General features: G+C 40.2%; 3 protein-coding genes across 6 annotated transcripts; 2 read left to right on the top strand and 1 right to left on the bottom strand.

The window, feature by feature from the left end:
- Window positions 1-14,548: 14,548 nt before the first annotated feature.
- Window positions 14,549-24,954, bottom strand: HINT1 (histidine triad nucleotide binding protein 1). Its single transcript, XM_067111355.1, has 3 exons — window positions 24,695-24,954; window positions 20,044-20,148; window positions 14,549-15,053 (listed from the first exon to the last, which is right to left on the bottom strand). Exons 1-3 carry the CDS (start codon window positions 24,800-24,802, stop codon window positions 14,889-14,891), a joined length of 378 nt encoding a protein of 125 aa, XP_066967456.1. The 5' UTR covers window positions 24,803-24,954; the 3' UTR covers window positions 14,549-14,888.
- A 3,389-nt stretch (window positions 24,955-28,343) lies between these two features.
- Window positions 28,344-29,012, top strand: LOC136843492 (uncharacterized). Its single transcript, XM_067112028.1, has one exon. It carries the CDS (start codon window positions 28,344-28,346, stop codon window positions 29,010-29,012), a length of 669 nt encoding a protein of 222 aa, XP_066968129.1.
- A 2,000-nt stretch (window positions 29,013-31,012) lies between these two features.
- On the top strand, window positions 31,013-68,312 carry LOC136843242 (3-hydroxyisobutyrate dehydrogenase, mitochondrial-like). Of its 4 annotated transcripts, none has more exons than XM_067111352.1 (9): window positions 31,013-31,347; window positions 39,589-39,724; window positions 43,892-43,983; window positions 49,168-49,346; window positions 49,659-49,780; window positions 50,251-50,461; window positions 58,378-58,504; window positions 59,916-60,017; window positions 66,081-68,312. In XM_067111352.1, the coding sequence occupies exons 2-9, from the start codon at window positions 39,649-39,651 to the stop codon at window positions 66,165-66,167; spliced, it is 996 nt and encodes a 331-aa protein (XP_066967453.1). In that variant the 5' UTR covers window positions 31,013-31,347; window positions 39,589-39,648; the 3' UTR covers window positions 66,168-68,312. The 4 variants fall into 4 exon arrangements, with proteins under 4 accessions (XP_066967453.1, XP_066967452.1, XP_066967455.1 ...); XM_067111351.1 differs by having other exon boundaries at window positions 31,347-31,631; XM_067111354.1 differs by lacking the exon at window positions 31,013-31,347 and adding an exon at window positions 31,358-31,478.
- The last annotated feature ends 3,777 nt before the right edge of the window (window positions 68,313-72,089 follow it).

The raw sequence follows: 72,089 nt of genomic DNA, 5'->3' as shown, positions 1-72,089 counted from the left end.
TTTCATTAGTTTCTTATATCTATACCTCTTGAATTTTTCCTTTCACATCATTAATTCAAGACTGAATACAGTACTACAGTATATGACTGGACGAATGGGTTCTATTTGTTTTATACTGTCACAAGAAACTCCATATGAAATGGCAAGACATCTATCAGCAAATACTATATTCCTTTCTACGTATTCTACTTCATTAGACTGGGGAATCAATTACTGTACTTCTTTCCAAATTTACTGCACTTTATGTGAATTTCTCCTGCCATAGAAATCTATTGAATCTGCCACTTTCTAAACTTACTGTGCTTTATGCCAGCTTCTAATACAAGTCAGGAGTTTCAAGATAATGAAAACTTAGATCTGAAATAATTATATTAACAGAGAAAAGTAAATATTTACATATAGGTTCCAGAAAAGTGGTACAATGAATGAAATGTTAAATTTCTCCAGAAAACATGAGTACCTGATATACCTCACCAAACTTTCTTGTGACTCAAAGGAATTTGGGCTGAACACTGCAGCACCAAAGTTACCTATATACCACTGCATCCTCATAATCACCACTGCAAATGTATTTTCAACACTACAGCATTTACATTAGTGTGATGCATTTAAGTACAGTACTCAAAAATTGGGGATTGGGTATAATAACACCAATCATGATGGCTAATACACCCCTGTATTATTAACCAAACATTCAGACTACTGTATTGTATTTGGGAATTTTATTGTTTTCTCTACCTCAGTTATTCAGTATTATGACATTCTATTTAGTGCCATGAATTTCAACAGTAACAATGTTGACCCTTAAGGAAGAGTGACAAGGCAGAGACAGGTTTGTTGAAACACCAAGTAAATAATGTTACAGATATACTGTACATTCTTACTTTACCGCTAATAAAGTTTTCTTTTAATATTAGATGTTTTAGTTCTACCTAACACCTGACCATCATTACAATTAACATTACAAACAAACTTTTTTCCTAATAACTATAATGGTTACAGAATAGAATATAGAAATTTATGCCAGAGGCCAAGTGGTGGGACCTATGAGGTCATTCAGCGCTGAAACAGAAATTGACACTAAAAAGGTTTGAAAAGTGCAACAGGAGGAAAACGTTGCAGTTGCACCAAGAATCCACTGATAGGAGAGGGTGAAAAGTAAGACGGAAGTAAGAGAATATGAACAGAGGTACAGTAACAGGAATGAAAGGGTTGCAACTAGGGGCCAGAGAGATGCTACAAAGAACACCAAGTAATGCCTACAATGCACCACACGAGGTGCACTATAGTACTAACCCCCTACGCCCTACGGGGATTATTGTTACATAATTTTATTCCAATTTTAGTTACTGTCCACAATTAATCAATATACTGTACAATAAACAATTTTGTTTAAATGATTTGGGATAAAATAACATCATCTTAATAGGAAGAAGATTATACTGTAGTTCTTTTGGTATAAATTCCATTAAAAATATTACTAAAAATTTTCATTGAGTAGCCAAGGAACCTTGTGAACAAACTTTATTTTTTTAGTCCATAGCAACAAACCTTAAATAGGGTAGGCAGAGCACATGAACTTGCAGCAGTCTGGGGTCACAGGGGCCAAAGAGATTAATTGAGAAGGAGAGTACCTCTTTCTGAAATGAACAACTGGTGCCTCTCCAACCAAGGAATTTGTGTCACTAGAAGGTGACACAAAAAGTGAGGGAGATGAGCTAATATAAGACCTTTTCTGTGGGGGCCTGGAACTGAAGGAAGCTACTAATAGATATTTTATTTCAAGCTCCAGGAGTAGCGTGATACAATCAAAAGACAAATCTTATCTGGCCAAGTCATCAAATCTATGACTTCTATGGCACTCAAGAAATCTTGGGGAATGGTGCCTACTTGAAAAATGAGACTTGGAAGAACATGATTCCTTATAAGAATCCTTAAAGATACTGTGAGCTGGCAGTGTGAACCTCTGCCTCCTTAAAAACTGCTGATACAATACTTAGTGAGAGAGGCAACCTATGAGGGGGCAGAGGGAGGAGGAATATCTTAAACCCTAGGAAGGCATGTCAGCAGCAGACTTGTTGGAACAGTAACTGGAAGATGAGGAGTTCTAAAAGATCCATCCACTGAGGGGCCCACCTGGGCTCAGGGGCATACAAACCATCAGATCAAAAGATTAGTAATGAATGAGGTACTGAAGTCACAATCACTGTTGCCAAAGGCAAACTGGTTGAGAAAGCAGTTACAGGAGGAAGGGAGGCCTAACAACAGCCCTGGCTTCATTCAAGCACCAGGGGACAGGGCTGAACAGAAATAAAAATAACAGCAGACTATGCAGACACAGCAGGAGCATGAAACTCAATCTCTGATACTGGAAAAGTCAGCACTACTGCAGATTTAAGAGCAGCAGTCATGGTATATGGCTGAATGGTAGACTAGGAAGAATACAAGCAGAGATATACAGTAACCAAAGTAGTAGAGAAGGCAAAAGCAGGAGTCATAGCTAAAGATGTTAGCAGCAAAACTGCTTGAGCCATCAAGGTCACAGGCACTGCAGATGATGTAGGAGTGTTCACTGAGGCAGTGGGCAAACTCAACCAACCTAAAAACTTGTACCAGTAAAAAAAAAAAAAGAAACACACAATAAAGAACTGGAAAGAGGAATTTGAAAAAAAATCGTTGCTTAAGATGTTTCTGCATCGAAAAGGCAGGATGGCCAGAAGAAGGCATTATAAGAGCAGTAGTCTAAGCAAATGGAACTGGCAGGACAGGTAAAAGGGCAGAGGTGACCAGACGGGAGTAGCAAGCCAAGCAATAGGCATTACTGGCGAGACAACACATTTTAGCAACAAGTGGAAAGGTAGCAGTCTAGCCACCCATACCCAGAGAATCACAACCAAAGGGAAGGTCTCGTGAGCAACTTGCTGAGTAGTAGAGTTGCACACTGCCAAGAAAAATACTCTTTAACTCTGACTCAAGATGAAAGAATTTTGGAACTGACAACAGCAAAACGCTAATGCCATCTAAGCAGAGATAGCAGCAGCTTGTTTCTCTTCCCTTGACCAATATTTTCTCTTTAAAAAGCTGGTCCATAATCTGTCTAACCAAGAGCAGCATGCAGCACATATCACATGTGTGCTCCACAGCACAGGCCTCAATAAGCAATACAGGCAGTCTCCGGTTATCAGCGGGGGTTCCGTTCTGACAGCGTGATGATAACTGAAAATCACCGATAACCGAAAATCGCCAATTTTCGGTAACTGGCACCCCTGTTAGGTATGTATTGGCACCAATACCCAACCATCGGCGCCGATAAGCGGATATCTGTGATTTTTGTCACTAGACAAGCACTGTAAAACCAGATCGCCGATAACCGGGGACTGCCTACAAGGAAATGAGCAACTGTGTCTAGCAAAGACATAAAAGCAAGGCAAATTTTACCTAATACGTAGTCCCTAAGAAAGTTATAGAGGGATGAAGAAATTTGTTTTTATTTAGCATTTCCCAATGTTTTGTGAGAGAGAGAGAGAGAGAGAGAGAGAGAGAGAGAGAGAGAGAGAGAGAGTGTAATTGTCGTTGTGAGTGGTTCGGTTGTTGGAGTTCGTTTTACGGCACCGTCTGTCTGTCTGTCGGTCTGTCGGGAGTTTTTCGGTTTTGGGGAAGTCTTGGGCAGTTGAGGTCCAACCTTGAAAGTGAACGGGGAGTTCATCTGTTTTTTTTTTGTTTTGGATACCGGTACCGATATTGATGGTGCATGTGTCTCTTTTTTTTTCGTTCGTTGTTGGTGGAGGGTTTGTTTGCAATTTTGTTTTGTGGTTTTGTGTGCTGTGATTGGCGACCGTGGACCTTTACCCATCTCCAGCAACCGAAGATCAGGGTGAGTGTTGTTTTGTTTGTGGGTTAGAATTCCGCCACATAATATTTGGCGCCCAACGTGGGGCAGCTGGTATTGCAGCTGCAATTCAGATTGGTGGCTGGTAGTGTGACTGAAGAGAAGGATGGAAGAGGAACTGGTGAGGTTGAGAGAGGAGAATACGTGGTTGAGGGGTGAGAATGAGAGATTGAGGAGTCAGTTGGAGGAGATGGGGGGAATGCTAAGAAGTGCGAAAGAAGAAATGAAAGGGGAGATGAAAGAGTCAGAAGAGAGAATGGAAGAAGAAGGTGGATAAAAAGTTGGAGGGAATGATGAAAAGTGTGGAAGAAATGATGAAAGGTAGGTTCAAGGGTGGTTTTGGAGAAGGGGCTGTTGGAGGCAGGTCCTCTGGAACGTGTGAAGGGGCAAGAGAGAAAGAAAAGGAGGAAGAAGTGAATGGAAGCGTGAGTGATGAAAGTGATGTGGAAATAAGAAGAAACGAGAGAATGAAAGGCAGGGTAAGGAAAAGGGAATGAAAAGCAAGGGAAGGAACGGAGGAAAGTAAGGATAAGTCAGGGAAGAAAAAGGGAAGAAGGGAAAGGGAAAGGAAACTGGTAAGAAGGGTAAGGAAGTGGGAAAGGCAGGAAAGAAGGGAGAGGGTGAAGGCAGTAGTGATAGTGAGGTGGATGGAGGTGAGTGGATAAAAGTGGATAAAAAGAGGGGGAAGAAGAGTGTAATGAGTAAGATGAATGTAAGTGCGGAAGTGGACTCTGTATTCGGAAGAGGGTATGAAAGGACAGAGTGAAAGTAGTGAAAGTGAGAGTGAAAGTGAGAAAGAAGTGAGAAAGGCTATGTATGTGAGGGAGGTACCCCGGTGTGAAAGGTATAATGAGTATGGAAGTAGGGATGTGCATGATTTCTTTAGGGAGTATGAAAGGTTTTGTCAGGATAAGTATGGGGAAAGTAAGAGAGTGTGGGCACGAGAATTAGGAGAATATTTGACTGGGTTTTTTGCTTGATATGTATAGGGTTATTATGAGTGTGGGGGATGTTGAGTATGACAAGGTGAAAGCTAGACTAGTTGAACAAGCGAGGCGTATGAAAGCAAGTGTTAAGTATAAGAGGAAGAATGAATTTGATGAGGCAAGAATGAAAGCTGGGGAAACCTTGTCACTGTATGCTTGTAGGCTGGAGACGTTGGCAAGGAAGAAGTTTGGAGATGATGGGATAAATGAATGTAAGGAGTTAGTACGGAAGTTGTTAGGGACAGTGCCAGATGGAGTTAAGAGAATTTGTGAACTTGAAGCGGAAGGAGAAGAAAAGATGGACGAATGAAAGGTTGACTTGGGGAGAAATTTTGGAAATTGTAGAAGATTATGAGCTTGACAGGGTTATAAAAGAGAGTAGAAGTGTAAGTGTAAGGGCTGGGGTAGATGAGAGAGTGCCAGAGTTTGGAAGCTTTAGGGATGCAGTGTTGAGGGGCCCAATGAGAATGGCTGATAGTGTAATAGATAGGAGTGTAAGAGCAAGTAATGTGGAGGTGCCAGTGAGGATGAATGATGGGTTTGTAAAGGGAACAACGGGTTGGACGGGTTAGGGATAGTAGTGTACAAAGGGAAGGTCGGTGAGTGGAAGTCGAGCGAAGTGTTTTAGATGTGGAAAGGAAGGACATACAAAGAATGAGTGTAGGTGGGCTTTAGGAGCGTGTTTGGTGTGGGCAATCGGGACATTTGGTAAGGGAGTGTACGAAAGATAGGGGTGAAATGCTACCGGTGCGGACAGGTGGGTCATATTGCTAATGGTTGTAGGGGTACCCAGTGAATGTAATATGTGGCAACTGTGGTAAGAATGGGCATTATGCGAGAATGTGTTCAGAACCGAGAGCGAAGTGTGTCGAATGTGGAATGGAAGGGCATGTATCAAGTGTATGTAGACGAAAGAGGGTGGCTGTGACAGCGAATTCGGGAAACTGAGTGTGAAGGGGTTCAAATGGGTGGATCCTCTAGGATGCAAGCGGTGCGTGTGATGCATGTATGTGAGGGGTTGTTGCATGAGGGAGGTTTTGCTGGAAAGACTGACGAGTGCATGAAGCAATTTGTTTTGATAGAGTATGGCAGAAAACGTAAGAAAGGGAAGAACGTAAGTGAACGGAATGATCGTAAGTTGTGTGATAGGGGTGTGAGTGCCAAAGTGAAAATGAGTGATAAAGCGTGTAATACGGATGAATGGGATGGTATGGATAGAACGTATAGCATATGTGGGTTTGATATAACTGAGTTGACTGAACGTGTAGGGTAAGTGAACGGTTGGAGGTGAGCGAAAGTGTAAGAGTAAGAGAGCGTAGCAGTGATGATAGACGAGTGATTGAAAGCATGAATGAATCGTTGCAAGAATTGGAAAGGTCAATGAGCGACTGGGATGGGTTAGTTGAAGAATTGGGGAGGTTTGGGAACGAGTTAGAGGGTATAGATGAGATTGTGGATGAAATTGAGAGTGGTAATAGTGAAGAAGATAGCGTGAATCTGAGAGAGAATGGAGGAGAAGATGTGAGTTTGAATGTTGCTAGAAGAGAGAATGATTCTGAGAGAATGATTGCGTGCCCGTGAACGCGATCTAGAGGACCTGCTAGTGAGCATCCGTGGGTGTTGCGTGAAGGCGATTTGAAAGAGGTGTGAAAGGTGTTGGTTGGGAAATGCTAAAAGGGGGAGAAATATAGAGGGATGAAGAAATTTGTTTTTATTTAGCATTTCCCAATGTTTTTGAGAGAGAGAGAGAGAGAGAGAGAGAGAGAGAGAGAGAGAGAGAGAGAGAGAGAGAGAGAGAGAGAGAGAGAGTGAGAGAGAGTGTAATTGTCGTTGTGAGTGGTTCGGTTGTTGGAGTTCGTTTCTGGCGCTGTCTGTCTGTCTGTCGGGAGTTTTTCGGTTTTGGGGAAGTCTTGGGCAGTTGAGGTCCAACCTTGAAAGTGAACGGGGAGTTCATCTGTTTTTTTTTGTTTTGGATACCGGTACCGATATTGATGGTGCATGTGTCTCTTTTTTTTCGTTCGTTGTTGGTGGAGGGTTTGTTTGCAATTTTGTTTTGTGGTTTTTGTGTGCTGTGATTGGCGACCTTGGACCTTTACCCATCTCCAGCAACCGAAGATCAGGGTGAGTGTTGTTTTGTTTGTGGGTTAGAATTCCGCCACAAAGTCTTTGGCAATTTGGCAGAATTTCACAAAAAAAATATATATATATATTTTCATTTGTAAGCAGAATTACAGAAGCTGCAACAATATACACCAGCAGCAAACAGAATGTGATGTATAATTCAGCAAAAGTATAATCATTAACTTATACATAAGCAACATGATATACTGTACTGAATAAAACAAAAAATTATCTGTTAGAAATTATTTTTGATTACTAAATGGTAATATAAAATGTTATCCACCAAACACAAAAAACATACAGAAAAAATATATAAAATACAGAAACAACTACCACCAGAACAAAATAACCTCCAACCAAATTAACCACACACTGCTTACTGTACATGATGATAGTCAGACCTTAGACCTTTAATATCTGGGTCCAAATGTACTTAAATATAGAAGTAATACACAAATAAGGTCTCACTTGTAGAGAACTTAAATACCAACAAATAAGCTGACCTACTATCAGCTGAAGTTTTCTCTCAACCATAGCTATTTTAACCTAAGCCAAAGACAATGGCAGTCATCCAAAAGTGAGTGTGAACGATAGAATGGGGATTTGAATTTTGAAATTTTGGCTGTCAACCCAAGCACTAGGCAACTTTGCCATACAACAAAAGACAGTAAAGAAGGAAGTTGGAATGGTTGGACAGCAAGATAAAGAGATCCAGAATACAGTATAAAGAACATGAAGTATGAAGAGCTTCTTCCAGATAAGGCTAAATGGTCTGCATGAATAATTATAACTAACCCCCCCCCCCCTAGAGGGGGTAGTGCCACCAGTCTCCTCACACAGTGCACTGTAGGCATTGCTTAAGGTTCTTTGCAGCGTCCTGTTGGCTGCTAGCTGCAACCTCTTTCATTCCTTTTACTGTACCTCCATTCATATCTTTCTTCCATCTTACTTTCCACCCTCCTCTAACAGTAGTTTCATAATGCAACTGTGAGATTTTCCTCCTTTTACACCTTTAAAACCTTCTTTACTCTCAATTTCCCTTTCAGCACTCATAGGTCCTCATAGGTCCCAGCAACTGGCATTTAGCCTAAATTTTATACTCCGATACTATAACTCTCCCCTTAAAAACAAATCATTGTTTTGAGGATTCTGTGCCTTTATGATATCATATACCTTTTCAAGGTAAAAAAGCCATCACATCAAGCTGCTTAGATAAAAATACTTTAAACAGCTCCCTTTGTCAAGCACTTTTATCCAAATTAGGGTAATGTTAGCTGAATGCATTTGGCAAATACCACACAAAGCAGTTGACATGAGGCCATTCTTCTCTAGGAACCACACAAGTCATGCATGGACCATTTTTCTCCAACCTTGCGCAAACTAGCCAATGCTATAGGGTGGAACTGGTGGCTGAGAGCCTCTCCTTGCCCGGCTTGCAAAAGACTACAATTATTGCAAGCTCCCACACTGTTGGGCAACAGTGATCATGAAAAATTCTATTGACAGTGCTTATTACAATAACTTATTCTTCTGGGAACATTCTTGATCATTGTATGAAAAATTGTCATGTCAGGGTCTGTCACTGCATGTCAAGGCAATCGAACTTTCTACAAAAGGAAGATTACAGTATATGATTTCTCTTTATATGTTAAAAAATCAGGCTGCTCCTGTTTTTATTCATCATAGCATTGGTGACCTGGTGCCAAATCTGATGTTTGAAACATTTGCAAAATGTTATGCTAAGGCAGTATTCACATCTACAGCACTGGTAATAAGCTGGAAAGGTTTGCTGAAAATTGTCCTGCAATTTTCCAGTTTCTTCCACATTGCAGACAAGTGGGGTTCTATAGCTTTTGAAGAAAATTAAATGCATCCCACAAATGACATCTTTAAATGTTGAAACTAGCCTTTACACTATGTACATGATCTTTTTTTTCTGTAATGTATCTTTTTAATCTTGTTAGTACCTTTCTTGTGGCTTGATGCAAAGTCTAGAGTTATTACTGTATTATTATTATTATTTTCATTATTTTGGAAGAAGACTCAACCAAACTTCATTGAACAGTACGGCCATCTGGATGCTGTTTAGTTGGTATTGTAGTTTCTCAATCTCTCGAATGAGTTTCTTTTTGCCAACAGGTAAATCATACAGCAGCTGTCTGAAGTTCATTTATTCCTTGACATTTTGGTAAAGCTTTCTACCATACTTGAAAGACTAATGAGGCCAGGGGTACATCTAAGCCATATTTATACCCACAAGTGGGCTTATAGAAATTTGATTTTTGGGCAATTTTTCATTGGTTGTCGAAGCTGGGTTGGAGGGGGGGGTCCTCCTCCTATCAGCTGGGAGTAGAATGACTCATCTGGGAGAGTTTGGCTGATTGGTTGGTGCCAGGTCCCAGGAGTTTTGGTCATAGGGCGTGCTGCCTAAAGTAGTGGGCGGCTGAACTGCTGTCCCAGGGGTGTGCCTTGACATTCTCCTGACAGTGGAAGGGAGAAGAAGGGTCTCCTGGGTTATGCTTAGTGATGGTTTCCATCAGAGGATGGTGAGGACCTCGGAGGCAGCGGTGGTCACTGTCGCCGTCTAGGATTTTTGCGCTCCTTACGATCTGCTGGTGTTGGGGGACACTGCCCCTTTGTGTAGGTGAACGGCATTCCTCTTGGAAAGTCGAGTTGCAGTCATACTGATGTACAAATGGCAGCATCCCTTGACTCAAGGCACAATATTTGGTAAACCACTCCCCTCCTCTTCATGGGATCATCGCTAACAACAGGGCTGTTCCTCATGTACTAGGCAGTCTTCCGATCCTTGTAGTAGATCATAAGGATAACTTTTTTGTCTGCATTGGTGTTGTACTTCAGGGCTGCCTCATCTTTCTTGTACTGTACTTGGTATTCATGTAGCCTCTGTAGAACAATTTGATGGTCCTCTCACTCTCGCAGAGGGCATGGTTCTCCTGATGATACCACCTGTTGATGGCATTTCGTCACCCTGGAAACCTGATGGTAAGAATATCCGTTATCCATCAGATGTTTGGGCGAACTGTTCGAGCTCACTGGAAGTGGTATTCCAAGAAGAACAGTGTGAAAGGGCATGATGAATGTAGGCGTTCATGACCGAGGATTCAAATTTTCCCAGGCAATCACTAATGTTGTTGAGACAAAGCCTGATGTTGGTGGGCTTATGATAGACCTGTGTGTGTGAAAGCCTTGAGGAGTGCTGTCAACACGGACGTCCATAAAGGGAATCGTGCCATCCACACTTCCCTCACACATGAAGCAGAGAACCTATTCCTCCAACCTCTGAAACTACTGTATTACTTCAGTGCAACTGTTGTCTTTTCTCCAGTTTCTCTCTTAGATCCATGTATTTCATCGATAGTGTTTATATTTATAGAGTAAAATGAAGTCGCCAATGCCGGAAACGAGAAAATCACAGACAAGGATCCTAAAAAATTTGTGACGTAAACATACGACATCATGAGGTTCCGCCCATCCAGGTAGACAGTAAGTCACTAACGGGTGAATGATATGCTTAGTCTAGGCTTTAACAAATTCAGTAATGGTCAGCAGGATATGGAATTGTCCCCGTGGTTGCAAGACTGCATTTGTGCTATGGCTTGTCACTTTGTATACAAGGGAGAAGACCTGTGGCAAGATTTACTGTAGCATGAATGTCATTATTTCTATAGTGGGTAATAGTTACTCGAGCAACACTAATCTCAACCACCTTCTTTACCATTCTATTTCCTACTAAACTTGACCTCAGATACTGTAATATGCTTTGTTATTCAAGAGTTATTGATAGTGCCAATACAACATAAACAGGTGGATACGACGTACATTATTTTGCATTGTAAAGATTATAGACATACGTACAATTTTATCTTTGTTTAAGCTATTCTAACACTGCTGGGACCCAAAAGGTTATTCTGCATGTATGATTTAACATATTGTAATGTGCATACTGTCCTCACAATTAACATAAATGTTGGGGCAATGATTTAACATATTGTAATGTGCATACTGTCCTCACAATTAACATAAATGTTGGGACAAAAATTATATATATACATATATATACATTATATATATATATATATATATATATATATATATATATATATATATATATATATATATATATATATATATATATATATACAGGCAGTCCCAGTTAATGGCGGACTCAGTTAACAGCGCTTGTCTAATGACAAAAACCTGCAACTTTCGGCACTGAAAATCGCTGATTTCTGCTTAACGGCGCTGATAATTGGGTATTGGCACTGATACATACCTAACAGAGGTGCCAATAACTGAAAATTGGCGCTTTTCTGTGCCGCTAAGCCCCGAAAATCGCTGAAAAAGCGCCGATTTTCGGTTATCACCACACCCTCAGAACTGAACCCCTGCCGATAATTGGGGACTGCCTGTATATATATATATACAGGCAGTCCCTGGTTAATGGCAGGCTTGGTTAATGGCGATCCAGTTTTATGGCGCTTGTCTAGCGACGAAAATTGGCAATTTTCAGCGCTGAAAATCGCAAATTTCTGCTTACTGGCGCAGATAATTGGGTATTTGCGTCGATACATACCTAATAGAGGCGCCGATAAGCCCGGAAAAGCGATTTTCGGTTATCATCACACCCTCAGAATGGAACCTTCGCTGATAACTGAGGACTGCCTGTGTATATATATATATAATATATATATATATATATATATATATATATATATATATATATATATATATATATATATATATATATATATATATTTATAATGTAGCATTTTCCCTTTAGGCCTTATGACGCGTGGACACGTCATGGGCATGACTGCAGGAGCAGTGAGGTGTATCGTCAACCGTGCCCCCAGTTCCTGCCCTTCACTACCGCCAGCATCACCATCACTATCTGGATTTGATAACTTCACAGTTGGAGCCATTTGCAGCCTATTTCACAATAAGTCTGCAGAGAAGGAATATTTTACGGAGGTTACGTCATCAAGTTTAGTACTGCAGCTCATGCAGTGCATGGGATTCCGCTACAAGATAGCACAACGTAAAATGTATGCAAAGAAGAAATCCCTGGATGTCTTGCGCCGACGGATCACTGCTCTTCGAGATCTTCGACCTCACCTGGAGGAGGGGAGGCAGGTGGTATATGTGGACGAAACGTGGTTTAGCACAAGGATGACACACAACAGGGAATGGGCTGACACAACGCAGGCTGCCACCAGTTCCATTTACAACCGCCAGGTGCCTCCTGGAGAAGGTGAATGTTTTGTGGTTGCAGCTGGTACGAATGATGGCTTCAATGAGGGCTCATACCTGTGCTACCCAGCCAAGACCACTCATGGTGACTGCCCCGGAGAGATGAATGCCAAGTTGTTCCAGCAGTGGCTAATGACACGGCTTCTGCCATCCCTCCCCGAGCCATCAGTACTCGTGCTAGATAATGCACCATACCATAGCACACTGATGGAGGAGAGTTGATGCCCTACATCAGCAACCAAAAAGGCAGATCTCATCAGGTGGTTACAATACAACATACTGCATATTGATAGAATGTCAACTGTATAAAAGACACTAATAGACGGTTTAGTCACATAAACACTGCTGCATTAAACACTAAGACTATTGGAATCAAATAAATATGACATTAAATGGATCATAGGATTTTTTATAGACATTGGAGTACACCATAAACTGTAAAAAGAGTCAAGGAACAGATTTGAAATGAAACATTTTATTGTACTTATATTCTTCTACAATATGTAACACTATATGGTCTTTCTTTAGGATACTGTTTTATTATCTCATCAGGTGGCTGGAACAGCGCAGGATATCCATCCCTGCTGCCACATGCCCTGAGCTGCTGTTCATTTGCCAACAAAATCAGCCGAAACGAAGGTATGAAGTGGATAACACCATCCCTGAGTGGGGCCACGAGATTGTGCGCTTGCCACCTGCCCATCCCGGGCTCAATGCAGCTGAACAGTTTGGTGGTGTTTGAAGAGGTATGTGCGTTCCTCCCTCTGTCGATTCACATGGGCTGACCGGCAGGCCAGGTTGCAGGAAGCCAAGCTTTCCGCCACCCCAGACGTGGGGGCAGGAGCTGTTTGACAGTCCCGTCATTTTGAGGAGGAGTACTGGAAGTTGGACAATGTCCATGACAGCGTGGAGCCAGTCATCACTGACATCGCTAGCGACGATGAGGACGTGGATGATGACCTCTTCCTCGAGTGACGATGAACACATTTTGTAAATAAATTATGTATAGTATTAGACGTTTTATTTGTACATCTAAAGCGTAATAGCTTGCCCTCAAAATCTTGGCTCCTACCATTATCTTTTATTTGCAGAGATTATATAAGTGCTGTTTAGGGTGCTGTGTATGATAAATATATATATAAAAAAAAAAAGAAAAATAGCAATGGGTTACATTAACTGAAATAAAACAATGGCGTTGACCTTTAAACCTCTAACAATTGAGGGAAATGAGGTATTACTGCTTTTCATCTGAATTCTATTGCTAATGACCGCTCCTGGCTTGCTGCAAATTTAAGGCTATAATGTCGAAGCCTGAGGTAAAACAAAACATTCTTTTTGTATTCCCACCCTGAATAGATGTAGATCTAACAAATAGACTGGTTTATTATGTGTATGAATTACATACATCAAATTATTTGTAAAGTAGAAACAATAAGAATATCAAGAAAATGAAAGAATTCCATGCTAACAACTTAGTCCCAACAACTGCTGTGATATTTGCATTGAAACCTCCACATAACTATAATAATAATAATACTGTAAATAATAATAATAATAATAATAATAATAATAATAATAATAATAAAACTGAGAATGATAATGAAATCAAGGGGACAATGACAAATCCTGCTCACCATCATTGATATTGCTGGAGCCTAGGATGGGTACTAATATTAATTAGCAAATATGTCATCAGCAAGTGGGCAGAGCCACAGTGAAGAGACGTTTTCCCTAAGTGTAAACTTCTTTTCACTGTGGGTGGAACCTCATGATGTCATAGGTTAATGTCACTAATTGTGTTCAAAACCCTTAGCTGCAATTTTGATGGCTCTGGCATAAGAAACACACTTTTACTCTAAGTACTAGAACTACTGAACTTAGGTACCAAATAATACTTGCAAAAATTAGGTAGGGTTATAAAATACACATTTGCCAACTTTCACCTCTATCTGATGCTTTGATAAGAAGTTACTGCCAAAAAACCATGTTTCATCGGCTCTGAATCCGAGTAGTATCAACTTTTAGTGTTTTTCATCCTAAAAAGTAGGCCACATTCTAGTAATTCTAAGAACATTTATCAAAGATCTAATTTACTTATTTAAAACAACATTCAGACCAGGCCCATGAGTTAAGAAAGGTTGATTAGTGATCTGGTTAAAATGCTTCCTAATAATAATAATATAATAATAATAATAACTATAATACAGTAATGGTCTCGTTAAGATACCAAAACCACACCAAACACTTTTTATCAGTAGGAAATGTAATGAAATGTATATGAATTTCAACTTTATTCTTCACATTAAATTCCAAGGATAGACAGAAATCAATAAGTGAACAAAAAGGAAGAGACATCCAATTATTGAGAGTCAAAGGCACAACAACAAACCCTCAATCACATTATCATCATTAACTACTAGAATCATGATGTCAAATACTGAATGCTTACATAAAAGATTCATAGAGCATACAGTGCATTAATATGGCATCTGGTGTGATGTTTGTTGATTTATGCTATGTTCAGAGTAATGATCATGGGAAGAATTAAGCATTTTTCTTCTTATCAAAATAACAAAAAACAAAATCTCATACAGTGTTTGTGAATGAATATCTCGTTGTTAGCCAGGTGGCCATCTCATCTGTCTGCCACCCATAACATGAATATGCAGATGATACACACTCTGAGCACCCTCCTGTCCATTGTTGACAACAAGACGGTAGCCTTTGGCGAGTCCTTGCTCCTTTGCTACTTTACGGGCAACCAACAACAAATGTCCAAGTAGCTGTTGAGAAATCGATGGAAAAAACACATAGTGAGTGTTTCAAGAGTTTAACTTTGACAAAATATGCTATCCATATAATTAGGCACAAGTTTGCTGCATACCTGAAGGATATCTGTATAATCATCATACTAATATATACACAACAGACCTCAGAAAGTTGCTTTATGGATAAAAACACCTTAGGAAAGGGTAAATGATTGAAATTACAAACAATCAACTGATATGAAAAACTGACAAAATTTATATGCACATGAAAGCCTAAGACTTTGAGACATTTACATCAGAAGACCTGCACCTGTGAAATAGGATATACACTAGAAATACTGTACCCCCAGTTACACCATTTCAATTACACTTTTTCGATGTTACTGGGATTTGTTAAAAATGGAAGGGAAAAAATAAATAAATTTACATGGGTTTACATATCTTCAGGTTAGCCATCTAATTTACAATTGTTAAAACCCCATAAAAAATAGAAATCAATAAAAACAAGTACAAATTGCGCCAAAGTTTCTTCAGTGCAATCGAGTTTTCTGTAGAGCTGCTACAGCGTATAGTCAAGGCCACCGAAAACAGATCTAACTTTTGGTGGTCTCGGTATAATGCTGTACGAGCCGCAGCCCATGAAACTTTAACCACAACCCGGTGGTGGCCTATCCTACATCGTTGCCAGAAGCACGATTAGGGCTAACTTTAACGTTAAGTAAAATAAAAACTACTGAGGCTTGTGCCTGCAATTTGGTATGTTTGATGATTGGAGGGTGGATGATCAATATAACAATTTGCAGCCCTCTAGCCTTAGTAGTTTTTAAGATCTGAGGGCAGACAGAAAAAAGGGCACACAGAATAAAGTGCGGACAGACAGACAAAGCCAGCACAATAGTTTTCTTTTACATAAAACTAAAAAAAGAAATGTTCAAAATATAAAATGATATAGTTATGAAATGTACAGAATAAAATTATTTAAAAGTTTAAAAATGTTATAACCTATTGTCTTTATTTAAATGACGTTTGACCATACTCTATGTACTTTACAGTTTTATGTATGTCATTCCAGCTATCTATCATCAGCAAAAAAAAAAAAAAAAAAAAAAAAAAAAAAAAAAAGTGGCAATTCACATAAAAGCAAATGTTAAAATATGCAAAATATACCTGTAAAATAATTTAATGTGCAAAAAACAAAATCATTTAAAAGCTTAAAAATATAAAGATCTTGTTGTAGTACATAAAATTCTAGTTCCAGTGTTCAGCTGCTTAGTGGCATTAGTTCTTGGGAGCAAATTCCAACATATGCTTGCATTGTATTGTTTGCTGTACTTTAATTGAGCTTTGTCCTGAATAATTAGTGCCTAGGTTCAGTGGCGGATCTAGGTAATATTTTTAGGGGGGGCACTTGGCAGTTGGCATACTCAGAGCCGTCAGAGGCTTCCTTACAGAGTACTGACTGCTGAGTACAGAACAGTACCTACACTTGTTGAAATATGCGTCTACATTATTTGGGAATAAAGTAAAGTACCCGGTACCTATATATATATAATATATATATATATATATATATATATATATATATATATATATAATTTTATGAAAAAAAAAGGAATTTACATTCCTATACATAGTATGATAATACGATCATGTGCCAAATGTACTTGATTGATAATTATCCGATTATTATCGTACCCTGAGTCCTGACAACTGCCTGCTGTAACAGACGCGAGTGTTTTAAGTCTTAATACAATACATTACATACGTGTACTCCAAGATGACAAGTGAATGTTATTTATTTGTTATTTATAAGTAGTTTTTTGTAGCTATGGTTAACTTTACATCTGTGAAGATTATTATTATTATTATTATTATAATTTTTTTTTTTTTGGATTTTGGGGGGGGCACGTGACCACAGGCCCCCCCCCTGGATCCGCCACTGCCTAGGTTCTGAAGAAGGTTTCTAGCACTAGTGCTAAGGATAGTAGTGGTATTCCATTGGAAAATAAGGTAGGCTGGAAAATAAGGTTGGCTGTGATAAATCATCCAGAAAATGGTGAAAAGATTGCTGCCAAAGACCATTCTCTTGGCCTGAGCTGAACAACGGTAATGACAACTGTTAACAATAAGGCCAGGATTTTGGCTCGTATCAATAATGAAGAACACCATCATCAAACAAGATGAGGATGTCTCACATGGAAGCAAGCAGACACTGCCATCAACCTCTCACGAAAGGAAACACTTGTGTAATTCAACAAGGCTTCTTGTGAAAGGTGTTACAAGAAAGAGCTCTATGCAACGGGGAGGAAGACACACCTGCATCTTTTAACCTTACTCCTACAACTAGTCTTTACTCTCTCCAACTATAGCAGAGAATGAGGTCAAGGCAGGCAGACAGGAAACAGCAGTACCAGCTTTGTTCAATACTAAAGGGATAGTCTCCCTAAGACACCACAGTGAGTTCCTTCACAACAATAGCATCAAGAACAACAGGCCCCGTAGACAAAGCCAAGTGGTCCAGGAACATGGTGAAGGGAGCATTCCCAGGGATGCCTAGAGGGTCACATCCTTCATAGAGGTACTCCAACAAGTCTGTGATGCCTGGAGCAGCCAATGAAGCAGGAATAAGAGACAACACATCAAAAGGACATGCTGAGGTCTCACCTGGGGAGCACTCAAGAGTGCATGTATGGGTCATCACTGTCACAGAGAATGTGATGGTTCACTAACCACACATATGCATCCCTCTTGGAACTAACATGAGAACATGCAGGAGGGGTAGGGACAGGTTAAGGGGAGTCTGGAAATAAGAACTAAACAGGTCTGACACTGTCAAAGGCAGAGAATTCATTCATTTATTCATACATTCATTCCTTCCCCTTTCTCTCATCCCCTCCCTCATCAATTAACCACTTTGTTACTAAGCTTCAATGACCATTTCCAACTTGTGCTGGGGAATACTCCTGCTTAAAAGGTAATCATTTGTATTTCTGTAAATTTGAATATACCTAGGCCAATATACAGTAGTAACAAAATGTGCCCTGTATTTTATTCTTTCTTTCTTTCTTTATTTACACCTTCAGGTGAAAACCCTTATGGACAGTCAACCAAATATAAACCCAAGAGGGATCCACAGCGAAAACAGCATACAGAGAGAGACGAATTATAGGAAAAAATGTTAAGTAAATACAGGCAGTCCCCGGTTATCTGCAGCCTTGGTTACTGGCGATCCGGTTTTACGGCGCTTGTCTAGCGATGATGATAACCAGATTTTCGTCGCTGATAACCGGTTATCGGTGCTGATCGCCTCTTATCGGCAACGCTGATCACCGGTTATCGGCGCCACTAACCGGTTATCGGCGCCACTAACCGGTTATTGGCACCGCTAACCAGGGATTAGTGCCATTATTGCCGACTTTCGGTTAGCAGTGATTTTCAGTTGCCGTCACGCCGTCAGGAACGGAACCCTGCCGATAACCGGGGACTGCCTGTAAATATGAAGGAATAAAAAATAACACCAATACACCTGAAATTCAGATGTCAGTAGTGAGAAGGAATAAATTTGGCCCTCGCTTAAATTTTTGGAGATCGGAAGAGTCCACAACTACACTAAGCAAACTATTCCATATTTAAGTTGTGGCCAAGATAGAACTCCCAGCAAACTCAGTGGTTATTAAACCTGATGTTAGAAAATGACACCGTTTGCAGCAGTAACCTACTTGCCTAGTGTTGCAAGCAAAAACAACTAGATTACATAAAGATGAGTGCAGAGGATGTTTGTTGCTGCAATACATTTTATGGAACTGGATTATAAAACTTAGGTCAAAGGCCAACTGGTGGGTCCTATGAGGTCTTTCAGTGCTGAAAGGGAAATTGTGAGTAAGGAAGGTTTTAAGGGTGTAAAAAGAGGAAAATCTCGCAGTTGCACTATGAAACAATTGTTAGGAGAGGGTGGAAAGTAAGATGGAAGAAAGAGAATATGAATGGAGGTACAGTGAAAGGAATGAAAGGGGTCAAGCTAGGAGCCAAAGGGATGCTACAAAGAACCTTAAGTAATCCTTAAAGTGCATTGCATGAGGTGAACTGATGGCACTAACCCCCCTACAAGGAATTGGCAAAATAAAGGCAACTGATGAAATAACTCTAATTTTGAGATGAGAGTCAACACCCAAAGACCACACTGGAGAACAGTACTACAAAGAAAGAAGAGGAGGAGTTAAAATACTTAGACATAATAGTTTCATTACAATACATTTGAAAACATTTCTGCAAGATACCAAGTTTTTGAGAAAAAGAGGAAGCAATATTACAGTACACATATACTTCTCATGTCAATTTATCAAAAGTTACACCTAATCTCTTAATATACGCTGACATCTAAAACCATGCCATTCAAGTGTAAATCAGGATGCAAAGGCAAAATTGTTCTGGACTGACTATACTCATGAATATGTATGTGCCAGATCTCTATTCAAGGATTCTACAACCACAGACCTACAGTGCAGAGAAGGAACAACATATAGACGTGCAGAATTCTAGTTACCTTTATGCAAAACACTATTCCCAAATGGGAAGAAACGACCGTGTCCATGAATATTAATTCCAGAGATGTAAATCAATGTAAATCACAAACAATGAAACCAAACCTGGCCTGTCCCACAATGTACTGTACTGTATATAGTATTTAGTACTAGGTACACTGCATTAAAACCAAAAATTACATACTGTAACCCATGAAATCAACATGAATTTCATTCCTAAAAATAAAACATGGAAAAATGTATCAGTGGTTGGTGGAACAGACGACCAGTTACACAAGGACAAAAAATTGAACCCATTGGATTCACAACACAATCATCCAACTTACTAATTTAAATACTGTATATTAATTTGAGACCATATACAGTTGTTTGGTCTAACAGTTGGCTGATGGGTACTCTACTAAATTAGATCTGAAAAATGTCAAAGCCTTATAAACGTCACTGAAATATCAGAAAAAAATTACCTGTTCATCTTCATCTCCAGCATTCTCGATCATGTCAATAGGCTTGCGGGGAATCACAAGAAAGTGGACTGGAGCCTGAGGTGATATATCATTGAATGCCACACACTGAAAAAAAAAGGAGCTATGAAAATACAACTAACTTTTGCTTTTATAAACATGAATACTCAAGACTTTGCGTTTACACTAAGCTTTACAAGAAAAATGCACTTTATCAATAAAAGTTTGTATTGGCCATTAAAGATTGGGATTCATTATAAAGGAGACATACCCATAGGTCCAGTATACAAACCACTGGCCAAATAATAAGTTAGTGTGGCATGTACCTTACAATGTCTCCAGCAAAAGCAGTTAAAATTTTTCTCTGGATGGGTGAAGTGGCCTAGGTTTTGTGAAGAATATTTGAAGCACTGCCTGATCTGCTATCTCTACAATACTCTCCAAAAAGAAAAGCATTTATCATTTTCTAATATGGAAAAAGCAGCACATTTCAACCACCCACATAGTGTCTGTCCATCAAGGTATAGAGGGATGAGTAAATTTGTTTGTATTTAGCATTTCCCAACGTTTTGTGTGAGAGAGAGAGAGAGAGAGAGAGAGAGAGAGAGAGAGAGAGAGAGAGAGAGAGAGAGAGAGAGAGAGAGAGAGAGAGCGAGTGTAATTGTCGTTGTGAGTGGTTCGGTTGTTAGAGTTCGTTTACAGCGCTGTCTGTCTGTCTGTCGGGAGTTTTTCGGAATTGGGGAAGTCTTGGGCAGTTGAGGTCAAACCTTGAAAGTGGACGGGGAGTTCGTCTGTTTTTTTTTTTTGTATTAACATTAATGGTTCATGTGTCTCTTCTTTTTTTTTGTTTGTTGTTGGTGGAGGGTCGGTTTTAAGTTTTGTTTTGTGGTTTTTGTGTGCTGTGATTGGCGACCGTGGACCTTTATCCATCTCCAGCAACCGAAGATCAGGGTGAGTGTTGTTTTGTTTGTGGGTTTGAATTCTGCCACATAATATTTGGCGCCCAACGTGGGGCAGCTGGTATTGCAGCTGCAATTCAGATTGGTGGCTGGTAGTGTGACTGAAGAGAAGGATGGAAGAGGAACTGGTGAGGTTGAGAGAGGAGAATATGTGGTAGAGGGGTGAGAATGAGAGATTGAGGAGTCAGTTGGAGGAGATGGGGGTAATGCTAAGGAGTGCAAAAGAAGAAATGAAAGAGGAGATGAAAGAGGGGGTGAAAGAGTCTGAAGAAAGAATGGATAAGAAGTTAGAGTCTGCAGTAAGCAGGATGCAGGAAATGATGAAGGGAATGTTTAGGGAGTTCTTTGGAGAAGGGGCTGTTGGAGGCAGGTCCTCTGGAATGTGCGAAGGGGCAAGAGAGAAAGAAAAGGAGGAAGAAGTGAATGGAAGCGTGAGTGATGAAAGTGATGTGGAAATAGGAAGTAAGAAACGAGAGAATGAGAGGCAGGGTAAGGAAAAGGGGAATGAAAAGCAAGGGAAGGAACAGAGGGAAAGTAAGGATAAGTCAGGGGAAGAAAAAGGGAAGAAGGGAAAAGGAAAGGAAACTGGTAAGAAGGGTAAGGAAGTGGGAAAGGCAGGAAAGAAGGGAGAGGGTAAAAATAGTACTGATAGTGAGGCGGATGGAGGTGAATGGATAAAAGTGGATAAAAAGGGGAAGAAGAGTGTAATGAGTAAGATGAATGTAAGTGCGGAAGTGGACTCTTTGTATTCGGAAGAGGGTATGAAAGGACAGAGTGAAAGTAGCGAAAGTGAGAGTGAAAGTGAGAAAGAAGTGAGAAAGGCTATGTATGTGAGGGAGGTACCCCGGTGTGAAAGGTATAATGAGTATGGAAGTAGGGATGTGCATGATTTCTTTAGGGAGTATGAAAGGTTTTGTCAGGATAAGTATGGGGAGAGTAAGAGAGTGTGGGCACGAGAATTAGGAGAGTATTTGACTGGGTTTTTGCTTGATATGTATAGGGTTATTATGAGTGTGGGGGATGTTGAGTATGACAAGGTGAAAGCTAGATTAGTTGAGCAAGCGAGGCGTATGAAAGCGAGTGTTAAGTATAAGAGGAAGAATGAATTTGATGAGGCAAGAATGAAAGCTGGGGAAACCTTGTCACTGTATGCTTGTAGGCTGGAGACGTTGGCAAGGAAGAAGTTTGGGGATGATGGGATAGATGAATGTAAGGAGTTAGTACGGAAGTTGTTAGGGACAGTGCCAGATGGAGTTAGAGAATTTGTGAACTTGAAGCGGAAGGAGAAGAAAAGATGGACGAATGAAAGGTTGACTTGGGGAGAAATTTTGGAAATTGTAGAAGATTATGAGCTTGACAGGGTTACAAAAGAGAGCAGAAGTGTAAGTGTAAGGGCTGGGGTAGATGAGAGAGTGCCAGAGTTCGGAAGCTTTAGGGATGCAGTGTTGAGGGGCCCAATGAGAATGGCCGATAGTGTAATAGATAGGAGTGTAAGAGCAAGTAATGTAGAGGTGCCAGTGAGGATGAATGATGGGTTTGTAAGGAACAACGGGTTGGACGGGTTAGGGATAGTAGTGTACAAAGGGAAGGTCGGTGAGTGGAAGTCGAGCGAAGTGTTTTAGATGTGGAAAGGAAGGACATACAAAGAATGAGTGTAGGTGGGCTTTAGGAGCGTGTTTGGTGTGGGCAACCGGGACATTTGGTAAGGGAGTGTCACGAAAGATAGGGGGTTAAATGCTACCGGTGCGGACAGGTGGGTCATGTTGCTAATGGTTGTAGGGGTACCAGTGAATGTAATATGTGGCAACTGTGGTAAGAATGGGCATTATGCGAGAATGTGTTCAGAACCGAGAGCGAAGTGTGTCGAATGTGGAATGGAAGGGCATGTATCAAGTGTATGTAGGCGAAAGAGGGTGACTGTGACAGCGGTCGGGAAACTGAGTGTGAAGGGGGTTCAAATGGGTGGGTCCTCCAGGATGCAAGTGGTGCGTGTGATGCATGCATACGTGAGGGGTTGTTGCATGAGGATCAGCAGTTTGTTTTGATAGAGTATGGTAGGAAACGTAAGAAAGGGAAGAACGTAAGTAAACTGAATGGTCGTAAGTTGTGTGATAGGGGTGTGAGTGCCAAAGTGAAAATGAGTGATAAAGCGTGTAATACGGATGAATGGGATGGTATGAATAGAACATTATAGCATATGTGGGTTTGATATAACTGAGTTGACTGAGCGTGAAGGGGTGAGTGACGGTTGGAGGTGAGCGAAAGTGTAAGAGTAAGAGAGCGTAGCAGTGATAGACGCAGTGATTGAAAGCATGAATGAATCGTTGCAAGAATTGGAAAGGTCAATGAGCGAATGGGATGGGTTAGTTGAAGAATTGGGGAGGTATTTGGGAACGAGTTAGAGGGTATAGATGAGATTGTGGATGAAATTGAGAGTGGTAATAGTGAAGAAGATAGCGTGAATCTGAGAGAGAATGGAGGAGATGATGTGAGTTTGAGTGTTGCTAGGAGAGAGAGTGATTCTGAGAGAATGATTGCGTGCCCGCGAACGCGATCTAGAGGACCTGCTAGTGAGCATCCGTGGGTGTTGCGCACGGGCGATTTGAAAGAGGTGTGAAAGGTGTTGGTTGGGAAATGCTAAAAGGGGGAGAAATATAGAGGGATGAATAAATTTGTTTTTATTTAGCATTTCCCAACGTTTTGAGAGAGAGAGAGAGAGAGAGAGAGAGAGAGAGAGAGAGAGAGAGAGAGAGAGAGAGAGAGAGAGAGAGAGAGAGTAAGAGTGTGTGTAAGCGAGTGCTTGGTTGTTGGAAGAGGATGAGGTCGTTAGTTTGTTTACGGCGCTGTCTGTCTGTGGAATATGTGTGAGGATTTTTCGGTTTTGGAGAGAGTCTTTTTGAGTCTTGAGTCAGAGCTAGTGCTGGTCTGTCGTTTGGTTTTGGACAGTTTTTTTGTGTGCTGATACAAAGTTGTTGTTTTTCCCTTGTTAGTGTGCTGTTCTTGTTGCTGTATGTTCGTGAGTCGTGTGTTTTTCTGTTTTGGTTTGGTTTGTGTGGTTTTGTGTGCTGTGTTGGCGACCGTGGACGCCTTACTCCATCTTCCAGCAACCGAGGACCAGGGTGAGTGTTGTGTACTGTTTTTTTTGTGTTTTGAAATTCCGCCACAATGTCTGCTCCATTTCTGAGTTCTCCCCCAACCAAAACCCTGGATTCCCAGTCCCCCTTTACTGTTGAGTAGAGTTGGGGGCAAATAAGAGCTGGCCGACAATAAACAAACTCACCACCAGTATCAGAAGCCCTAGTGCAGAAAAACCAGTTTCCAAGGTAAAAACAGGCGCGGAGCTAGTACTTAGAATTACCAATATGCTTAAACAAGATCAAAAACACATACTGAGAATTCCATTTCAACTGTCAAATCCTATGACAGCCTGTTAACCCAGGAATCAATAAATGAAAAAAATTGATTTCATCTACGTAGGTCACGGATGGTGCAAGATTTAGCCTTCTAACGACAACTAAATTTAGACTTCCTCCTGCCTTCCAGATGTCCATGAGTTTTAAATCAATTGGGATTTTATTTCGTTTTATATCCTTTTTCTTACAAACCGAAGATAACTCGAGCAGCCCAATAACAAACTGACAGACAGAATCAAAATAAAGCGCAACAACACGGTCCCAGGGTTAAGCTATGCTTACCTGATCATCCTCATGTATGAACTTCGTTGGAATTTCACCCCTAAGTATCTTCCCAAATATTGTATCCCCACCGGGGGATGCCGTTTGAGCCTTATCTACTTCCGACATCACTGTCGTCAGCAAAGGTAAAGTCAAAACTAGGGGGAATGACAGCAACCTTGGCTGCAGAGAGAATGACAAGTCACAGCACCGTCGGCTGCCGTTGCCGGCTGAAGAAGAACGATGGAGACTGCGGCACCTCAGTCGATAACGTAAGTAGCGCTACGGGCGCGTTCATGAATTCCTCGGGATTCTCGTTTTTGGTTATTTCGAATATCCTCTGTCCTCACATGATAGTATCCTTGCTCTGAGACTTATATTTATTAAATCATACACCTTTATCTCTCCCTCTCTATAACACACACAAAGTACTTGAATTTAAGTTATTTTTTGCTGTTGACAACCTTTGTTGTTGGGACACCTGTCTAAAAATATAATTCTCTCTCTTACTATAGTTTACTATTTTTTTCATTCTCGGCTTGCTTCATGGAGGACAATGCACTACATGGAAGTACGTTCATGAAAGCGATGGATGATAAGCTAATAGCATGGCTTTGCCTCACTTACAAAGAAAAAGAAATGAAAGGAGAAGGATAAAAGTTAAAAGAAAAGTAGACTTTAATTCATTGACAATGTTTTGTAATAACTAGTTTAGAAACTTCTCTAATTTTTCTGGGATACTTGCAGAAGAGGGTAATGGACAAGAATTAAAATAAGCATTTTAAAGTGCTACAAAATAAAGCAAAGATAAAGACGTTAAAAAAAAAAAAGGTTAAAGCTCTGCACCTCTTGGGAATAGTGTAGCGTGCACGCAACTGTGTTTGGGGTGAGCGCTTAGGAACCAGGAACTATGATTAATTCATGTTTGTTTATTTTGTGAGCACTTGTATTAACAACCTTGGGTTCGCCTGAATATTTTAATCTCTTCTTAAATATGAACGTACAGTCAGTTACTGGGCTTGACTTTTTGAGATACTTTATTGAATACTCTTGGGGTAGGCTTGTCAATGGTTGAGCCCAGCCAAAAGTTACATCTCGTCTCATCCATCACATACAGTACACCTCACACTGCTTTTAACCTTCCAGCTCTGTTCATATTTTGCAATTTCTTCAGCTGATAAATTCATAGCAGATCGAATTGTAATAATCTAACCCACTAATGACATATTTGTAATCGAGCATTTTAAGTTTTCTGCAAAAGAAAACTATTTTGACGGCTTTGTCAGTCCACACTTTGTCTGTCCTTCCTCAGATCTTAAAAACTACTGAGGCTAGAGGGCTGCAAATTGGTATGTTGATCATCCACCCTCTAATCATCATCAAACATATCAAATTGCAGCCCTCTAGCCCCAGTAGTTTTTATTTTATTTAAGGTTAAAGTTAGTCATAATCATACTTCTGGCACCGCTATAGGTACCAACAGCATAGGCTACCACCGGACCGTGGCTGAGTTTCATGGGCCGTGGATGAGGCCACCACAGCTGAGCTTCATGGGCCACAGCTAAGAGTTCATGGTCCGTGGGTGAAAGTCTCATACAGCATTATATGCTGTACAGAAAACTCGACTGCACCAAAGAAACTTCGGAGCATTTCTTACCTGTTATTGTATACTCATCTAGGCATTTCCTTAAACGAACAATGTTGCTCAGGTAATATAAAACTACTTTTGCCACTTATTGATTTGATCCTTCAAAGACAAACTATACAGCAGAAGAGGAAATCAAATTGCAGGTTGAAGACACAGAAAAGGATTAAATTCAGTAGCTTATAAGCGGTGCAAAATAATGAGCAGGCGGACATGTACTGCTAGTTTATTCAGAACGCAGGCCGCTTATAAGGCGGCGTGCGGACGTCACACAGAGGAATACAATAGAATACAGTTGACCCGAGGTCAATTACTCTCGGTGTTAATTATAATAGGTAAATACAAGTAACACCAAAGGTAAGTTAACAAGAATTGACACAACAATATTCTAACACGTGCAAAGAAAACAGGAGCAAATGAATTAGCAGTAGATACGTATTTACATAGATAAAATGTGGCTATTTTTGCTTGACCCAATCTCGTGTGATTGTCCCTGGTCAGTATTCGTCTGAGACCTGCTTCCCCTAAGGTAAAGTACGAGTGAAGAACTTTCAGTCACGACAGTTTGCCATAAGAAGTGGTTACTGAGTGCCAGTATTCCGCTTAGTCCTTGTGCCATTTTATCCAGTGCCATTGCCAATGTTCTGTGTTCCAATGTAAAGTGTCCACTCATTCCTCGAGTCATTGTATGTGTTATATTTTTCTTTACTGGCGTGTAATGTTTAACTCTCTATTGCAGGGGGACTTTGCTGTGGACTCATCTTGGACTGTGCCTTGCCATCATTCAAGACTCCAGTAGGAAGATCTTCAGGCGTTGCAAGCCTCCTAATAATTCATTTAACCATTTTCCTTCTGATTCTTTTCTGTAAATATAATTGCTTAATTTAACCAAAGTGTTTATGTAACATCCCCTCATGAAGTAGAGCCCTAAGATCATTGAATCATCCCCATTTTTCTCCTTCTTTTTATGATTTCCCTTAACGTAAAGTCAGATTTCCAAGGCCAAATTAAAGAAAGATCTGTTGCTGGCCTGTAAAGCATCTTACGAATCAAGAAATCCAGGGAAATAAAAAATATATATATATATATATATATATATATATATATATATATATATATATATATATATATATATATATATATATATATATATACCGCTCTCATTGGTGAACCTGTAAAGTCCCCGCTCAACGCGTTCTCTGTGATGAACATCCCGTTTTCTGTGGTGCCTTCACGTTCGACCTTGGGTCGGATGAACACAATATTATTATCATTATTATGAACTGTATATCTATTATCTGTTCAACTGACCATGCACTATGTATATGCAACAGAGTATTTTTATGTCTAACCAGACATTGTTAATCATTATGTTTTCTGTATGTACCTGTCCTGTTTTTTGTAGAGAAATAGTTTGACCTCAGGTCACCTGTAAATTTTTGTACCCGTGGTCTCTGTGTTATACACAGACGTCCGCATGCCGCTTTACAAGCAGATCGCTTCATTAATAAACTCATGGGTGAACCCATTGAATGGGTAGAAAACTTTGTGTACCTTGGAGTAAATATTAACAAACAACTCTCTCCACGTAAAGAAATAGAAATACTCAAGCAAAAAATCAAATGCAGGCACAATACAGTGAGAAGAAGCACCTCTCTAAAACAAGGAGCAGTATACCATGCCCTCAGAAGTTTCTACATACAGACAATAAGGCCAACTGTTGAGTACGCGGCACCTGTCCTTACTCGCCTCACAAACACAGAACAAAAAAAGCTTCGAGGTAATCCAGAGCAATGCCCTAAGACTCATCACAGGTGCACCCATGTGGACTAACTTGTGTGTCTTGAGAAATGATACAAATTTACCATCTATAACTTACAGAATGGATCAGAGAAACATATCCATACTGCTAAAATCCTTGAAAGGTAACAGGAGCTGCCCACTCAAAAGAGAAATCGAGAAAAACATTGAGCTTCACAAGACATATATGCTGGTGACTTCCTAGCAGCTTTAAGGAGAGTAGACATGCAAAATCACGCTGCTGCAATCAAGGAAGACACGCCAATTACAGAGTACAAGGAACAAGCACCCTGGGAGCTTGAACTATTCAAAATAAACTTTACAATCCTCCCTGCAAGCAAAGAAGCATGCACTGCTCAACAGCTAAGGCTAGCAGCCCAAGAGGCAATCAGGAAAACTGCAGCCACAAATGAATATTTCACGGATGGATCAGTAGGTCTCAGCATCCCAGCAGCAGCAGCAGCAGCTGGGGTCCATTCAGCAACCCTCAAAGGATGCTGGAGGCTCTCTGACAATGCCTCCACTCTACAAACTGAACAAATTGCCATTGCAAAAGCTCTGGAAGACTCTCAGCACAGGCAGGGAAACACAACAATACATACTGACTCGAAAGGAGCAATACAGGCTACAACAAAAGAAAAAGCAGAGGAAAACATCAGACTTCTATCAAGCATATGGGCAATCGCAAGCCTCCATCAAAACAGAAACAGGCAAATATCACTAAATTGGATTCCGAGCCATGTAGGAATCCAAGGAAACGAAGAAGCAGATTCTTTAGCAAAAAATGGGTTACTACACATCAACATTGGTATCAAAATCACCCCCTCGCTCACACAACTGAAAAACAAGGCAGTCTATAGAACACTGCCAACTGCAGGAAGAAAGCAAAGTTAGAAGAGCTGTTTTCTGTGGCTCAAAAACCGCCAAATGGTACATGGACACCGCAAACCTAAAACCACACAATATAACCAAAGACATGTCACGGGCCCTAGCAGTCAAAATCCATCGGCTAGGGCTAGGATACCAATGCACATGGCAAAGAATAGTAGACAACCACCAACCACCCAAGCACTGTGAAACAATCCCTGAAGAACCCCTGGAATACTACCTTCTTGACTGTACAGAGACATAACAGTTAAGAACAAGATATGAAGGAAATGAAAGAACGGCTACCCAAATAACAAAGCACATACTGGCATACATTCACGAATTTGCAGGCTTCCTATGCTCCTACCCACCACCACGGTAACTCTAAAGAATCCTTACCTTTACCTACCCGCTCTCCTTCCCAACCTATCACCTTAAAACAGACCCGACCCCTACTTTAAACTAGACAACAAACCAAAAACCATTCCATCACATCTCTAACCGCTGACTCTTTAGAAATCACTCTCTCCCTTGGCAAAATCTCCTTTTGTCCACCACAATCAACACCCAACAAATACACAAAACACACACGCTGTGACGCACACAAGAATTATGACCGGACAAGGAATATGGCTTTAGATCATCACGAGCTAGCATGCTAGCTATCTGTGCCTGCTGAAATTCTTTTTCCCCAATTGTTGGCCTCTCCCACTAGCCAACACTCATTGCTATCACATTTTTGTCCTCATCTGATGGGTACGAAGTTGCAACCTTGCCTGTTAAAGCTTTTCACTTCAAAATCACCCCCCAAATCACTTTCATGCATCACAATAAAGTTTGCATGTAACCTAACCACCTCACAGACTCATCGACATAGAGTTACGGGCTGCTCTAGGAGCAAGAGCCCGTGCTGGCACAAGGCCAGCTAAATCTGAAACAACAACATCAATAAACTAGCGGTACTTGTCTTCCTGCTCATTATTTCGCACCTCTCTCACAATACTCAGGTTGGTTATCTTTTGACCTTTTATTTTGTTTCAAGTTTTCTAGCAACCTTTTATTTCCCTTTGGCTAAAAAGGATAAATTTCACGTGAAAATACACCAACGGTTTGCGCCTATTTCAAGTAGTTGGCCACGGACTGGAACTGTAAATAGAGCAGCGAGAAACCTAACCATCCAGTTAATTTGAACTGTTACTAAAAACGGAATACTCTTATATGCCACATTCAGTATTCACCCGAATCTTTCCAGGTACTTAGTTTTATATGGACTGTGCCAACCCCTAAATTCTTCTCCATCGTACTTTCAATATTTGAAGAAAGCAGAGGTGAGTGAACATTGTTCACTATAAAATTTTATTGATCACTGATCGTCAGTCTCGGGCAGTGAAATAGCAGAACACCAAATAGGGAAAGTGGGAAACCTTACAACGGCTGCCGTGGAAAAGATGTATAGATATACGCAGGAGGTACGAAATTAATGTAGCAGAAATGAAACGTAGCCAAAACAAAATCTGAAAAGGAAATGCGAGGTACGATTGCCAGAGAAATTGAAAACAATGCAGAAGGTAAAAAGATGGGAGGGGTAGAAATTTGACATATATGTGCGTGTAAAATTTCTACCCCTCCCATCTTTTTACCTTCTGCATTTTTTCAATTTCTCTAGTAATCGTGCCTCGCATTTCCCTTTCAGATTTTGTTTTGGCTACGTTTCATTTCTGCTACATTAATTTCGTACTTCCTGCGTATATCTATACATCTTTTCCACAGCAGCCGTTGTAAGGTTTCCCTACTTGGTCTTCTGCTATTTTACTGCCCTATGCGGATCTGCTGTTATGAAATTGTGGAACAATATTCAGTTTTGTGTTCCAGTTTTTGAAGAGCTACTTGCTTGCTTCAGCTATTAGCCCTTTATAGAAGTAGTCAACGATTATTGCTGCACTCTTTTAATGACTGTATTATATCCCCTCCCATTCATTCATTCCCAAGGATTATAATAATTCTTATTTGGTACCTTGAGCACTTTTGCAAGGTCGGGGTATAACAGGGTATTGTGGAAACTTAATCGAATTTGCTGGAGGGCTTGGGATTGTATAATTCGTTTCTTATGAGCAAAGTTGATAAAGATTCTACTTAAATTAAAGAGCAAAGCTGATAAAGATTCTACTTAAAGTAAAGTAAGATATATTTTGGTTGCTCACTCTCAACTGACGTTAAACGATAGTTTTTACAGCAAACTGGTCCGCTATCTAGGAACTGTGATATCGTACGTCAATCAGCTGTTGCGTTGTGGTAGCTGTACTACAGTAGCTGCACAACAGAGCTAACATCAAAGGAAACCTTGCGTTGAAGAGTCTTTACGGTAAGGAATTATTACGAAAGTTTACGCGTTGTGCGTGTTCTCAGTCTGCAGCCGAGTATTGTCATGCACTCATCAACTTAATTTGTTGTGAAAATAACTGTGTCACCTCGTACAAAGTCCCTAATTCCTGCGTAAATATGTGCATTATGTTTGGCTGTTTGATCACAACTCCAATACTGCCTTTGGCAAACCGGTCTTCAGCACAGTTAAACAATAGCAAACCTGTGTTGAATGCAATCTTATGTAACGTCCGTATTTCGAAACCTAGTCTGTTCAGTGTTTTGGTAAGCTAACAGCGAATTTCCTTGCTGCTAAGCTTTATGTAACGGAACCGGCCCATAGGTTATTTCAATTCAGGTAGTACAGTAGCCTACTATGGTAAATTGGTAGTATATAAGATAACATAACTGCATTAGGCATATGCAGTAAATAGGTAATACTATGTAGAACTAAGCAATAGCTACGTATGGGGTATTACTTTGGAAATTAATTTTTCCTGTAGTATTTTGGTTGCTTATCAAGAATTTACCGTTATTTTCTGTCGGCCACCTGTATTTAACCTCAGAAGGTTAGATCTAAGTAGTAGCTCAGCGGTGGTAATTTCCCTCTAACTTGACTTTTTCTACAGTTTTTTGGTTGCTAATTATGGGTTCACCTTCGATTTTTGTCGCACGTTTGTAATTAACCTGTGATTAACCACAGAACTTCATCCAGCAATGTAGGGGACCCAATGGGAAAGTGGGGTTGTGGGTATACCACCGGGACAGGTGATTTGCTCCCTCCATCCAACAAGGTAGGGGAACCGATGGGCATCCGGGGTTATGGGTGGGGTGTTACTACCCTACAATTTGGGGGACCCCTAGGGAAAGCAGGGTCATGGGTGGGGTGTTACTACCCTACAATTTAGGGGACCCCTAGGGAAAGTGGGGTTATGGGTGGGGTGTTGCTACCCTACAATTTGGTGGACCCCTAGGGAAAGCAGGGTTATGGGTGGGGTAGACCACGGGAATGAGAAAACACCCAAACTTTAGTGTTTACAGCACTACAGAGATGAAAAACCCCCAAACAAACATAGAAACAAGATGACAAAGGTAGCCGTTACAAAGACAAAAACTTTCACTACTACTATTTCGAAAGCTACCTTGCATGCGCCTTATAGGGGAGCTTTTGGTACACAGGCCGACTCCTTACTGAGAAAAAAGGGGGGCTGGGGGGATATGTGCTTTCTGGTCCTTATAAAATTTCAATTTATGGCAAAATAAATTTAAACCCCCAGGTATCAGCACTAAACATGGCGAAATACATTTGAACCCCCAGGTGCTAGTACTAAACAGGGCGAAATACATTTGAACCCTCAGGTGCCAGTACTAAACACGGCAAAGGGGTTTCAGGAGGAATTGAGAAGTTTCTCCTGTCGTTGGAGAGGGTGTGAGGGGTATTCATACGTGACCCTCACAAGTCTTTCTAACTTGAGTATGGCACGTACCTTCATTAAGAAATGCTATTGTCTGGAACGGTAGGAAGTATCGTAGCCAATCACTGAGCATTAACAGTTTTACCTATATGCTGCCCGACTGGTAGCTACAGTATGATGATTTGTATGGTTTTTTAGGAAAGAAAAGACATGACAAAGGTAAACTTTATGAAGACAAAAGCCGAGTTACTGAACAGTACTTGTGTTTACGTAGCAAATGACATAGAGAGAGAGAGAGAGAGAGAGAGAGAGAGAGAATTGCCAGTTCTCTCTATGCAGCGTAATTCTAGCTGTGTTTACGTGGCAAATGACACAGAGAGAGCGCGAGAGAGAATTGCCAGTTCCCTCTATGCAGCGTAATTCTATCCTCGAGAGATTAAAGAGAAGGAATTTTGTTTTAAAGGTATGTCAATGCAGCTTTAGTAAAAATCTTCTGAAGCAAAAAAAAATTTATATATTTTGTTGCTGAAGAATCTCTGAACCAACAATTTTGCACTCAAAGTAATAAGAAGGAATTCGTTCTATTCTTCATGTAACCAGTAAAATACATACACTATTAAAAACTACGTTTTGTATTCAGAACACACGCACTTATGTCATCGTCAGCTTCTCTGACCAAAAGTTCTTTCTTAGATAGAATACAGCTAATACCTGATTGGCTGGCTGGTTGTCATGGAGATCTGCTAGCCAATGACAGCCCTCTACTTCTGTTCTATTTATAGATATATGTCGTGACGGCACTAAGTTTGAACGTTGCCATGATCGTGATTATTTGACTGCTGATGGCAAAAATTACTCAATAATTTGCTTTATATAATTATTTCTTCATGAAAACATGATTTCAACAATAATTTTAACTAATATAGTGGTATGAAAAATCCTACAACAGTCTGTTGTCGTGATGAGTCATCACTTGCGAATCCTATTCCCGGACCGTCCTCAGATTTACGACTACAAACTGATGATGACGTCAGTAACAATAAAAAACAACCCTCTCCAAGATCGATATGATGGAATGTGTTTTATAGTCTTACTTATCGTTAAAATTCACAAGTTGAATTAAAATCATTTTGATTATGTATATTTTTGCGTTTTACGGAATGTTTTTGTTGAAAACAAAATGTGTTAGTGAACTTATGGTCTTAATTTTCCCAATACTTTATTACTGATGATCTTAATCATCTCACATTTATTTAACAGTATATTAGTATAGATAAAAATAAACTGTAATGAATAAATAACTAAAAAAAAAAAAAAACATGAAAAAAGGACAAAAAATCTTACTCTTCATTTTGGAGACTCCACTTCATTTTACTTAACAATTATGTGTTTATGTCTCTGCCTAGGCATCTACTTATGCAGCTGAATTCTATAATTTTTATCATGTTTTACTCTTCATTTTTCATCTTTTACCATGAGCTTTAATTCAAACATTTCTACATTGGTTTATTATCCATACTCTTTATAAAAATAATAATGAAATACAGTATATTTATAGGTATTTATAGGTATATGTATAGATATCGCCGGTTAAACCGGACTATTGGCTAAGACAGACGCCCTGCCCTGGCCCCCCTATTAGTCTGTCTTAATTAGGGATGACTGTACACTCAAAATTGTTCCGACACAATATACAAACCATTGGTCCTTTACATTAGCAATTACTTACGGCGAAGCTGGACATGGCTGTTAAATTCTTGAACAAGGTGGTTAGGCAGTAACTACTGTCAGGTTGGCTGGGAATACCCCCCTTGCCTGAATGTAAACATTCCAGTTTGCTTTCTACTTGTGCTGAGTCTTGTTTTCGCAGCCTGCGCTAGGAGGAGGAGGAGGAGGGAGGAAAGTTTTGCTTCTACGGTGCCCTTGGTGGCCTCCACTCCTTCATTCTCTCTCCCTGAAGGTTCTTCTTTTATCTCTCCTTCGCCATCTTCGCTCACTCATCAGGCAAAGACTGTGAGGGGGAGGGGGCGTGGGCGGTCCAGCGACCTCTTCTCAGGGGCCTCCTCTTGCTGCATAGGGCAGTTCCACTTGGAGCAAGAGGAGTCTCCCTCTACTAATCACCTTTGCTTTCTCTTTCAGGATAACAGTGAGCACCATAGGCACAGCAGTAGCTGGTTGGATATCTCAGTTGGGATTTCTTTGCACGAAGGAGTCCCGACGTTCATACAGTGTTGCTTTGGGATTGACCACAGTACCTGGTTGGAATAGCATAGTTCCATGTCAGGATCGTTCCGACTCTGTTCCTGCCGATGTGGATCAATCGCTGTCATTGCTGGCCCTCATGTATGCTGTGGCACTGCCTCTGGCGTATCTGTGGTCTGTCTTCTTGTGCCATTTCCTGTGTTATGCTCCCGTTGACTCGGCGACAGTCTCTGGGTGGCTCTTTCTGGTCTCCTGCTGCAGCCGTCCTGATTGTTCCTGTCGCTGCTGGTGACGTTCCTGGCCATTGCTGTAGCTCCTGCCTTCCGAACCGCTTCTGTGGCTCCTGTATTGGCTGTCCTGATCGTGCATGCTGCTTCTCCTGGTGGTCGTGTCCTGGCCTGCTTCCATTGTGATCCTGCTTAGCTGCCATGGATCTTATGATGCTTCATGTCCACCATCCTGTAGAAGATGTCAGAGTGAAGGTGAAGGAAGTCGCCCTGTGGAAGTGGCCGCCGTCTTTTTCAGCTTATCTTCAATTTCCTCTTCTGCTTCCTCTCCCGAGGTTCGAGGGGGTCCCGGGAACTGGATAGACCTCCACTGGCCGAAGGAGAGGAAGACTGCTTCTTCCCCCTTGAAGTCCTTGGACAACTAGGGACTGCCTCCTTCCAAGGAGGCAGTGGGTCTCTCATTGGCTGTTCCCGACTTTTGGGTTCGGGAACCGATTTGCATACTCCTGGGTTTTGTGTTTCGGGAGCTGCGGGCATACAGACCTCAGTTTGCGCTCCCGTTCCCAATCCTATAGGTTCCGCCTCTATGACGGGTGCTGCTTCGGATGCTCGTTCACGAGCTGCTCTGAGTGCTCGAGATTCTGTGGAATATCAAGTATCCTGATCTGGTCTGGAGAGTACTCTCCCCGGCCCAGTTTGGGGGGCAGTGCAAGAGAAAGGTCCAAGGCACCCAGGTGTCTAAGCTCTTCCTGCCAGCACTACAAGCACTCCCCGAGTGCTTACCAGTGCTCGGTCGGGTTCCCAGCCTGGTGTCTTGATCCTATCAGTTCGAACATCAGAAAGAAGAAGCAGGGAAGAGGTTCCTTTCGGGAGTCCTGCAGGACTTCTAAGGGACTGCCTCTCTCCTGGGAGACAAGTTTCTCTCATTGGCTCTTCACCGATTCACATTCTCCTCTGGGGTCTCGCGTTTCAGGGGCCGCTAAGACTGGTTCTGTGCCTGGCTCGTTTCGCTTTTCTTAAGAAACCGAAAGCAGCCGCTCCCGATTTTTGGGAGTCTCGTAGGTTGCTCGAATTCTGTGAATCATGAGCACTCCCCTGGCAAGAGGCACAGGACGAGAGAAAGTGCCGAAACACCCAGGTGTCTCAATACTGCCCGCCAGCTGCTTCGCATGCTTGGCTGGGTTTCATCCTTGTGTCTTGAACCTTAGGGTTCGAGCATGCAGGATAGCAGACACAGAATTCCCCTTAACACCTTCTTCTCAAAGGTTCTCGGCCTCGAAGGAGTTTAGAGTTTGGGAAATTAGAGCTAGTTCACGGCAGATGAGTTCCGCCCTGTCCAGTTCCGATTGCATTTGCGCGATCGGCTTGGCTTGCTTGCCCTGCCCAGCCCCTGGTCACATTCGTGGGACTGGCTCGGCTCAGCTCGCCCCACTTGCCTCCCAGTCCATCACTTACCACCCAGTCTGGATTGCGTTTGCACGATCGGCTAGGCCCTGTTCGGTTTTTCCGAATCGGGTTCTCAGCACTGTTCGAGTGAACTTCTTGCTCTTCCCCGGAAAGCGCTCTTCTTCCCGTGTGGCAATAATCTCCTTCAGTTAATTATTGCTCACGGTCCGCTTCTCCTGCTGGTTTTACTGGCAGGGCAGGTAGGGGTACTCTTTCTCCTCACCTGTTCTCTTTTCCTCTCAGTTGTTCCGAGAGGTGCAAGACAGACAGAGAGAGCTCCGATGAATTTGTCTCTCTTCAGAGTTCAGCTGCCTGGCGTGCTTTTGGTGTTGGTCCCCCGATTGTCTTGTAATACAACCAGGTAGCCAAGGAGGGTTTCTTGGGATCTGTCAAGGTCTTCCTCCAAGGAGAGAGGTACAGGAGTTTCATGCTTCGGAAGCAGCGACCTCTTCAAGTTCAGAGTGCCCTCGTTTCTCAGAGAACTTCATTCCAATTGATCAGTGCAAGGATCCCTGGGACAGGACCGCAGCTCCCCCAATGAATAATCTTCATCACTCACAACCCTTGCAGTTCGTGAAGGGGCCGAGAGTTTCGGGGGCTGCTGCGGTCCTTGCTTGTGAGAGTGTTTTCGACCAGATGAATACTTTTCTTCGGGCAAGGAGTTCATTCAGGTCGAGACACCAAGTTCCTCCTCTGCCTCGACAGAGTACGAATTCTTCTTGCCTCAGAGGGTCTTGCCAACTGCAGGTTGTTCTGACTCTGCCTCACCCGGACTGGGTTCTCTCTTTTCTTCTTGCCGTGAAGGGTATTCTCTTCTACAATGAGAGGCAGCGATCTTGGAGGACACCTCCTGGTTTCCTCCAGGCAGTCTCCTGATGGATCCACGATCCTTCACTTTTAGGCCTCCTCTCCTTGGATACGACCATTCCTGGAAAGAACCCTGCCTTCTGGAGACTGGCCTTGTCCGGGGGTGGGTCTTCCTATACCAGACGGCAATCTGTGGGCAATCCTGGTGCTAAGAAGAAGGGCTTTGTCCTAATTCGGATCTCTGGTTTCGTAAGTCCCGAATTGGCTGGACCCTTAGGAACAAACCTTTACTTGGTTCTGCCTTTCTCTTTCAGAGATTTGCCAGATACCGCAGTAATCAAGGTTCATACCAGGGCACTGCCTTGTCCTTTGGACAATGGCCAAGACCTTTGGGTCTTAGTCATCTCTGCTTGACCTTAAGTTCAAGCCAGCCCCCCTCAACTCCTAAGAAGTCCCAGGCTTCGGAAGAAGTTCGCGGAACACAGAGCCCTCTTCTTCCCTTCTGGGAAAGTGCACATAACTGTGTGTCTTTCCACCCTCTTCTCCATAAGGGAGGAGGACAGAAGGGAAGAGAGAAAGAAGTATCTCCATTGAGATTTAGCTGCGGTTCCTGTCCCGTGCTCCACACGTGCCCTTACAAGGGTCGTTGGACAGAGATGTACCCTCTTAGGACCATCGCTCATCTCGCTCCAGCTTTGGTGTAAGAAGAATAGGTGAAGGGGATCAATACCTCAACTCTTTCCTGGATGTCGTAAGTGGACTTCGAATCCATTGGCATCTATTGTTGGGTTCGAGTCCTTCTTGTTCCCCCTCCTCCTTGGACTTTGTATCGATGATCCAGATCAATCGTTGCCTTGTCCTATTAGGGAGCTGTGGTACTTTCCGAAAAGGTTCATCATTCCTAACTTGGATGTCATCGACATTTTTGCAAGTACTATCTCTCCCAAGGAAGAAGTGTGTAAGGACACATCTCTCTCCTGGCTTCGTGAAGCAATCGAAGGAGGTACTCGGCAGCTGGCAACAATGGTACAGGTACTTTCCACCAGAGAGCTCACAAAGTCAGTGGCTTGGTCCATCCCTCACATTCCAGAAGTTTCTGTCGGTCTGGAAGCAAGATGTGGTCTCATAGACCACACTCTTATCTTCTACCTGTGGTCTTGCCCACAGGCCCTTGGAACCTTTTTTCCTTGGTCCTGTGGTGGCTGCTCAACAAGTTGTGTTTTCTTACCCGGCTCCTTCAAGAGGACTAGTAGCATCTTGCCCAAGGTGTTGGTTCTGGAAGTGATAAGGATTCCGAGAGTGACTGGCCTCTCCTCCTCCTCTCTCTTCCTCCTACTTCTCCTCCTTCCTCTTCCTCCTACTTCTCCTCCTTCAGGATGAGAATAGGACTCAAACTGATACTTGCTGGATCTGGCGTCTGATGTGGTAAGACTACGCATCGAGCACCTGCTTTATTTTTCTTATAGAATCATAGAAGCAATTCCGCTCCTTCCTCTAGCAAGGGGAGGAAGGAGAGACTGGCAATAAGGGAAACCCTATCTCGGGTTTTCCTTACTGCCTCCGACTCTTAGATTCTTCCCAGCCTATTTCATATGAGTTACATTTCCTCACTCATGCGAAAAAGTCCATTATCTGACATTTGATCTTGAAGTTCCTACACTCCAATCAATATGTCAGAGGCACGGTACTCCTCCTTACTCTTTCGACCAGGAGGAATAGCCCAGGTGTGCAGAACTCCAGTCAGTTCAAGAGACCCACTCAGATTCCTTATTCCAGCCAGTGAGTGTTCCTAATGTACAGGACCGATGGTTTGTATATCGTGTTGGAACAAATCACAATTTTTAAAAGTAAATTGTATTTTTCTTAACTATACAAACCTAAGGTCCTTTACATTACATTTTATGCCCACCTCATGCCACCCCTCAATCTGAACCTGGGCTGAAAGGTAAACTGGAATGTTTACATCTGGGTAGGTGGGTATTCCCTGCCTACCTGATGGTAGTTACTGCCTAACCACCTTGTTCAAGAGTTTAACAGCCTTGTCCAGCTTCGCTGTAAGTAATTCCTAATGTAAAGGACCTCAGGTTTGTATAGTTATGAAAAATAAATTTACTTTTAAAAATTGTGATTTTACTTCATTTTCAGATTAGGAACTTCTTCGATGAACTAGCACTTTCTTTAGCTTGGAGATCAGCTATCAAAATTATGGCTTTTTTCAAAACAACATTATTAACTACCCTTAGGCAAGGGACCACTAGTGTCTTTTACCGCAGCTTTTCAGGTGAGTAAATTTCTGTAAATCATGGGTGACTTTGGAAACTGGTAGAACTGACTGTATATACTGAGTAAATAAAGTTACTTTGACCTATAATGTATTTGTCACTTGAAAAAGCAACTGTATCCTTAAAGTCAGTGTTCATGTATGACAACTTATAACTTTTTTTTTGCTGCTTATTTTACTTGGGAAGACAGAAACATCTATTTGTTTCACATGCATCTAAAACTTTATCACTAAAAAAATAAGCAGAAAATAAGAAAACCTGGATGCACTGCATAAGAAAACAATGAAAATGATACAGGTATAATGTGAAGGTCTGCCCACTGTCATTTATAAGATGTCAGGATGTATTAAAACTACATTAGTTTTTTTAAATGAACCTTACCTCTCCATTATATAGCTTTTAATTCCACACCAGTGGGGTTAAGTAGATGGATATTCATAGAAAACTGAGTGTTCTCATTTTTTTTTCAATCTGTTGAACCACCGTTGGCATGGAAGTAAAAGCTAAATAATGGAGAGAGGTATATTTAAAAAATAAATCTTAAGTTGTGGAGAGCGTTAAGTATTTAAAAAAATAAATCCTAAGTTTGTTCCGACATGATATACAAACCACTGGTCCTTTACATTAGGAGTCACTTATGGCGAAGCTAGACACGGCCAATAAACTCTTGAACAAGGAGGTTAGGCAGCAACTACCATCAGGTAGGCGGGAATACCCGCCTGCCCGGATCTGAACATTCCAGTTTGCTTCCGGCCATCATGCATTGCAGATGTGTTTTCGGATCTCTTTGCCTGACTGTCATTAAGCTCTTTTTATCCCGGTGGGATCTTTCTGTATTTTTGTGTATGTTGTATATTACGTGTTTGATATTTAGTAATATACAAACCCATGATTTGTGATAGTCTTGCATAGGCCATCGTACCCTGCGTCTGTGTCTTGGGTTTGAGAGCTAAGGGCATATTTAGAGGGGCGTAACTGAGTGGTAATGCTTCTCTTCCAGTAGCCATTTATTTAGATACTGAAGGTATATTAGATTGGGATGTAATATCTTCGCTCCCATTCATTGACTGGGATGTAACAAGTTCACTCCCCTTCTTGGGCTCCTGCCCTCCATGTACAAGGGTATGACTACTTCCTTTCTACTTATGCTGAGTGTTGTTTTTGCCACCTGCACTATGGAGAGTTGCAGGGGGGCTAGTTTGCAGGCATTGTTGCTAAGTTTTGCTTCCTTGGCGCCCTTGGTGGCCTCCACTCCTTCCTTCTCTCTCCCTGTAAGGCTCTTTTATCTCTCCTTCGCCCTCTTCACTATCTTGCTGGGTGAAGACCGCGAAGGGGGGGGGGGCACGGTTGTGCGGGCGACCTCTTCTGAGGGGCCTCCTCTCGCTGCGTAGGGCAGTGTTTGCTTCAGGATCGACTACAGTGCCTGGTTGGAATGGCATAGATCCATGTTGGGATCATTCCAACTCTGTTCCCGCTGATGTGGACTGATTGCTGCCATTGCTGGCCTTCATGTATGCTGTGGCACTGCCTCTGGCATATCTGTGGTCCATCTGCTCTTGCTGTGTTTCCTGTGTTATTGCTTGTGTTGACTCAGCAACAAGTCTCTGAGCGACTCTTCCTGGTCTCCTGCTGCAGCCATCCTGATTGTTCATGTCGCTGCTGGTGACGTTCATGGCTGTTGCTGTAGCTTCTGCCTTCTGAACTGCTCCCATAGCTCTTGCATCAGCTGTCTTGATCGTGGTCGTGTCCTGGGCTGCTTCCGTTGTGATCCTGCCTAGCTGCCCTGGAGGTTACAATGTTTTGTGTCCACCATCCTGTAGAAGATGTCAGAGTGAAGGTGAAGCAAGTCGCCCTGTGGATGTAGCTGCCATATTCTTCAGCTAATCTTCGATTTTGTCTTCTGCTGCCTCTTCCCTTCCTCTCCCAAGGTTTGGCTGAAGGAGAGGAAGGCTGCTTCTTCCCCCTTGAATTCCCTTGGACGTCTAAGGACTGCCTCCTTCCGAGGAGGCAGTGGGACTCTTGTTGGCTCTTCTCGACCTTTGGGTTCAGGAAAAAAAGTTAAGTATATCTTAGTTTAACCAGACCACTGAGCTGATTAACAGCTCTCCTAGGGCTGGCCCAAAGGATTAGATTTATTTTTATGTGGCTAAGAACCAATTGGTTACCTAGCAAGGGACCTACAGCTTATTGTGGAATCCGAACCACATTATACCGAGAAATGAATTTCTATCACCAGAAATAAATTCCTCTAATTCTTCATTGGCCGGCCAGAGACTCGAACTCGGGCCTAGCAGAGTGCTAGCCGAGAACTCTACCGACTCATCCAACGAGGAACTGATATGGTGGAGATGGGTAGATTTTGATGCTTAGGTATACAGTCCATGAATTGATTGAGTACATATACAGCAGATTCAAAATCGACATCCCCTTAGTTGTAAGTTATTCCCATGGTAAACTGAATGAGATATTAAATGATATATGTGGTTTAACAGTTGTGATTACGAAAAGTCATGCGTGTGTGTGACAGAACTTCATAATTAGCCAAGTGTTACAAACTTACTGATTGCTATCATGGTTGAAACTAGAGGATTTTTAATCTCCTTACAAGTATCTCTCTTGATAGTTGAATGGATTAAGTTGACTGTTTTTTACTGTATCCTAGCCAAAGGCACTGGTTTGAATCCATGCCAGGAAGACACACTTATCAGTTATAATTTCTCCTTGGGTGTGAGCTATTCACAAGGTAAAGTAAACTGAAATTTTACATAAAATATATATTAATATTAATATATAAATTTCTATTCATATATCTACCTCCCTCCTTTCCCCTTCCCCCTCCCCATCATCACCTTCAGTGGTGTGTAATGCAAAGGACCTGTGTGAAATTCCATCACTCATATATTTTTCCTGTACTTTATCTTCCACAAATCTCCACTGACCTCCGGCTCCTATCTCAGTTCTGATGCAGGTAGGTTTAGGTCTTCCAACTCTGCTTATGCCACCAGGAACCCAACAGACACAATCATTGTGTCTAAATATGAAAGATTCAGCCTCATTAACCCTTTCTCCATTTGCTATTTTATCCTTTGTGCAAACTCTGTTCTCATTACTTCTGTATTTCTTAGATTCATCTTCAGTCCCATCTCCTCTAGATATCTGATAAATTTTATTGAGCAAGCTGCATATTTTATACCAGTCAAGTTTCTATCATTAGTCCAGTCCAACTTTACTCTTTCATCGCTGACCACTTTTTCTATTACAAAATCCACGAGGGGGTAACAACATTATTTTTGTAACACCCCACCACTTATTGCACATTCGCTTGACAAGACTCCAACAACTTTAACTTTGCATCTACTTTGTTCATGGATTATTTCAATCAGCCTTGCATATTCAACAGGAATGCATTAATACACTAACACAAGGCCTTACAATATATTATTGTGGTGATGTTGCCAAATGCCATCAGAAGAGGATTTTTGAATTCCATACGCTGCTGCACAGTAAGTCTTAACACAAATATGATCTGAATAACTGTCTTTTCTAAAATCAGCTTGTTCATGTAAGTTTATTACCAGCTTCTCAAGCCTATTGAGAATAACCACATTTAAATATTTTCAGTTTTCAGTACCACCCCATTACTGGGGGCCATCTCTATATTATGTCTAAATTAATGTGGCAGAATCCATGGGGATTCATGGTATGAATACACTGAAGGATAACCAGTTCCTTGTAGCTCCAGCTCCTACTTAAAGTCAGTGACCTCTGCAGTTGTCAGTTAATGGGGATTTTAACCTCTGCAGTTGTCAGTTAATGGGCATATATGGGTGTTAAGACTTTTCCAGTTAATAATATTTTCGATAAGTTGATAATTGGATTGTAAGGACCCTGAATCAAACTGAAAAGACACAATGGGCAGAAAATGAATTCAAGAAATATGGACTGAACATCTGGTCTTTACCATGATGAGGATTTTCCTTGTGTCATAATGTGTATTTCAAGTAGCTCTCTATCAACTTGTATCAAATGTACAGTAATTAGAACTATCAAATGTCATACTTGATGGACATGCTTCAATGTGATTTTATGAAAACTGGAATGATTTAAGGCCTCTCATGACTGATAGATTACTGAAGTAAATAAAGTTAATCATTTTATTTCCTCAGCAAGTACAAAGAACTACTGCCCTCATGCTAAGGTGGGGTTTATTGGTCTTGGAAACATGGGAGGACCAATGGCTACTAATTTAATACAGAAGGTATGTAATCAAAATTTCGCTGTTATTTTTGTACCCAATTGTGTGGAACATGATGTCATTGTTTTAGTTCACATCTCTTGACTTGGTGTTTGTTGGAATTATTAAAATTTCCACTCTTATGTTTCAAAGTTGCTGTAACAATTTTTTTTTTTGCAATTATGACTCTGTACCCAAATCCTAAATACATGGTATCTCATCACAGTCCCAATAATCACAAACAGTACTGAATATGCCTATATCCATGTCCCATATGTTCCCAGGTTCACCAGCCTTTTATTTGCCAAACAGAAGGTAGTTTAACTACTTGCATTTCAAAAAATAACCTCACTTTTTGTAAACTTGCAGTGCTGTTAATTACTCTATTTACAGATTAATGAGTGTTTACTTAGCAAAAAAAAAAAAAAAAAAAAAAAAAAACACTGGATCAGTTCATACCAGTAATTAATTTGCCATGTTTTCTGGTGAATCTTAATAATTTCAGTCCTTTTTTACTTTAGTGCTTTCAGTAGGTGGTAAAAGTGATCCGAATTTAGTAGGTATATTCCAGTTGCCAGTTTTGTCTCTGGATTGCCAGCTCAGTAGGTGCAGCAGACATTGTGAATTATTGATCTTTGATCATTCTGATAATTTAGCTTTTTAACAGTTTTTGCTTCGTTCAAATGTATGATTTCAGGGTTTTGAGCATATTCCATCTTTTTTTTTAATGTGGTTGGTGAAGGTTTTTAAATCATGTGTTTGTTACCTAGAAATGAGTTTTGTTTGCATAAACCACTTTATCTTCCCATTTTATGTAACAGACTGTAATTATATTGTTGTGCTTCTTTGCTTTGATTCCGGGGATTTTTGGTAATTGTTAGATACACATTTTTCAAGTGCTCACACCCACTCGCAGGCCTACTTCAGCCACACTCGCTACACACCTACCTTATCTGGTGCATGATTGGGGCACCTGACTCCTGCATTTCCCATTACTAGCCTACCTGTCCCATTTCGCCATGCCTGTTGTCCTTCTAACGTGTGTGTTAAGATTCATATATTTGGCCTAGTTGAAAGAAACTGATTTATTCTATGTTGACTTTATGCAGACTTACCTTAGGCAGATAATAAGTATGACTGCATTTCTGTCTACTGCAATGACCATTCCTCTTCCTGCAGCCAGTACTCACCAGTGCCTGCTGCACCAGCAGTGAGGCTTTGCTAACTGTTATTGCTTCTTCAGATGTAGACTCCTATGGATGATCCTGTACCTGCACCCACTCCAATGCCACTGCTGGAAGATGTTTCGCTCCCTTGTCCTAGTCTTTGACAATAATCTTCTCCAGACTTCTTGACACCAGTCACTATTGAGGTTGAGATGTAATCCTGAATTACCATTGTGCTTCTGTAGGGTCTTCCTCTTTAGAGGTTGCATCCACAAGAGGAGTGTCAACTTTGATATCACCAGGCACCAAGACAGCGACTGTCATCACTCACTGTTGACCTCCGCCACCCACAACCATGAACCCCAATGAGAGATTGATAGGATGTCACAATCAGTGATCACAGCAAAAATGACCATGACTTTCCCTTCTTACAATGACAATGGCAAGATCAAGCTTCCTTCCTCTATCCCTGAAATGTATTGGAAAAAAAAAAAGCGCAGTGACAGTCTCCCACAAGATTCTTTGATTCATCCTTAGGCTGTTTTTCCTTACCAAGAGCCACAAAGAAAAGCAGTTGACCAGCTCTCTGCCTCAGGAATTGCCCCTCTCTTTGACAAAGAGTTGCAGTGTACTACTTCACTGCTTCCCTTGAGTGACATATCTTTGCAATTTCTTCAGAATCATTTGGGAGGAAGAAAAGGAAAAGGTCATTTGCATTGGAGATTAGCTTGGTTTCCAGTCAACCAAGCCAGACTCCTATTAATCTTCAGGAATACTCTCATGCCAAAAACACACTCATGCCCAACTAGTGGCCATCTGAATCATCAAAGGCCTGCTTCATGGTTGTTGAGCACTCAGATGATGATGACAGGGAGATAGACCTTAGTCATGCAGGATGATGCTTTCTTTTGAAAGCTCTTAATCAAGTTTGTAAGATCTTTGAACCAGAGCAACCTCAAAAGTACAAAAAGGAAGTTTATACCACCAAACTTAGGGGCACCTTCAGAAAGGATGACCCCACTAACCTCGTCTCTGACCTGCCTACCTGTACCACTTTCTCAGATATTGCTGATGTAAAGTTTTGGGTGGAGGGACAAGAACTAGCAAGGGGCAAGACCAGCCCATGGCTGCACCTCAATTGTTTTTGCTGCCAGACCATTAGCTGTGTCATCCATTTTTTGACCATGGAGAATGTTGCCAAGCTTACCCTTGCTACTTCTCTATCCCCTGTCAGCTTCATGCCAACTGGGGTGGATGTAATGGAGTGGTTATTCTGGTAGGATCTCATCATGTCCAGTTGGCAAGAATGAGTACTAAATGCAGATAGTTCTTTGCTTTTTGAGGGGCCAAATCATCTAATGAATTATTAATGCCATGAGGATGGTGCTTTTCCTTGGCTGTGCATCCATATAATTCATATCTAAATGGTCATCAACCATCTTTCCTCACATTTATGAAGAAGTGAGAGGTGGTGACCAAGGACTTCTCCAGCTCTTAGCCATTTCTGAAGTTGAGGGTCTCAGGGTCTTGGATCTGTTAAACCCATTCATGTTGTAAGAGACCTCTCGGAGAGGTTAACTTTGCTTGGTTTTTACCAGAAGCATGTTGCCCTTCAAACAATAGCCAATGGCAAGCAGAAGGCATCTTTAACCAAGACATAATTTATAATCTTCTATTTTATATCTGGATACCTCTCAATGCCAGGTTACTTTTGTTACTTTATGAGAAAGATTTCTCTTAAATGATCGGACTTACATCTGTTAGGACTGGTAGTTGTTGCAGGAGTTAGGGGTTCACTACCTTCCACTTAACCACAACTTCATCTCTCATGCATTGTGCTGACTAAGAGGAATATTCAATTTGATACAGTTGCCTTAATATGTAAATCATAGGATTTTTACAGTACTATTTACAAACTTATGTGTTACCATAGACTTGGTTCCTACCTCATTACAGTTTGCAAGTGCTCTACTGGATCCTACACACACAATCAAACACTAGGGCATTTAATATCTCGGCTTCCCACCTAACAATGATTCAGGCATGCATATATGTGATTAATGGGGTTGTGAGGAAAAAAAATCTTGTGTCACATACAGTTTATACAAAAAGTGAGCTTATTGTTGGGACATGAGTGCGGAATAAGAGGGTACATGCAAAATTTCCCCATTTTTCTAACAGACAAAAGATTTGTGAACCTGGGAGGATTTGGAACATGAATAAAGTGCAGGCATATGATATGTATAATCAATGGGTTTAGGTGAAAAAACTCTCCACAGATTTTATGATAAAAAGTATACATGACCTCAGAGCAAAATGATCACTGTTCATAGTTAAAGAGGTGAAGTATGCTTATCAAAATCTGGATAGTTAGAGAGAGTTGGTTGTTAGGGAAAAGTGATAAAATAAAAGGCTAAAATCAGATTAAAAGGTCTATAGTGGAAATGGCTGAAAATGCAAGCACAAAGTGGCAGTAGTAGTGTGAGTTCAAGATGCACAAAGGTCATTTGAAAAGAGTAAAAGACCTCCAATTTTTGACAGAGGACAGGCAAGGAAACAGACAGAGGCGTGTACTGTACAGGGAAAAAGAGGCTGATGGCAAAGGCAGAGGAAGATTTTGGAGGAATGGAATCAGAATCTTAGCACAGTTGAGGGAAGACATGTTAGGAAGAGTAAAATTGATGAGTAGATGTAAAAGAGGAAACTGTAAAAGTTGAGGAAGTAATCAAGTTGAAAGAAATGTTGAAACGGTGGTGGCTGAATTGACTGAATAAAGATAACTGACTGATGAACTAAAGGATGTCGACATAACAAGGGGACAGATAAAGAATATATCAGAAGAGGTTTGGAGAACCTTGGAGAAGATGAAAAATAAAGCTATGGAAATCAAGAACAAGATGTAATTTTCTTAAAGCAGTAAGAGAATTAGCTGATTAGAATACATGGAAATACTGGAAAGGAGGATATGGGACCAGAAGTTGGAAAGAGTATTACAACAAAAATATATGAAGGGAAAAGGATGTACTACAGTGTGAAAAATATTCATTGAGCAAGTGATATTGCCATACCGTAATGTAAGATCTAGACTGATGTTAGTGGCAGCACTGGTAGGAATATAGTGAACCCTCTGTATTCGCGGGGGATGCGTACCACGCCCCCCCAGTGAATAGCTAAAATCCGCGAATACTTAAAACCCCTCTAAAAACACTTAGAACTGCCCATTTTGATAGCTTAAACCAAGAAACCCCTGTAAAAATGCTTATACCTGAGTATTTTAATAGTTTTATCACAAAAAATGCATATATTCATGAAAATTATATGAAAATACAGCGATTAGGGAATATTTCTCAGTGAAAAATACCGCGAATGGGCGAATTTTCTGCGAAAAATGGCTATTTATGTTCCACAGAGAAACCCGCGAATGCGTGAGTCCACGAACCATGAGAACGCGAATACGGGGGGTTTACTGTATCCAGAAAATTTAAGGTAAATCACCAGTTGATTCCTACATTGCTTATCATAGTAAAGCAGGTGCTGTCAGAGATTTCAAGGGACTGGCATTTAAGACAGGATGCATAACAGTGATCCAGGACTGAACAGTACAAACAATTGGCATAAAGAGTGAATACACATCAGCTGCAAGAAGGAATATGAAATAAAAATAGACAGCAGTGCAGGCAGGTAATATAAACTACACAACAAGGTTGGACTGAAGGGATATATATTCAATAATAGTGAGAAGTATAGTTAAACAAAGATTTTCATTAAGCTGAAAGGGTGGTGAACTGGCAATGTAAATACAGGTTAACCTACCATAGGTTTTATTAAAATTACCTTTGATTGCTAAAAAAATCATTATGTATGGTGTAATATTGGGTTTCAAGAAGTGATGCTTCTGAGACTGACTTAATTTATGTTGCATTTATTACATTTGCAGCAGCTTGAAATATGTACCTATTCAAAGTTTTCTGTTGATATGCTCTTAAATATGCTAGTAGTATAGTGCCTTAAGGGTTATTTTCTAATTCTACATTAAATGCAGGGTCATAGTGTAGTTGCCTATGATGTGAATCCCGAAGCCTTGGAAAATATCCAGGATGTAGGGGGAAGTGTTGCACCATCTCCAGCAGAGGTTGCAAGTAAGGCTGACAGAATAGTGACAATGCTACCTAACTCACAGCATGTACTTACATGCTATATGGGAGAAAATGGCATCTTTAAGTGAGTACCTTGTATATACAGTAGTGATTTGCCATTTGTTATTTTCTGTCATCTGCATTTACTAACAGCTTATGTTCATTAAATAGAAGCATTATGTACCTGTAAATTTAAATTAGGGAGGAACATTGCTGTAAAAAGTTTTCTTCTCATACCTTTAGATGTAAGATGAGTATGGCTGTAATGGATTAAATTTACTCTTGTAATGACATTGCTGATCGTTTTTATCTGATGCTTTGCAGAAACTTTCAAATCCATTAGCCAGGTTTATCAGGATGATATCCAAATTTACTGCTTTTTTTCATTGGTATGCAGGACTGTTCAGCCTGGGACCTTACTCATTGATAGTAGCACAATTGATCCTAATGTCTCCAAAGAGGTGGCAGCTCTGGCAGTGAAAAAAGGTGCAGTTTTTATGGATGCACCTGTATCAGGAGGTAAAAAATTTGAAGCCTTACTTTTAGAAATGTACACTTATTAATTTTTGTTTAACTGAAATACTTTTACTTTTTTTTGTTTTGTTTTGATGGTTGATGGTAAGAGACAGTTGGTATAATTATGAAAAAACGTTTGTAGCTGTAGTTTTAAAGCTGTTTTTCTTTTGGTCAAGCATCAAAAAGTTTTCAGACTTGAAGGAATGGAGTATGTGACCAAATAGTCACTCCTAAATTTATGAAAGTGGGAGGGGGGAGAACCTGTTGACTTAATTGTTACTGGTTAAGTAGTAAGTTCTATCAAACTACACAGAAGCAGCATTCTAAGCACTTCCATTAGTACAGGGAATAGTCATGTTTGGCAGTCTTAGTATTGGTTTTATTAACTATGATGAATTTCCATAGCTGCTGCTTATGTAAAGCAGCAGCTTCATATGTTGTACTTGTGCTTTAATATTTTTCATTTCTTACAGGTGTTAATGCTGCTAAAGCTGGCACATTAACTTTCATGGTTGGAGGTGACGAGAGGGAATTTGAGGCAGCTAAAGAACTACTTTCTGTAATGGGAAAGAATATTGTTTATTGTGGTTCAGTTGGAAATGGACAGGCTGTCAAAATTTGCAATAACATGTTGTTAGCTATTACCATGATTGGCTCAGCTGAGACTATGAATCTGGGCATGAGGTCAGTAAAACTTACTGATATTTTTACAAATCACTATCTGTAAGCTTCAATAATTTGATCCTCATTAATCCATATTTTTATATAAGTAACTTACCAGGTAATTACATTGCTGTTAGTTCCTACTTTTCGTGGCAGCTCAGGTTTTAAAAATTTCATAGTAGCGCTCATATTGTTTTGGCGTAGGGAACAGACCCTGCCCACTTTAGGGGGAGAATGGGTACAACCAGCTCAGGTATTCAATTCATTAATGCTGCTCGTCGACTGAACATTGGTTGCTGGGTAGCTTTTGTTTTGATTTGTTTTCTCCGGTTGTTTGCGGACATCACTGAACTTGGTGAAGTACATTGTAGTTTTTGGTAGCGCTAATCAGCTTTTTCCCTTAATTGTGACTGGATATGTCAGACTCTAGTGCTCATAGTATTAGGTATTGCAGCAAGGGCTGCAAGACAAGACTGACATCTGCTAAGTATGAAACTCATACTATCTGCACCTCTTGTAGAGGGCAAAATTGTTCTCCAGACATTAACTGAGACGAGTGTAAGGAGTGGGATCGAAGGAAATGGAAGACGTTGCAGTATTCTCCAGAGGTGTCTGTCCTTTCAATTCCTATAACAGATTTTTCCCCTATTCCAAGTCCTCTATCTCTACCTGTAGCTCCTTTACCTGGCTCCCTACCTTCCGAGCCAAGTGCCTCAGCCAGCCTTGAAGCCTGAGTAGATAAGAAGTTTAGCATTATGGTAGATACCGCAACCCAACTGGATGCTTCTGTTAACCCTTAAACGCTGAGCCTCTATTTACAAAAGTGTCTGCCGTATGCCGACAGGATTTGAGAGTTAGCGCCGAAGCGGAAAGAAAGTTTTTTTCAAAAAATCACAGCACGCTTAGTTTTTAAGATTAAGAGTTCATTTTTGGCTCCTTTTTTTCTCATTGCCTGAAGTTTAGTATGCAACCATCAGAAATGGAAAAAAATATCATTATCATATATAAATATTGGAATATATGACAGCGCAAAAAAAAATTTCATATATAATTTGTATACAAATCGCGCTGTGAGCAAAACGGTTAAAGCTAATGAGTTATTTTGTTTTGTTGTATTGTACACTAAATTGTGATGATTTTGGTATGTAACAAATTGTAAAATGGTCAAAGCAACACAGAGAAAATATTATCGCAAAATGATGCATGAATTCGTAACGTGCGGACGTAACAAAAAGTTTTTTCAAAAATTCACCATAAATCGAAATATTGTGCTAGAGACTCCCCATTTGTTGCAAAATGAAGGTAAATGATTGAATATTACTAGTATGTAAGAGTTTTAGCATACAATTGCATTTTTCGACCATTTTGGTCAAGTCAAAGTTGACTGAAGGTTGAAATTTTGGCACTTATTGTGATTTATATGAAAATATTTCAAAACTGATGAAAGCTACAACCATGAATTATTTTTTTTGTATTTTACATGAAATTGCGCACATTTCCATATATAAAACGTTATGTAGCGGCCAATATAAAACGGTGCAAAAATCACAACAACATGACTAAAGAATTTCAGAGATTTTCAGCAGAGTTAGTGCGCGCAGACGTAAGGAAAAAGTTTTTTCAAAAATTCACCATAAATCGAAATGTTGTGCTAGAGACTTCACGTATGTTGCAAAATGAAGGTAAATGATTGAATATTACTAGAATGTAAGAGTTTTAGCTTACAATTGAATTTTTCGACCATTTCGGTCGAGTCAAAGTTGACTAAAGGTTGAAATTTTGGCACTTGTCGTGATTTATATGAAAATATGTCAAAATTGATAAAAGCTACAACCATGAGTTAATTTTTGTATTTTACATGAAATTGCGCACATTTTCATATATAAAACTTTATGTAATGGCTAATAATAAAATGGTGCAAAAATTACAACAAAGTGACTAAAGAAATTCAGAGATTTTCAGCAGAGGTAGCGCGCGCAGACATAAGGAAAAAGTTTTTTTTCAAAAATTCACCATAAATCAAAATATTGTGCTAGAGACTTCTCGTTTGTTGCAAAATGAAGGTAAATGATTGAATATTACTAGTATGTAAGAGTTTTAGCATACAATTGCATTTTTCGACCATTTTGGTCAAGTCAAAGTTGACTGAAGGTTGAAATTTTGGCACTTATTGTGATTTATATGAAAATATTTCAAAACTGATGAAAGCTAAAACCATGAATTATTTTTTTTTGTATTTTACATGAAATTGCGCACATTTCCATATATAAAACGTTATGTAGCGGCCAATATAAAACGGTGCAAAAATCACAACAACATGACTAAAGAATTTCAGAGATTTTCAGCAGAGTTAGTGCGCGCAGACGTAAGGAAAAAGTTTTTTAAAAAATTCACCATAAATCGAAATGTTGTGCTAGAGACTTCACGTATGTTGCAAAATGAAGGTAAATGATTGAATATTACTAGAATGTAAGAGTTTTAGCTTACAATTGAATTTTTCGACCATTTCGGTCGAGTCAAAGTTGACTAAAGGTTGAAATTTTGGCACTTATCGTGATTTATATGAAAATATGTCAAAATTGATAAAAGCTACAACCATGAGTTAATTTTTGTATTTTACATGAAATTGCGCACATTTTCATATATAAAACTTTATGTAATGGCTAATATAAAATGGTGCAAAAATTACAACAAAGTGACTAAAGAAATTCAGAGATTTTCAGCAGAGGTAGCGCGCGCAGACATAAGGAAAAAGTTTTTTTTCAAAAATTCACCATAAATCGAAATATTGTGCTAGAGACTTCTCGTTTGTTGCAAAATGAAGGTAAATGATTGAATATTACTAGAACATAAGAGTTTTAGCATACAATTGCATTTTTCGACCATTTCAGTCGAGTCAAAGTTGACTGAAGGTTGAAATTTTGGCACTTATCATGATTTATATGAAAATATTTCAAAACTGATGAAAGCTACAACCATGAATTATTTTTTTTGTATTATACATGAAATTGCGCACATTTTCATATATAAAACGTTATGTAATGGCCAATATAAAACGGTGCAAAAATTACAACAACGTGACTAAAGAATTTCTGAGATTTTCAGCAGAGTTAGCGCGCGCGGACATAAGGAAAAAGTTTTTTTCAAAAATTCACCATAAATCGAAATATTGTGCTAGAGACTTCTTGTTTGTTGCAAAATTAAGGTAAATGATTGAATATTACTAGAATGAGGGAGTTTTAGCTTACAATTGCATTTTTCGACCATTTCGGTCAAGTCAAAGTTGACCGAAGGTTGGAATTTTGGCACTTACCGTGATTTATATGAAAATATTTCAAAACTGATAAAAGCTACAACCATGAATTATTTTTTGTTGTATTCTACATGAAATTGTGCACATTTTCCTATATAAAAGTTATGTAACGGCTAATATAAAATGGTACAAAAATTATGAAAAAGTGACTAAAGAATTTCTGAGATCGTAAGAGCCTGACGCTCTCTCTTCCAAACACGTGTGTGTTCGTGTGTTCGTTGTCCATCGGAGTGGCGAGACATTTGGGGTCTTCACAAACAGAAACATACACACAGTTTGATACAGAAGATTTGTTGGAACATTATGAGTACATGATTAGAATGCTTGCATGGCAATGCAAGTAGTGGTGATTGTACATACATCAAGACAACAATGGTTAGGGAGAAACAGACGGAAATATTGTATGGTTGAAATCGCGTTCCTTTGGAGAAAGAAAACGAGATGCTCTTGCTGTCTTGTCCACTCCGATGGACGACGAACACACGAACACACACGTGTTTGGAAGAGATGGCGTCAAGCTCTTACAAGATTTTCAGCAGAGTTAGCGCGGACGTAAGGAAAAAGTTTTTTTTCAAAAATTCACCATAAATCGAAATATTGTGCTAGAGACTTCTCGTTTGTTGCAAAATGAAGGTAAATGATTGAATATTACTAGAATGTAAGAGTTTTAGCTTACAATTGCATTTTTCGACCATTTCGGTCGAGTCAAAGTTGACTGAAGGTTGAAATTTTGGCACTTGTCGTGATTTATATGTAAATATGTCAAAATTGATCATATATAAAACTTTATGTAATGACTAATAGAAAACTGCAAAAATTACGACAAAGTGACTAAAGAATTTCTGAGATTGTCAGCAGAGTTAGTGCGGATGTAAGGAAAAAGTTTTTTTCAAAAATTCCCCATAAATCGAAATATTGTGTTAGAGACTTCTCGTTTGTTGCAAAATGAAGGTAAATGATTGAATATTGCTAGAATGTAAGAGTTTTAGCTTACAATTGCATTTTTCGACCATTTCGGTTGAGTCAAAGTTGACCGAAGATTGAAATTTTTGCACTTATCGTGATTTATATGAAAATATGTCAAAATTGATAAAAGCTACAACCATGAGTTACTTTTTTGTTGTATTTTACATGAAATTGCACACATTTTCATATATAAAACTTTATGTAACGGCTAATATAAAATGGTGCAAAAATTACAACAAAGTGACTAAAGAAATTCAGAGATTTTCAGCAGAGGTAGCGCGTGCAGACATAAGGAAAAAGTTTTTTTTCAAAAATTCACCATAAATCGAAATATTGTGCTAGAGACTTCTCGTTTGTTGCAAAATGAAGGTAAATGATTGAATATTACTAGAATGTAAGAGTTTTAGCATACAATTGCATTTTTCAACCATTTCAGTCGAGTCAAAGTTGACTGAAGGTTGAAATTTTGGCACTTATCATGATTGATATGAATATATTTCAAAACTGATGAAAGCTACAACCATGAATTATTTTTTTTGTATTATATGATACATGAAATTGCGCACATTTTCATATATAAAACGTTATGTAATGGCCAATATAAAACGGTGCAAAAATTACAACAACGTGACTAAAGAATTTCTGAGATTTTCAGCAGAGTTAGCGCATGCAGACATAAGGAAAAAGTTTTTTTCAAAATTTCACCATAAATCGAAATATTGTGCTAGAGACTTCTTGTTTGTTGCAAAATTAAGGTAAATGATTGAATATTACTAGAATGAAGGAGTTTTAGCTTACAATTGCATTTTTCGACCATTTCGGTCGAGTCAAAGTTGACCGAAGGTTGGAATTTTGGCACTTACCGTGATTTATATGAAAATATTTCAAAACTGATAAAAGCTACAACCATGAATTATTTTTTGTTGTATTCTACATGAAATTGTGCCCATTTTCCTATATAAAAGTTATGTAACGGCTAATATAAAATGGTGCAAAAATTATGAAAAAGTGACTAAAGAATTTCTGGGATCGTAAGAGCCTGACGCTCTCTCTTCCAAACACGTGTGTGTTCGTGTGTTCGTTGTCCATCGGAGTGGCGAGACATTTGGCGTCTTCACAAACAGAAACATACACACAGTTTGATACAGAAGATTTGTTGGAACATTATGAGTACATGATTAGAATGCTTGCATGGCAATGCAAGTAGTGGTGATTGTACATACATCAAGACAACAATGGTTAGGGAGAAACAGACGGAAATATCGTATGGTTGAAATCGCGTTCCTTTAGAGAAAGAAAACGAGATGCTCTTGTTGTCTTGTCCACTCTGATGGACGACGAACACACGAACACACACGTGTTTGGAAGAGATGGCGTCAAGCTCTTACAAGATTTTCAGCAGAGTTAGCGCAGACGTAAGGAAAATGTTTTTTTCAAAAATTCACCATAAATCGAAATATTGTGCTAGAGACTTCTCGTTTGTTGCAAAATGAAGGTAAATAATTGAATATTACTAGAATGTAAGAGTTTTAGCTTACAATTGCATTTTTCGACCATTTCGGTCGAGTCAAAGTTGACCGAAGATTGAAATTTTTGCACTTATCGTGATTTATATGAAAATATGTCAAAATTGATAAAAGCTACAACCATGCGTTATTTTCTGTTGTATTCTACATGAAATTTTGCACATTTTCATATATAAAACTTTATGTAAAGGCTAATAGAAAACGGTGCAAAAATTACGACAAAGTGACTAAAGAATTTCTGAGATTTTCAGCAGAGCTAGCTGATGCTTTCTTTTGGGATAAGAAAGAAATTCGCGAATGCGCAGCTGCGTCACGCTTGTAAACAAAACAACAGCGTGATCCATGAACTTCCAGCATCCCTCAAGGCGCATGATTTAAAATTTTTCGCAAACGAGGCCTATAAGTATTTTTCCCCGAATATTTAAAAAACTTTTTGTTGACGTAAAATACATCCAGTCGGCGTTAAAGGGTTAGGTATCTTAGTCTTTGATAGTTTCCCTATGAGACTCCAAGGGGGTGCTCTATAGGCTAGGCTCTTTCGTCAGCTCTGAGATACTTCTTCGCTTGTCAGTTGTCAGGCCTTATCTGCAACCTGGAGGGCGGAGGGTCAGCGGCTCGGCACACTGCTTCATTTCCCTCCATACATGAGAGGCCCTGAAGAACCACATGGGAGGTTGACAGACCGAGACAGTATGGACCTGATGGGCAATCAAAGTACTCTCCAGCATTTCTCGTCACCAAAAGCATCGATTGATGAGGTGAGTGTATAACTAAAATGATACAGTATCCTATGCAGAGCAGATCAGTAAGCTGCCATCTCTGCAGTTGTCAAAAGGGGGTGTGCTGCAAACTTAGGTGGTTCTCCCGGAGGGACAGCGGCTCTGCGCTCTGCCTCATTCTCCTCCATACACGAGAGGTTCTGAAGAGCCACATGGGAGATTGACGGACCGAGAGTACTGACCTGACTGTCGATCAAAGTACTCTCCAACATGTCTCTTCACTGAAACCATTGATTGACATGGTGAGTGTATGACTAAACAGTTATCTTATGCAGAGCAGATTGGTGAGCTACCATCTCTGCGGTTGTCAAAGGGGCGTGCAATAGAATTGATCCCTCCTCCTCTAAATGTTGTTAATCGGGCAAATTCAGGTGTTCAGGGAGTGTATTGCCAATATGAGGTTTTCATAATAAAACTAATATTGTAATACTTACCTGAACGATTCCTACCCACCTTTCCCCACATCAATTTTGACCTTGAACAACGCAATTAATGAAAATGGGGCATGTTGGCGCACACCTGTGTCAGCATTGCCAACTGTTTGTTATGGTAGCTCAAGTGACAAGATTTTACCTGCAGCGTTGGTAACGCTGGCTATTAAAATTCCCACTAGTGGGATGGGTAATTTAGTTGTTCGGGTTAGTGGGATTAAGGGTGAATTCAGGTGTTCAGGTAAGTATTACAATATTATATTAGTTTTATTATGAAAACTTCATATATATATATATATATATATATATATATATATATATATATATATATATATATATATATATATATATATATATATATATATATATATATATATATACTGTGTATATATATATATATATATATATATATATATATATATATATATATATATATATATATATATATATATATATATATATAATTATATATATAATTATATATATGTATATATACTTTTCTAGCAATAAATAGAAGCCTTTGTGCAATGTGCAAGTGTAAAGTGAAGCTGTAAATAAAACATTGTATCATACTGCTATGAATTGTCCTACAAAAAAATTTCATATAAAAAGGTTTGGTCAGTATTGGAAGCCTGACTTAAAAAAATGGCCTTGTATATTTGAGTAAAGTATTTTTCATGACCTTTTAACTGAGATGCAGGGCTAGGCTTTTAATCATCTCCAGAAGAAATTATGAACAAAAGTTATAAATGAATGGTTAAAAAAAAAAAAAATTAATAACCAAGACAACACAAGGCAATTATCATTACCATATAGACAACACAAGTCAATTATCATTACCATATAGACAACACAAGTCAATTATCATTACCATATGCAATAACAATAAATATGACATTTGAATTTGTTTTTGCTATTTCAGGCTTGGTTTGGATCCCAAACTTCTTGCTGGCGTACTTAGCACAAGCACAGGCCGCTGCTGGGCTATGGATACTTACAATCCTGTTCCTGGTGTTTTTGAAAATGTCCCCTCATCCAATAATTATGAGGTTAGTTTTGCAAGATAAATAAGAAGGGTATGTTAATTAAAGTTAAAAAGACATTTAGGAAATTGGTTATTTGGATACTATGGGAAAGTTTTGTGGATGAATTCAGTATCATGTATTGCATGTAACAGATGGAGTCACAAGCGATTCTAGGTATTGTTACATGTGGCTGAATTAAGAGATTTTAGAAGACAATGGTGAAGAGGTAGAGCACCATGTTTTGAAGGAAGGACAAGCATTAGAGGAGACAAAACATTTCATTTGCTCTGGAGATAGACTGGGCTGTGGGCAGGTACGGAGATGCGCACTGACAATGAAAATGAGTAAATGGGTGAAATTACGGAAAGTGTGCCCATAGAATGCTCAAATTCATGGCAAGAGGCGTTTGGGAATTACGTTACAGAACAAATACATCCCTGGATTTTGAGAATGCTTACATTTGCATCCTGGTACAGCCGACATTAAGGAAATACTGTACTGTACACAGTTACAAAAAGAAATATTAGATAGGTAGATATGTAGATTCAAATTGGATTTCACACATAAGAAGTAAAAGTCTCCAAGTTTTTAAGACAAATTAGCAAGATCCATTGTCTGTCTTGGAACAATAAATACTGAGGTGGTTGGTTGTGGGTGAGATAATAGTTTTCTTGACTGTGGCAAAGATGCAAACAACCAAGATTGCTCCACTGCACCTTCTGCCATCCCTTCTTTTATCTCGCCAGTGATAATGAAGACCTTTTACTATTTCCAGTTAGGATGGTTAGGCTTTATTGCTAAAGACTAGACACTTCAGGGGCAACAACAACTGACAGTTTCTCTCTACAGGCCAAGGGCAAAACAGACCATGAAAAACACAGTATCCTGTTGTTTAGGTGAGGTGATTTTGATAGGTTACAGTAATGAAACAGATGGTGAAGCATGGCAGGTATGAATGCAAACCCACAAAGCCAAAGTACTCTCTACTCAACTTCCTTTTCTTTTATTTTCTATTGTACATTTAGTTTACCTTTGCTACTTTTTATCTGAGAGATGTTACCCATGGAGGAATGGATTGTTGGGAATAGTGGTTGCAGCAGCATGCCATGTTTTATCTAGGTGGAATAAGTTGGGAAATCTTCATCCGTTTCCTGGCATAATTGAGGGACCTAGACTTCCAGTATTATTAGCTACTACATTCCTTGTTTATTACTGAAATGAGGCTGTAGAGTCACATTTGAACTGTTGCTTTAATGTTTACAAGGTACTTTTAGAAAATACTATATCTGTATAATAACTTTCAAAATATTAGGAAACATGGTTAATATATATTTACATATTTAGCTTCACATAGTGGGTAATTCATTATGATTTTCTTGTTTGTTATAAATTATCAGGCGGGAATGTGAGTGTATTCATTTTTTTTTTTTAACAGGGAGGCTTTGGAACAGCACTAATGACAAAAGATCTTGGCCTAGCACAAGATGCAGCAACCAAAACTTTTTCACCAACTCCACTTGGTTCTTTAGCTCATCAGGTAAATCCCAGTTTTTTCTTTATTATTATTTGTAGATTTTTATAAGTTAACTTAATTTATCAAGTAATTACATACATAAGAGTTTCTACTCGCACAGCAGGTTTGAATGAAAAAATTTGCGGGTAACTCTTCAAAGTTTAGCGCAGTTGACTGTCCCGCCCACTAACAGGAATACCAGGAACAACTTGGCAGAAAACCTCATTCTGTTTCTGCCGGTGCTCAAGTTAAACACCAAGTGTCGATGGCAGATTTTGGTGATGTATTATCGCTGATTTTGGGTAGCCTTCAAGCCTATGGCTTTCAGGATCAGTATTTTATTATTTTATTAAGGTATGACTCAAGTTCATCATATTTCGCTACAGTAGCAAGTTTGCACTCAAACTGATTAACTACCGAGTAGCATAATTTACCCATTAAACATACACATGGCGTTCACTACTACCTTTACAGATTAGTGTAATAAACGTAATATTGCGTTCACTATCGAACCAACAGTTTCGTTAATGAAATGTAATTCTACAAGTCTCAAATCATGTTTGATAGGAATTGAGATATGTCTGTATAATGGTACGCTGGGCACTTCACCTATTGTCGGTAAAGGTTAACTTTCCTTTTCCAAGTAGCGTAATAAACGTTAATATTATGTTCGCCAGCGGACTGATATTTTCGGTAATGATGCGCATATCTGCAAGTCCCAAATAATGTGTGGTAAGAATTGAGATATATCTGTATGATGGTACTCTTTGTACTTCTACTATGGTCGGTAAAGGTTAATTGTCATTTTCTAAGTAGCATTATAAACGTAAATATTGTGTTTGCTTCCGGACTGATTTTTTCAGTAATGATTTGGATATCTGCAAGCCTCAAATAACATTTGATAGGAATTGAGATATCCCTGTTTAATGGTACTCTGTGTACTTCAAACTTTTGTTGGTAAAGGATTAATTGAACAACATCTTACACTTTTTTTTTTGCAGAGAACTGGAAGTGTAGGGGCATATGTAGTAAGGAGAGAATTTGTGCTTTAATTTTAGTTGCTTTTTTGAGGAGAATAGCTGTGCTCAACAGACGGGAACTGTGCACTGAGTGACCAAAGTGTTCACTAGCTCTTGAGCTCTTAGCTCCCGAGCTACTAGTTCTCCTGGCGCCCAGCTAGCCTGGCACCATCTGCAGCCTGGCGACAACTGAGAGTTCCCAGCTCCTGGCACCGACTTCCATCAATTTTATCTTCTACTGGCCCTTGTTATTTTTCTGCACTTGCTCCCTTGCTTCCTTCCTGTGACTTTGCCAGTCTTGTGTATGGGTTAACAGAAATTAGCCCTGTGAATGTGAAGTGTTATGCAGTGGAGGAGGTGATTATCTGGCCCCCCAGTTCTCCTAGACCTAAGCCACTGTCATACTCCCCCAAACCTGGGAGAAATCATACTGAAAGTCCATTGGAGGCTGGTGGGAAATACCCCGGGTAGTCACCCCCTCCATCTAGCTGGTTGCTGGTCCCAGGTGTTGACAGGCAACCACTGGAAAGGCGTCGTAATGGGTGTGTAGTGAACAGGGTGGCTATCCGACTCTTTCGGATCTCCTACACCCAGTCCCTGTCAGACTTCCTTAAACTGGGAGGAGGCATACTGTTGGTCCGTGGGAGTCGGAAGGGGTTTTACCCTGGGTAGCTGCCCCTCAGTCGAGCCTGTTGTCCACAGGTATCGACGGACAGCCATTGGAAAAGCATTCATAGGTATGTGCATCCCTAGTGATACTCCAGTGGCGAATCTCGGCCGTTGAAGAGGCACTGTCAGGTGATTTTGCACTTCACCTCTCTCTACTGTAAACGTCTCAGGAGCAGGAGTGCAGTCCACAGTCTTCCTATAACTTCTGGGACAGTGTTGAGCATTTTGTCCCCAGAACTTCGAGTTGTGAAATGCCGGTATTTGGCTTCAAATGGACCAGCAGTATCCAAGCATTCATCTTTGTCTGACTCCAATAGCACCTGACCACCCATAGCACATATAGAGCTCCCAGCACCAGCTCTCGTGTCTGGCACCAGTCTCTCTTTTGCTTGGCGCCTGTCTCTTCTTAGAGCATGCTGTTGTTCTTTTGTGAGAGCATTTTCCAGTTGACCTCCTAGCTCCGGTCTTCAAGTGACCAACGCTAGTCTCTGATCACTGGGTGTCTGTTCCACCTTTGCTAGAAGTTCCAGACGAGCCAAGTTGCTCCCTTTGTGATGTCAATTAGTGTCTCAGAGCACTGTCCTTTGTGGACAGGGACTTTTGTATATGAATTTATGAGCTTGTTGAAGAAAGCTATTACCTCTACAAGGAGTTGGGAGTCTGACTTTAGTTTTAAGAGAGCAAGACAAGTGTTTTTTTGTCTTTTCTTCCACCTGTGCTTAGATGGACTTAGTCCTCCTGGCTGAAGTTCTTGTCAAGTTTTTGAAGTAAAGGTCTTTCTTGAATGACATCAGGAGAAGGGGCTAACAAGTTAGGAGACTCTCAGGTGTTACTGAGAGACATCACTTCGGCTGGTCTCGTAATGTTGTTCTATGCAGATAAGGATGGTTGAGTTAGTTTTTTGAGTTTTCCACTCCTTCGTTGGGATCGCAAGAACGGAGCTTTGGGGCTCTTTTTCTACTGGGAGAGACACAGTCGCTTTCAGCCCTCTTATCTTCACCTTCAGCTGTCTACCAAGAAAACCACAGCTGCTTTCAGATGGTCTGATAATTTCTACCCCACTTTTTCTTTTTATTCAGAATATTACTGGATGAGTCGTCTACGGACTCAGCTGTCCACCGAGATGTGAATCAATTGAACAACTGTATTTGAGAGATTTTATGCAGTTCCAAAGTTTCTGGTGCACTTTAAGCACCACAACATCTTTTTGGTTTCTCATAGCCTCTGGAAGACACACAGATAATGGTTGCTGTTTTTCCGCTTCCCATCCAGCGGTCAGAAGGCTACTTCAGCTCTCAGCCTTCCTACAGGTTTCGCTGTGGTTCCATATATCTCGTCCTCAATCTGATTTCCTTTGGAATGATGATATCTTCCCTCCTGAGCGTTCTATTGTTGGAAGAACTTATTTGGGCTCAAGCAAAAGAGAAAGCACCACGAACCCTCTCACTAATGTGCCTGTTCCCGAGCGCCTGAAATTAAATTTTGAGCTCCAGGTACCAGCTTTCTGACACCTGGTACCGACTCCCGGACACCCGACACCTGTTCCAGAGCATTTGGCACTATCTAGCCATACTAGGCTCCCACTGCTGAACATCCAATTTCTTTTCAATGACTATTTCTTTTAGAGCATTGTGTCTGACTGCAGAAGTAGTAGTCACACCTGTTTTTTTGTTCAAGGCCACTGCTATCCCATGGCCAGGCTTTTGTGTCTCTTATGGATTTTCCAAGGTTTTATAAGCGTGTCAGATATTCATCTTAGCCATGTGCAGTTCCACATATGTTTCGGTCTGTACGAGGTACCATCGAGTCCACGGAAGGTGTTATCAAAAATAAGAAGTCAATCCTGCCCTGATGTCCTTGCGTCTGTAGCTGTCAAGTATCGGTAGGGTCAGCAATTAGTCTGCTTAGTTGTCGGCAAGCCTGCATGATGTTCTGCAAGTTCACTTGGTTGCTTGCTGAGACGAACCAAAGAGCCCTGTCTTCCATTCTCAAGAGCAATTGGGTGAAGTTCTTGGAGATGTAGGATACCTCCTTCCATGTCCACATACAGACTCCGAAGAGTACAGTATCTCAGACTCGTCTTACGAGACAGGGCCTTCCAGTTTGGGAATTTAGGCTTCGACCTCTATGGCATAAGCCTTCTTTCGAGCCTTCGCCCTTCTTACTTTTGTCGTTTTTTCTGGCCATGAACATCAACCTTTTCCACAAGACCAACAGGGACAGGGAATCATAGCCGGACTCTGCTGTTTTTTCCCAAGACCAGGTTTTCAGTTGGCAAGATCATTCCAACCTGGACCTCTCCGCTCTTCCACCTTTCGACAAGGTCAAAGAAGGTCTGGACATTTTCAGACTTGTCGGAAAGTTACGAAGTTCCTCGTAACCCTGTTCTGAACCATGGTTTATGATTCCCGAACTTGCTACGGTTGTTGGTGGACTCTCCAAGAATCTTTTCACTATTCGCATCTTCTTAAACAACCTCACTTCTACAGATACCACCAAGGGTGATCTGCTCTTGCTCGGACAGCTGTCCAGGTGCTTGTCAGGAAGGAAAGGTTTTCCAAGGTGCTGCAAGAGGCATTTGAAAGATGCAGACATCATCTTCTAGCTCACTCTATCAATCTAGTGAAAGATTTTCCAAATTGGGTGTCTCAGACTCTTGAGTCTCTTCTGAGGCACCTATGACTCAATGGCAGTATTGCCTCTTATCAAAAGAGAACTAGAATCTCTCCTATTCCTGTTTTTAGGGGTACTGAGCTACATCTGACTCAGTAATGTGGTTTACTCATTTACCCTGGGATTTTTTTAACCAAGAAGGGAACCCTTCCATGTTCCAGATCTGTTCTACCTCTCTAAAGAACTTAATGGAAAAGATGTTCTTGACAGCCAGAAACAGTGCTCCAGGCTCCTAGGAGCCCCCACCAACTCCTGAACTCTTACCTCACCTGACTTCCAGCCACCTGGTGCCAGCGCATACCCTGAGCACCTAGGAGCACCTGCCAGCTCCCAAGAGATTAGCTCCGGGCTGCCAGCTCATATAACACCACCTACAGCCTGGCGCCAGTTCAGAACATCCAGCTTCTGGCACCAGCTTCCGATCATCTGACGCCAACGCTCTCCACATCCTTGGCTCTGGGGAAGAGTAGAGGGCTCTCTATTCAGTTGAAGTTTTCAGGTATTACCTTAGCAGGATTGGAAGTACAGAGGGCCATGCATAACCTTTAGTGTTCTGGCAAGGACCTTTTCACCCTCTGTCTAAGAACGTATTGTCCTTTGTTCGTGAATGGACTTGGTTTCTGAGACCACTCTTAAGATTCAGGAGAGCATTTGGCCTACTTTTAAGTGAAAGCTAAAGACGTCAGAGCAACTTGTACCTCATTAGCCTTCAGGCAATATACGCCTCTTATGTCCATTCTACAATTGACCTAGAGGTGTAGTCGTTCCTCGCTATTTCATGAGTTAAAACAGTATTTAAATATTTGCAGTACCTTGTGATTATTGGTAACTGGCATGGTATCATGGAAGGAAGCATAGGATTTTTGCCTACTATCTCCTCACCTTGTAGTCAGGTGCTGAGTTTTGTGGGAGTTGGGTGGGTACAATATACTTGTAGCACCCACCACTATCATGGGATGGGTCGTGGTTTTTACTTCAGTGTAGGTGACAGTGTTATCTGGTTATTTTTGTTGTGGTACTGCAAGGGCACTTTTTGAAGTTTTGTTAGCCATTGGACTTATTCGCTGCAAAGCAGACGCTCCTGGCTATACCACCATGTCGCTACAGGTTAAGTTGAGCACCAACCAGAGGCAGTTTTCTACTGCAGGCTCTCTTAACTAATAAGGATCGACAAACATTGTATTCAATGCTAGCAATGTTTTCCATTTTAAAGTCATTACATGTCTTAATGTTTTGGAGTAGAATATGTCCATGTATCCCACCTCCTGTCAATGTGGGAATCAGCTGTGTAATTATTTGGTAAGTTAATTTAGTAAGTTACTTATATAAAAATGACATTCTTATGATAAAATAAAGTTTTATATATACTTACCAAGTAATTACATGATCGGAGCCCTCCCTCCTCCCCTCCGATGGACATATGGCATAAACAGAACAAGGTTGTCTGCTAAGTTGTTACTGGTATTCCTGTTAGTGGGCGGGACAGCCACCTACACTAAACTTTGTTCTTCAGCTGAATTGGTTTCCAGTGTGCCTTGTAATGTAGCAGCTTTTTTTATTTGTAGGAAACTAAAACAACTTTTAAAAGGAATGAATAGTATCTTCTAGTCATCATCTTCATACTCTTATTAATTATCTTTATTATATTGAGAGAAGTGTCATGTTTTTCAGAGATGTCATTAACATTTGTTGAATATTGATTGACTTGCCTTTTTTTTCCTTTCAGATATATCGTGTTATGTGTAACTCTGGCCTAGCTGAGAAAGATTTTTCTAGTGTATTCAAGTTATTGCAAGAAGAAAAGAATCCTTGAATAGTATATTAGATTTAGCATAAATGCTGTAGTTGCCGGGTTTAGTTGTGGTACTTTGTCAAAAAATGATCTTTTATATGCCAAAGTTAATTAGCCTCTATGGCCTACAGTACTCTCTAAGAGTAGGTCATGCCATACCTAGTAACACTGATTAGAATTTTAGAACTAGAATAACTGTTTAGGACATAGTTTGTGACCATGAATTTACATTGCACCATGAATTTACATTGCATAATTTGTAAATGTGTAGCAAAAATTATTAGCAATGCTATTTTCCTGTACCAAGATATCAGGATACTGAAGGTTGATTTGATGTGAAAATTATATGGGATTTGCATTTCTCATTGAGAAACCCAATCTACATAAAGAACAATTATGCCATGGTTTAGTTGCATTTTACCCTTAGATTTTTACAGATTTCCAATAGCTTTTCACTGCCATACCCAGTGTACAAATGTTAGGTAAAAGGTAGTCAGTATGTTTCTAAATTCCTTTGATATTTACTTTATATTTGTCAGTTAAAAATATCTACAAATATTAATGTAGAACTATGACTTGGTGGGTATATTTGTCAGTTAAAAATATCTACAAAAATTAATATAGAACTATGACTTGGTGGTCTTCATAAGTTACTTTATATCAACAATTATTCTACCTACATACATGCATCGCTCCTCAGCACTACCTTGCAATATATGGGACTCTGCTTGAAAGAAAATAAATTTCTAGTTTTGTACTCATAACATGAACTTGGAGTCTCCATTTTTATTGGATGCTATAAAGTGTCAAGTATAATGTCATGCATATGGGTTCCCCTCTGCTACATCTAAAACCCAATTGCTGTTGCAATCCTGGTTTACTTTTCTTTAGAAATTTAAATTGAGAGTACACTAAATTAATTTTTTTGGATTCACTTCAGAAGCTAAATACAGTTACAGGAATTACAATATAATAATTTTATGCAATAGGTAAAGACCTTGTTTTTTTAACTGTATAGTATGAGTTACACACATACACTGCTATAAAATGGTTTATATTTCAAGGTAGAGTGTTTATTATTGGATCTAATATCTAAAAAAAGTCCTCTGTACTTTGTGTCCACTGGTATGTCTATAGCTTAAATAGAATAATTACAAAGTACAGTAGTATTATAAAGTGAGTTAAATCATAAGCAGTTATTTAAGGCTGTAATAAATTTCTTGTACAATCCTCTTAGAAAAGCAATACAGTATTGATGACATGCTTAGTCGTTACAATACATCTTGCAACTTCAAATTCCTCATCACTAGTTTGCGTTTAGACAGTGACAGAAAACTTGGTTACCAAGACTATATACATCAAGGTTGAAAGTTATAACGTGTTTTTTGTTGGAATTTTTGAAGACCTTCATTTGTCTTTGAAAATTTAACATATAAAACTGTTTTACCTTTTTAAAATGGTAATGCAGCTGGAAGTTATCTATAACCAGTATGCTTTTATTCATCTTTGGCAATACAGTGCACTGGGTTGGTAAGTTAAATAATTCCAACAAATTTAATTCAAAGCAATTAACTGTGTGTAATTTTTGTGATATTGTATTCTTCATCATCAGAGATTTTTTCAATTAAAGTAGTTCTACCATAGTCTGTGTATTCATAACTTGAAAATTTATTGATGGATTTCAATGGAATTTTGTGCAATAAATAAGCAATCTGTCAGGAAGAGGTTGTAGATCCACAGCATGATTCTGTATGTTGGTGGATTTAAATGATCTCAGAGTGCATTTTGGTTTACAGCTATTACCTGAGAACTTGTTAATATTGTAAATTCCCTAATTTTTCCTGTCTTTTCATTTTGATTTAAAATGTAATGTAATTAATTAATTAATATAGGTTATAAAACTGACTGGAATCACCTGGCTATTATTCAGGCTGGGTGCAAACTCGCTGTGGTTTTGTGCTAGTTCTGATTTGGCACGTTTCCCCTCATAATGAAAGTTTTGTCACCTTCATTTAGCAGCTCTTTGAATCTTAGTACTGTAGTAGACTTACTTTCAAGCATATTCTGTACCTGGGTAGCTTACTAGTTTGATGCTGTGTAACAGTTTTAGTTTTGATGTAAAATCTTATTTAACTTTAATAATAAAAGTAAAAGTTTTATATAGTATTTATACATTTTTCTTATCCTACATTTTCATAGTATTTTTGGTTAGGAAAAGTTGTGACTATCAATATTAATAAAGTAATTATACCGTATTAGAGTAATTATCTGATCTAACCTTATCAGGCTTATGGGTTTGCTGTTAACCTAGATACTGTATTCAGTAAGGTAAGAAAAGTACTTTTGCTGATGAAACAGGAATCATCAATATTATTAAAATAATTACTGGGTGTAATCATATCATCAGGTTTATGAGTTCAATGTTAACCTAGTTATTCCGTAACTGAGAGCCAAGTTCAAGCAAAATGCAAAACCAGTGTTAAAAGTTGTACACACAAAAAACCATCAATTTTATATAAGTAACTTACCAAGTAATTACATAGCTATTAGTTCACTTACATGGCAGGTTGAACACACGTCTGTGTAGGTGACCAGTTCCGCCCACTAGCAGGAATATTAGGAACGACTTTAGCAGATAAATTCAATCTGTTCCTGCCATGCTCTGGTGAACAAGAGTATGGCGGCAGCTGTATTCATTATTTTCCGGATATAACATCTGGATTTCGATGGTGTGCACATCCACTGGAAAGGGTATTAGTAACCTTCATGAAACCTCAGGATGAGTTTTTTCCATGTTTTATTATTATTCAGTTGATTCATCAACAGAATTTTGTCTAAAAGTCTTTTGTTTACATCGCTTGTGAGCCGCTGATAATAACTATGCCCTAAAAGCAATCCTCGTATGTGTTACGCCATTTCTTTAGGCTGAAACTTTTGCATTATGTTTTGTTTACTGGTTCTAGATTATTTGCAAGCCTTCAGTATAATTTTGCCTTAAAATAAATTTTCATATGGTGCTTTCTGGGCCTAGGCACTCTAGCCACCGATTAATTGCTTTAAAGTAATTCTTGAATGTTTCGTCATTCTTTTAGGCTAATCCAGGCAAACTTTTTTTGCCTAGGCTACTTTCGAACAGCCAATGTAGTTTTGCCCTAAAAGTAATTCTTGCATCTTATGCCATTCCTGTAGTCCAAATTTTATATCAATGGGGTTTACAGGGCGTAGACTGCTTGCAGCCCGTGGTTATATAATTGCCTTAAAAGTAATTCTTGAGTGTTTCGTCATTCCTTTAGGCCAAAGATTTGCATTTTATGTTTGTTTACCGAACCTAGTATACTTGCTAGCCGTCAGTAAATAATATTACCTTAACCCTCACATTTTCCCTTGCAGAGAATTGAAAGTGTAAGGGCAGAAAGAGTAAGGAGAGAAGAGTGCTTAATATGCAGCTGCTAGGTTATATAGCAAGCTTCCTCTTGAGCTGAGGCAGTTTGAGGATTTAAAGTCTTTCAAAACGAACTTTAAACTTTTGTGTGGTTATCAATGCTGTGATGTGGAATATCGAACAGTGAATGTGGAACATGCAGTGTGATGACGCATGCTCAGGGCAATACATCTGATAAATAAACTTTTAATTTGACAATGGAGCCCTGCGAGCACTTTGGAAGTGGTGCAGGAACTAGATAAGTGTCAACAATTAACAAGTAATAACAATATTTTGTCATTGGCCGAGAATCGGTCCCAGTATTTGCTTCATCAGTATATTGTGTAGAGTACTAGCTTTGGCAGTACATTTACTAAGTTGGAATGTTTTCTGAGAAGCTTCTCATGTCTCCTGTGCAAGGATGACACCCATCTAGGTTGATGCGCAGATCGTGAACATGCCACACTTCCAGTACCCAGAAACAGCCACTGACACCCACTTCAGCCTGACGCCAGCCTTTGTTACAAGCACTAGACGGTCCCCACTGGCGCCATCTACCGTTTGGCACCAACTCGTGCTCTGAGCAGGCAAAGGCACCCAAAAGCACCCGAGCACCCACGGGGGACTCCTACCATCTGGCGCCAACTCGTGCTCAGTGCAGCCAAGGTGCCCCAAAGTCCTCGAACACCCAAGTGCGGCCACGGGCGGCAACTGTAGCAGACAACCAGGCAGGTACAAAGCTGACATACCCTTTTTCTCTCCTTCTACTAGCCCTATGTGTTTATCCACTTGCTTCCATGCCTGGCTCCCTAGCTTCCTTCCCATGCCATCGCCAGTCTTGTGTCTGGGTTAACAGAAAATTAACCTTGCAAAGTGAGTGTTGTGCAGTGGAGGTGATTATCCGGCCCGTCGGTTCTCCTAGACCTAAGTCAGTCATACTCCCCTTCACCTGGGAGAAGTCATACTGAATGTCCAAGGGAGGCTGGTGGGATCTACCCCGAGTAATTGTTCCCTCGGTCGAACCTGTTGCATATTCCCAAGTATCAACAGACAGCCACTGAAAAGGCATCTTCATGGAGGTGTAGTAGAGGAGACAGCTATCTGGCCCTTCACATATCCTAGACTTAAAGTCTCTGTCATACTCCCCTTCTCCTGGGAGGAGACATACTGGTGGTCCAAGGGAGTCCAAGGGGTTTTGCCCCCAGGTAGTTGTCCCTCAGTCGAGCCTGTAATCCAAGTACAGTATCATCAGACAGCCACTGGAAAGGTATCTTGATGAAAACATTGTCTTTCAATGTGCAGTGTGAGCATCAATCAGAACAGTCTTCCAGAGCACTGGTCTTCAGCCTGCTGGGCTGATGCCTCTTTTTGGTGCCAAGTGTTTGTCCAGTGTTCCATGGAGTGCCCAGTGTCCAAAGTACTTGCTTCGGCAGTACATATTCTTTGGAACAATGCACAGAAATTAGCATGGCCGCTGCGGCAATTTAGGTCTTCTCGCGAGTCCTCTCTCCTCTTCATTTGATCTTTTTTTCTGGACTTCACATCAGTCTTGACTTAGAACGACTGTCTTGACTGAAGTACTTTGGTTACAACTGGGACAAGGTAACACAGTCAGACACCGTCACCTTTTCACCATAGCCCCGGATTAAAGTCGGACCTACAATGGTGGCTGTACATACCTACTCTTCTACCTTATGCATCGGATCTTGGTCGAGGAACCCACGGGTGAACCAGAAACTTTCCAGGTCGTGCTCCCAGGATGATGGATCCTTCTCATGTATGTTGGAGAGTTGTAAGCATTTCTCTTGGGAGCTTCAGTGCTTCTTGACCTTAATTTACACCTGGACTGCGGTAGTTCTCTCTAGGCGAGATTCATTCCCAGCGCATACGTAGAGAGGAAAGGCTCGTTTTCTCTCTCATTTTCTCTTCAAGCAAGAGAACCTCTAATGTTAACAGATTGGATTCGATTTCATTCAAGTCTGTCAAAGTTCTTGCTGACGAACTGAGAGCAGGTACTGCACTTCCATACATCCCCTCGTCTGGCGGAAACTGTGGAGTCAATGGGGCAGACTGTCTATGATCCTATTTGCCACCTCAAGGAACCTTCGAAGCATCAGAAAGCAGCAGTACAAGGTTTTTCTGCTAGACTTATTGCTTAAACTGGTGTGGTTGCAGATGTTATTCTTCTAGCTCCGTCTACCAGACTAAGAGGCCCTTTATTGAAGCAAGGGTTGCAGTCTCTACCCTTCTTCTTGGAGACATCTGTGGCCCATTTTCAGATACCCCTCTGTATCTGAGGAGATCTACATCTTTTGTACTCCATCAGTAAAGGGTATTGATCTATGCTTAACTAAGTGCTTAAACACAGGGGCTCGCTTTTGATGACCTTATAATTATGATCTTTGATGCGTCCAAGCGAGGAAGGAATCTGGTCTGCTGGAGCCTGGATGTATTCTGAATGACCGACAAGTCCCTTGGTTGATCCCCTGTGTTCCTCTTCTCTGCAACCTTGCATGGAAGAC

The sequence above is a fragment of the Macrobrachium rosenbergii genome, chromosome 11 (genome assembly GCF_040412425.1).
Source record: "Macrobrachium rosenbergii isolate ZJJX-2024 chromosome 11, ASM4041242v1, whole genome shotgun sequence".
NCBI lineage: Eukaryota > Metazoa > Arthropoda > Malacostraca > Decapoda > Palaemonidae > Macrobrachium > Macrobrachium rosenbergii.
Note: the sequence above shows the minus strand (reverse complement) of the source record. Positions and strands in the feature narration are given on the sequence as shown.

Coding starts and splice junctions, on each gene's coding strand:
- LOC136843492 (XM_067112028.1), top strand. CDS start 28,344: ATGCAAAATCACGCTGCTGCAATCAAGGAAGACACGCCAATTACAGAG.
- HINT1 (XM_067111355.1), bottom strand. CDS start 24,802: ATGTCGGAAGTAGATAAGGCTCAAACGGCATCCCCCGGTGGGGATACA. Junction 20,149..24,694: donor TCATACATGAGGATGATCAG/GTAAGCATAGCT, acceptor TTTTTTTTTCAG/TGTGTGGCATTCAATGATAT. Junction 15,054..20,043: donor CTGGAGATGAAGATGAACAG/GTAATTTTTTTC, acceptor ATTTCTCAACAG/CTACTTGGACATTTGTTGTT.
- LOC136843242 (XM_067111351.1), top strand. CDS start 31,485: ATGTGCATTATGTTTGGCTGTTTGATCACAACTCCAATACTGCCTTTG. Junction 49,347..49,658: donor GGAGAAAATGGCATCTTTAA/GTGAGTACCTTG, acceptor ATTGGTATGCAG/GACTGTTCAGCCTGGGACCT. Junction 60,018..66,080: donor TTGGTTCTTTAGCTCATCAG/GTAAATCCCAGT, acceptor TTTTCCTTTCAG/ATATATCGTGTTATGTGTAA.